This window comes from Pholis gunnellus (assembly GCF_910591455.1).
Source record: "Pholis gunnellus genome assembly, chromosome: 11".
NCBI classification, from domain to species: domain Eukaryota; kingdom Metazoa; phylum Chordata; class Actinopteri; order Perciformes; family Pholidae; genus Pholis; species Pholis gunnellus.
The window spans coordinates 15,172,535-15,223,653 of NC_136538.1; the positions used below are offsets into that span (position 1 = coordinate 15,172,535).

Genomic DNA, 51,119 nt, shown 5'->3' on the forward strand with positions numbered 1-51,119 from the left:
TTTCCATCCTCTGTGATACAAAATAAAATGCCATCCTGTGTCTGTATATTGAAGCAAGCCAGATTTTGTGTGTGTAAAAATGTGCAGAACACACTTGTGATGACATATCTATAATGGTCTTCACCTTCAACATTTCCTCACTTTTACAGAGCTGTCGAATAAAACCTCTGCAGAGGAAAGCTCATAACCGCTCTGAGAGTATAGCCTGCATCTATGAAATCCTAGATTTGTAGCTTTTTATTTTGAGAGAGGATATGGTTGGGTTTATACATTAACACACATGTGCACATACTCTCACACACACACAGACACCACATTCTGCTCTGGTAGTCAATAAGCAGACTGCGGCTTTGGCAGAGCTCTATCTTATTTACAGGACGTTTGTTGCACTTGACATTTATCGTGGCTCCGGGGCCGTGAACTTCATGCAAACGCCATTGAAGCGTTCAATGCCAAGGGCCCGGGGCGTCCTGTCTCGGCGTCATCACAAGTCTTCTCACGCTGAGATAAATCACTTCAACTGGACCCCAAGCACAAGGAAAGAGAGGAATGGAGGTGGGGGGGGGGGATGCGAGGATGGAGAGAGTTGGATGAAGGGAGCAGGGAGAAGGGCAGGCAGAGGGAGAGAAGAGGCTCAGGGAGAGGGGTGTTGACATCCGAGGGATACCCGGCGGTTAACGCCAGCCCCATTTCTCCCTCGTTAATTGTTGGGTGCGTTCACACAAATATCACTAACCATTATCAAGGCAGCATATGGTTTGGGTAAATGCTCTTTAGATCTCAGAGGGATGTAAATACTGTCACCACATGACTTTCCTTCGTCTGCTCATGGCCACAGGACATGAAAGCTCGAGTTCTTAGCCATCTGATAAATGCAATATCTTGAACTGGAGGCTTGGGTGGAGGAGCGTGTACTTTTCTATGTAGCTATTACAGTTCAACTGCAATCAAACATAGACAATCACTATTTTTTTAAAAGCATCTTGTGTAGAGATCTCTAGGCTGTTGGCTGTCATGCTGCATGGTACCTTCTCGTGGCAAAGACGCTACTAATTACTCATTGGTGGGTTGGTTTAAAGTAGTTTATAGATTGTAGAACTACTTGAAATATGTCCTTATATGTGATAATGTATATGTACACTCACTCAAGTACTTTATTTCCGTACAAAGTAATTGCGGTAGTTATTTCCATTTCATGCAACTTAAGTGTCTACTCTGAAATATTGTACTTTTTGCTTCACTATATTTATTTGACAGATAAAGGGGAAAAGAAGCAAAGATGAGAGAATTTACATACTGCTGAAAAAGAGGTTAAAAGATAGTGTTACCTAGAATTTTAACAAACTAAAATGTATAATAAATGTAATTAATGAGTAGGTTACCTGGAGGTTACCGGAGGATCGATTTTTTTATTTTGCGGTTTGTAGAGATTTTGCTCATAAAGACAATGAAAGCGCTGGGTGTGGCCCGGATGATAGGTATCGATGAACCGTATATCTTCAGTTGATGATAAACAATAAAAGAATGGAAAAATGCACAATATAATAAGGCAGATTTTGCCACACATTAGAGGCACACCATATCTTTGAAAATAATAATTCAGTCCCCTGAGAGAACCACTTTCAAAAGAGAAACTGCACTTTCTAAACTATAGAAACGAGCTGACTGAAAGGCCGACAGTCAAGAAGCAGTATATGGTCCTATTATATGTAGAACAGTACAAGACCTAATAGCGGTACACATAAAAAAAATGGCTTCAGTAAAGAATGATGAATGCGACTATCGAGCCAACCAAATCCTCCCAGCAGCTCTCAGGGCCGTATATCCTCTCGCCGTCAGCCCCAAATTATAAATCAAACTTCTCACACGTCTGTGATTCATTACAATTTATCGTCAATAATTTACAGAAGTGGTTTTCAGATGCTTTTAACTTTGCAGTGGCAGTAATTTACTAACCCAGAGGGGGAAAAAGAAAACACTGCTGTATTTCTTTTCTACTTGACTGGCAGTGCAGTAGCTAAGCGATATGGGAGGGTAAAAAATTAGATCGTTGATGAAGGCTCATTGATTCAAATGCTTGATGTTCTTGGAAAGGCAAAAAAGATGACACTGAAGAATTAGCTGCAGGCTGCCCTCTGAGCATCTTGCTACAGAGGTACTCTAACTTAGATCCAGTGCAAAAAGTTGATAATCATTTCAACAAAAACACACCCAAGGCAAACAACTAACAGCACAAAGTACGCTGAGAAAAAAGACTTATTCATACCAACAAAGCCCTATTTGCGTTATCAAAACACAATAACACCAGCACACAATGGTATTCTATTGTAGAAAATGTAATGATAGTATTAATGATTATTTAATGATAGTGATGTATTTTACTGATTACAGTACCATGCAGAGAGTGTCACTAGTGCTTGTGTCAAAGTCTGATTCCTTAAGTTTGCTCTCTGGAAGGAATTGCAACATTTGACGTGATATTTGGGTTTCACATCATAACCTGTATCCGTGTAAGTGTTCATTATTCGCCGCTCTTCCAAAGGTAGCTGATCGACACAGAGGCTATTTCAGGTGCCGTGTGACACTGATGATGTTGACAGCAATCGCCTTCCCACATCACAGCCGCTGCAAAGGTCAGACCAAATGAGAGGGACGTGTAAGCAAAGCCTGTCCTCCTGCCTCAGACTGATCTGGCCTGAGGCACTCTGGCTGATGAGGCCTAAACATCGGCACGGGGTCATTATTTCAACTAGAGAAGCACTTAACTCCTTTACTCCCCGTCTCTGAGGACACTGCTGCAGCAAGGTGGACGCGGGAGAAAGAAAGGGAGGGCGTAGCGTTGGGTTTTGTCCACAAAGAATACAAAACAACTTTTTTTTCTTCCTTCCTCGTCTCTTGGTAAATGTAATTCCTGCACACCCTGTTTGAATTAATTAATTACAAAGCTGGCTGGGTATCAAAGGTAAATGATTTAATTATATTCCCTGCGTCTTTGTTAAGAAGCCAACTGTCAGGCAGTGGTAAGTGGGGCTGTGGCCCTCTGTGGCGCCTGAGGGGCTTGTGTGAATGTGTGTGTAGGAGAGTGAGTGTGTGTGTGTGTGTGTGTGTGTTTCTGCATGTGTGGGAAAAAGAAAGGGAGAGTGCAGCTATGTGTACATACTTGTGGCAGTGGATTTGCTATTATGAGAGTGTCCACACCAGAAAAACTACAGAATTCACCACTTCTTCAAACATCTGAAACTGCCTGTGTTTATGTTTTCTTGACCTCTTGTAGTCATACAGATTGTTCTCTGTAAGAATGAAAAGGTAGAAGCAGAATGGCATTGTTATAGCACTAAACCTCTGGGGTGGAGTTTGGGTGTAAGGGTCTGACTCATAGACAGATTATAAAAAGTGGACGTAGCCACAGTGACGTCACCCGCTGGTGTGTGGATTAGTTTAGAAGCCTCGAGTTCAGCATTTTGGCCGTCGCCATCTTGGTTTTTGACCACTGCCATCTTGACTTTTTGGAACTAAATGAGGGGTGCAACCTAAAGCTGAAGAAGACATTTTTAGGCTTTTAGGCTAAGATTGTAAGACAACAACACGGATAACTCCCAGACTGGACAGTGGCGTGGTGGTGACCTGTCAATCACAAGGTACTGTAGCCACACCCTATCCTGCTTTATTGTCTATTGTACTCCAAATGGCACCATAATTAACTAAATGAACACCAGCACATCCAGCAGATACAGAGCAACGTTAGCATTAATTTGGACACGTTTCTCCAAGTTAAATATTTACTCTCCTTTTAGCCCTGTTTTGGTCACCAACTGCCATCACTGCCACTGTGATATAGCAGTGTGTTGCTGTAGAATTACTGTACTGCACTGTGATCTACAGTACAAACACTGTAAAACTGTCAGACATAACAAATCCAAAAATGAAAGAACATGATAAACGTGTTTGATTTTATTTCTTATTTGCAAAGGTATGCTCTTAAAGTGACAAATAACATCTTTAGGGAAAATAGTTTCATTTAAGTTTTTTTCTGAACATCATATTGTATCATATAAGTATCATCAATGTTATGAGTTCCTGACCAAACTCATGACATTGTCTTACCTTTAGAAGGAGCCGTTGGCTGCCTTTAATTGTTGCTCAGGCTAAATCACAATAAACATAAAACCTGTACCTGTTTGTTTCGCTACTAAGCCAAAGTCGACATGACTTCCTAACTGGGGAGAATGTGTTACTCTGTTCAGCAGGTAATATTAAAAAATGTTTACAAAATTAAATAAATGTTGAAAGTAAAATGTCAGTTTAGAGAGGGTAGATCCATGGTCCCAAATGACATAAATGCCATCTTAATGTCAAGCATGTTCAAATATACATATGAACATACAGTACATGCTCACATACTGCACAAACAAACCCCCTGAATAGACTCACACCTGTTTTGAAATGAAGTCATATCACATGTACACGTGTTTTGTTTATTCATTACCGCAGGAGACATATAATTCAGCAGCCGAATTCTGCTCTAAGATCAATCTAGAAGATACATGTTTATGACCTACTGTTTCAGATGCCTTGTTCGTGGGCGATGAGAGCTTTTCTACTGGGAGAGCAAATGACACTCGCCTCCACAACCACAGAGTCAACACCTCAGGAGGAGAAGGCCATGTTTTTGGTGACAAAGTATCTGAAAAAGACTCACACACACACACACACACACACACACACACAGGCAGAAGGTTATGTTCTGTCTTCAGGCCAACAGTTTAAAAAGAGGATAAAGCTTTCATAATGTGGGGATGAACAGTGGCACATATCAGTAGATCTTGATTGTTATCTAACAGAAATGCTTTTGAGACGTCACAGATCACTGTATCGAGAAAATGACTAACAACGGGAGACATGTTCTTAATGAAACTAATGTGTAACAAAAAGTCCTATTCATACAGCTGAAGAATTGCTGAAGAAGCAGGGCCCTGCCTTAAAGATAAATAGAGCCGTTACTGAGGTTTTGTCACAGCACAAAGAAGCTGTTTATAGCACAGAGGCTTTGATAAACCATTTTCTGGCCAAACAAGGTAAATGAAGCATAATTGGAAGCCCATTACCAAATTGAAAAACGGGTGCCTTTTGTTTTAACTGCGTTAGAATCGAACTGAGGGCGGCTCTCCCACTCTGTAAACCTGCATCAAACTGCAGGGCTCAATAATTATAATGTTCAGGATCCTTCTGAGGGGCGAAGAAAATCAATAGACTAAGGACAAAGAACCTATAGCCATCACTTAATTCTCTTATCACTGTGATTTAGGGCAAGAGGAGGATGTTAAATAACTGTAAATCTTCAGCTATGACTTTGAGGGTGCTTTATGGCAGTTCTTACAGCGTCTCCCAGACAGAATGTCCATACCTTCCGCCGACCACACAATTTATAGCTTTATTACCCTTTGTCTTAAAGAGCAGGGAGACATAGCAGGGAGGAAGGAGATAACAGCCCAGCACAGGGGCGGTTGGGGAAGAAAAAAAAAATTCGGATGCCATCATCGACAGAGACATATCTCTGTGACAGGTTTACGGCTCAGGAGCAGGGCTTCTATTTGGGGGTGGAAGACAAGAAAGAGTGGGTGTTCCCCTCCACCCAACCAGCCCTCTCCTAACTCCCAACTGTGCATCCCACACATATCCCCAAGCTGCAGCACGTGAAAACCCTGCCCCCTGTGGAGGAAGCTAAATTCAATTTCTGACTTATCCCCTGATGATCAGATTTATTCTGTTGTTTAGTTGCCTCCGCAGCACCGCTGCCACCCTGCCACCACACCTTCCTGGAGGTCACAGGGAGGACTGACACAAGGGGAGGGGTGAGGCTATAGGGAGGGCTGACAGAAGGAGGGAGGCGGAGAGCTTTCTCACCACAAGTCATGAGTTCCTCTGGACCAGGCAGATGCTTCCTCATATCTTTCTTGCTGCGCTGACAAGTGGCTTATTGTTTCCCTTAATAACTGTACAGTGTTCCCGGTAATGGGAATTAGAGTGATGTGTAAGTCACAGAGACACAGGGTGAGACCGAGTCACTAGATAATGGGAGATTTCTCATGAATGCAAAAGGCACAGTTATTATCAGTGCTGTTTAAAAGAGCAAGGCCTCTTATTTGTCTTCAAGCTACACTCATGGGTACTGTGAAGTCTGGAAATTAAAGTCACACTTTGCCTGAACCCTGTGAAAGCGGTTCCACAGTGTTTCCAGACAAATGCCCCGACACCCTGTTCTAAACTCTGTCAACTCATGATGACTGATCGTTCAGTAACTTAACGAACAAAACCTCATGTTTACTGTGTGATTCAAAAGGAGCTCCTGTGCAGTGCGAACGCGACTTGAGGATTTTTCTGTTACGTATACTTACTTGAGTGAAAAAAATCTGGCGCATGTAACTGAAGCTTGTTTACCACTATCTATGCGTATGTCATTGCAGAGCCACTGTAGATAGATACAAACATTCTTAAAAATAGTGAAAATAACATATTGTGTAAAATAATTGTACAACTGTAAAATAATTGCTTTTTTTGGCTGCTTGGAGGCAGCGGAACAAGCTGTCAACACTACACTGACATATTATCACCTTTTAAGTTGATGCGGCATGCAAATCACTCAGAGCAACATTAACATTCATTTGAAATTGTGTTTCTGGTCACATGATGGATGGAAGTCTTAACTTTCACTCTTATTTTAGATTTGGCTTTGCTCTCCACAAACTCCTGAGGGAAATATCTGGATCTTAAGCAGCTACATGATCCACTCTGTTCATCAGAAATTTGCTAAATGTGTCAGCAACCAAACTAATGTGGATTTGTCTCTGGGTGACACTGCATCAATATAAAAATACAGATTATAGCATCTTTGAACTTTTTTTTTAAAAACGATAGCTACATAACAAAATGCATGGATCATCATAAATGATTGGTGGCCAGCCAAACATGGTAAAGCTACAAAAACATAAAGAAGTCATTGCTGAACTTCTTTGTTGAGCACTAAGCTGAAAAGCAGACCCGTTTGTCAGCACAGTTTGTCCCGGGTGTCACTCTGAACAGCAGAAAGGAAGTCAACAAAACAATGGTCTTCTCAAGTTCTAAACACAAATGTTTGATGGCTCAGACTTCAAAACCAACAGCAAATCTATATTAGCTTCCCTTTCTGAGAGAACAAACCTACTCGAACTGCTCCAGCTGTCTATGTATCATTTTGGGGTGTAAAACCATCGAGCAATTGTTGTGCCTATCAAGCAGGAGTAAGTATCTCTAAGAAACTTCAGCGAGAACAAAATCTACAATTTAGCAATGACGCAGAGCTGCAGAAATAAATAAAAAAACACAGGGGAGAGATTTAGCACAATTACATACCCTCAGAGAGTGATTTGTGGTTGTGCATTGAGAAGCTTGAGTCCTGCACCATCCAACATGGCCAGTGAGCAGTGCAGCAGTGAGGGTGTCCTCTTCCTGACAGCTCCCCCTAGGGCCCTGGAATACATTAACCACTGAGGTCCACAGGGGTGTTGGGAACAATTACTCACTCCTGCCATGTGACACCCTCGATAAATTAAACTCCCCCTTTAAGTTTTAAAGGCAAATGCATATTACGGCCATCACTTAGCGGATGGCCTGTCCGTGCTTGTGCATAATTTGATGTAACAATGCGTTTCCACAACTTGGTAACTCGACCCAGCAGCTGACTACAGATGAGTGAGCAATGTGGCAATGAGGTCGGAGGGCAAAGAGGAAGTGTGGAGAAAAATTGCATTAAAAGCTCTGTGTGTGTGTGTCTTCATAATTAATACATTCTAGTCCATCAAGCTGTAATCTAATTATGAAGTATGCCCTCATCTGCCATGAATCATTTCTGCACTCTGTTCGCTAAATTAGGGGAAAGATTCCGGACACATCAGTGAGGTTTAAATGATTTTTCTTTGTGAAAAGCACAGAAAAAAGTTAGTGGCCCAACACAAAATGATTGCTAAACCCCATGTTGCTAATAGCTTTAAAGAAAATGTAATTATGATTTAATAATTGACAAATTAAGCCCAGGGAGCTTACATTTTTTGGCAATGGCCATGATCCATAAAATCTGTTTTTCTAACAGCTGCATGTCTAAAAGAGGTAATTACATTCTCTGTAAACACATAAAACCTAAGCAAATACACCCAGCAGACGGCTGCGGATTAGGGGTGCGTTGGAGATGTCATCCCGTCCTCATGATGGCACATCTGGAAGATAACTCTGGAAAATACAGCTGGTGATAGGTTCTTTCAATAAAAAGTCTCTAAATAAATTTTCCCGGTGCAGAAGTTACTACGGCAGTGACAACCCAAAGACACACTCACAGAGCTGTGCTGAGCAACGTCAACACCTCTACCCAACAAAAAAACGTCGACCTCAAAAACTAATTAGGTGTCACACTGAGTTTATATTGAGATTACTTGCTTCAGTATAATATCATTTTATTTATGGAACACTCCAGAAACAAGGAAAGACACTTTTTTTTGGGGGGGGGGGGGTTAGCTCTGCAAAAACAAAAACAATCCACACTGACACGTAACATTCCAGAAACATTTGTGAACATCCATGCCGGGTTTGCAGCGTAGAAAGATATTTAGCCCACGTCCTCCCCCCTTCTCCTATGTCCAATGAGGAATCTGACAATTCCTCCTTGGAGCCAATGTTCTGTCATATCACGGAGAGACCACCGGGTCAAGTTGAGTGAAACTTTATACTTCCCTCCTGCCTGTGCTCTTTTCAACATTAACTAATGATCTCGATGAGCAACACGTCGGCTCTCGAGACAGAGAGCAGGTGAAAGAGGGAGACACAGAGCAGATATAGAAACCAAATGTAATGTGTAAGATGTGTAACGTGATTAGTCGAGTCCCCAGCCGAGGCCTTCAGTCAAAGGCAGCCACGGTAAAGATCATAAGACACATTAAGAGACACTCCGTCATGATGTGAAAGAACATCTGAGTTCTCAGCTGCCTCCATTCATTCTCATAATGACAGTGAATGCGGTTGAAAGCAGTGGGATGTCTGAATGGCATTAAGCTTTCAACTTTGATTAGGTGACTTGCAGAAGATGAAGAGAAATCATTTAGAGGAGGATAAGTGTGTCAGGAGATAATGGCTCCACAGGTTGAATATGGCGAAGAATTACTGGCTCCGACTGAAGCTGATGAAACACAGCAGCAACCTGAGAAATCCAGGTGCGTGCATGTTTAGCTGTGTGTTTGCGTGAACGCGGCACGCAAACGTGTGTGAATCTGAATGTGCGTGCATGCATGTGCGCATATCTGCCAAAGATCTCAGTTTCTTTGTGTTTCATGTCAGGCGTCTTGGTGACAGCATTTCACATTGAGGTGGCATGTATTGGAAAACAAAACTAAGAGGGCTAAATATCTCCAGTAAATACTTTGTCATAGCATATTTAGCCAAATGAATGCTAAAAATGAATTACTGTTTGATTGCTCGCATGGAAAATTGTCAGCCTGTGAGCTCAAAAGACTACTCGCACACATACATATCTGTTTAACCATTACCTTATGCTGAGGCTTATGCCCAAAAAAACAGTGTGAGGGACTGCGTGCATCACCTGGAGATTCAAATCGTAGTTGTGAAAGTACTAAATCCTTCAAAATGTCTTTTAAAACTTTAAGAATGTTCTCTGTGCCCTGACCAAAACAAAACATGATGACAGGTGCCAGTTTACGACATCCCTCTCTTTATCTCTGAGTCTCCTCAATTTCCCCCGACAGAGAGAAAAAAGACAGAGAGGGGGGGGGGGGGGGGAAGAGAGGGAGCGCCGGGGACCTGAAGTGTGTTTAGGAGGAAGATGGCTGTCAGTAGCTGTCAATCGTCGGCTTTTTGATGCCATCGTCTCGGCACAGGCCTGTCTGTCTCACAGTGTAACAGCTATCAAAGACTCACTCACAGCAGAGACAGGCGCTAGGGTGGAAACACGAGGATATCCACACATTCTCTCATTTACACCTGGCATATAAACTTTGTGAAATCTGGGTCTGTGAATCGTGATTGAGCCGATCGTTCTCACCTGGCCTTGAAGCAATAAACATCTTGAAGTTATATATTTGGTAAATGTTTGGAAAGAGATCTCGACTGAGATTCTGAGAATTGTTACATTTTATTTAGTTTATTTTAGTTTTTGTTTATATGGTGCGGTATTCTAATGATGCATGCTTAATAATATATTAATGAGCTGCAACTAATAGCGTTATTGATGGAGAACTTTCTTTTATTGGTGCATATTCTCTTTCGCAACTTTGTCTTTTTAGCTCTTTCATTTATCTTGATGGGTTATTAGTAAGTTACTCATTATCTAAGAGACATGGGGTTCTATATAATCCCTAAATTATCAGCCATCGTGTCTGCAGTTATAAATGTAGAAGTGTATAAATGTAAAAAGGAACAACAATTTGTTCATAATAGTTTAATCAAATTGTCCAAGAAATGTGAATGAAATTAATATAAGTTCTAAAATGTATTAAATGTAATTATAGTTATACACATTTTATTTAAGTGAGGTGGAGGGCTTAAGAAAATAACAAAGCATTTATAAATATATATATTTTTTTTACTTCATCATTTTACTATTGCATACATATTATCAGTACCATGTTGACAGGGGTTATTGAGAGATTAGTGGAGAAAACAAGATGCAATAAAACAAGAATGTTGCCAGTGCAAACAATGGTTCTAATGATCTGCTTTGTTTGCTTTCCTTTGGTCAATTTTAGCAGCTCCAAGTGACAAATGATTCTGCCGTACATATTTGACCCGTTAGCCCAGCATCCAGCACAACAGCAGGGGAAACATCTCAATAGAAAGCAGTACAGTCGCTTATTTCAAATGGTCGATATCATGAACAATTGATCAGTGATCTATTGAAAGACAGTCCCACACTGGTTGCCTTTATTGTCCCATTGTTGACCGCTACAGGACATTTTGAAGAGAGCATGTGACTGTACGCTGCTTTGGTGAAAACATCAATCTCTCCTGCTGTCCTTGGTGGACTGTCTTTTTCATCTTGTTTGAGACAGTTCCCACACTGCACCTCTTTATTGGTCCAAGAAGACATCAGAATGACTGTGTCCAGATGACCAGATCACAAATGGACTCATAAGGCGGAGGAGATGTTGACCTCTCCTTTGTGGGTTGCCTCACTCTGTCCATTTGGCAGGTACACATACAGACAGATCAACAAAATATGGCAGGATCCCCACTCAAGCGCACGGCTCAATCTCCGTCCTGTGCCTGTAGTGTGTAGCTGCCTTCGGGAAGTCCTGTCATCGCTTACCATTTGGCCTTGAACCTGTGCTAAACTATTGAGTTCATCATGCATAAAACATTAAAGATGTGCATCCGAAAGGCTGTGGCTGCCTGTTTATTGGCACTCACAGCTCCATAAACCATTTTCATCCCTTGCAGGATGAGACGCACATGCTCTGCAGTCCTATTGATGGCGTTTAACACAGAATATAAACCATAAAACACAATAATAAACATAAGCGGAGCAAATAAATCTGATTCATAATAACCCCGAGGCGGGATTTATGTAAGCAAAGATAGAGTCTTTGTGCAAATTGATGGTACAAGCTCTATCAAAGCACCAGTGAGACACTAATATAGTCTTATAAACACACCAGCAACACTCTAAAGTAGCTTCATCGCTCCTCTTTGGCTGGCCTAAGTGCTTAAGTAATGTATTGCTTTCATAAGTGTGCAACTTCGTGGTACTTTCTTTGGTGGAAATATGTCTCCATCCTCTGGGTAGTGTGATTAAGAATAAAATACAAAGAGCATTACTTTGGAATAAATTCAAACAATGACATAAAGTAGGAAAGTGTTAGCCGGGCTGAGCTGAGCTGCAGCAGTTCTCTCTCTGAGAGGCCCCTGTGACGACGGCAGGGAGCTCAAGAGGTATCCATCACCGGCACACACTGTCCCCCTGGCACCCAAGCTAATGTATCACCTCTGGATTACAGTAATATCTGTCTGATGGATGTTTTCTGAGTGGAGCGGGCCACGTGTACCCCAGACAGAAGCCTGAGTTGCTGGGTGTAGCTCTGAGGAGATGGGGCCTCTGCTCCTGGAGGTCCGATTTACTTCTATCCCCCTCCTCTGCTGAATACAACACCTCCTCCCAGCCCATTCATCCTGCCGTCTTTCCCCACTCTTCAGCTATTTGTGTGTGTATGTATGTGCATGCATGCCTGCTCACATGTGTTAGTCACAGGTCTCCACTGAGAGGCCGACTGCCATCCTGGGGCGATGCCTGGGCTCCTCCAGTCAACTTTACTGCCTTCATTTGGCCTGATGAATGGTTCGCTGCCTTATCAGTCCCTCTGCCTGCAATCTCAAGTGGATCCCTGGAGCCTCACACTGCCTGCAGCTTCGGTCGCTCTCGCCAGCACACGCTCGTTCTGCTTCTTTCACACACACACACACACACACAAACAGAGACGCGCAATTACATACGGATAATACTATTGTAGATGTACAGTTCAGAGAACGACATGCACATGAACAACAACAATGCACCAATTGTAGCAGCCAAAAACTCTGCAGAGCCGTAACACACACACACACACACACACACACACACACACACACACACACACACAAGCATACGCTCATGTCAGCCAGCAAATCCATCATCTTTATTTCTTCCCCAATGTGCTCATATTTTTCTTGTGGCTGTACCATGCTCACAAAAATATTTATTTTTTGCTGATTTTTTTTTCGTGAGGAAACACAAAAGAAATCACACCTCTCTTTCTCCCTGGCTCATGCCAAAATAATCAATGCTTTCCAGAGAGGGACTTGTGGCGCGACATGCGTGGAGGGAAGGCAGAAGGATGCAGACATAGCTCCGGGGCTCTGGTTGTAGATAATAAGTGAGGAGCAGTCCTTGGGTATGTTTTACAGCTATCAAGACTCATCATATTTGACATGCATTCTGGTGTTTACACAGTCTCCTCCGTAAAATCCTCTCCAGCTATAGAAGGGAACAGGGTGCAGGGAGCACACACAACGCAGCACATACACACACAGCAGTGCTTAGAAAAGGGGAGCCAGTTGTTGCCTTCGCTTTCTCTTTCTCTGTCTCTCTCCCCCTCTTTTCTCCGTGTCCCATCTTTTATCCACGGCACAATTGGCGACGTTAGCACCTGTCAGCTGACTGACTTCTTGTTCCCGGTGGCTTATGAAAAAATCATGGCTGCTGGGCTTCAGAGGCTGCTTTCCCATCAATATGAATTCACCATGGTCTTCATGCAACATTAGGCCAGGCCCTGTTTTCATACAGCAAGCCACACGCTCTTTCGTCTGTAATACACAAGAGGAAATGAAAAGAGTAAATAGTCCTTTTAGAATGTTGCATTCGATCATGGGTGGAACCAAGTCGCCTATGAAAGGGACCAGTATGCTTTGCTCTCAAAAGCACATTTGCTTTCCATCCCCAGATATCACGGCACTGTGCTCTGTGTCCCTTATTAGTGTGTCCTGTTTTACTGAAAATGAAACAATTCTCAGTGAAGCCCTGCCACGGTTGTCCCCCATTGTTATACTCATTTCCACATTTAGATGGGTAACTCTGTTGATGTACTTTTGGTTTTAGCGCTAAAGCAGTATGTCATGAGGCATGTACGAGGATTATGCAGAGCTGAATGAACCAAAGCACCCTCAGCAAGATGACACTGGAGAGATGGATAATTGCAGCTCTCAGTTATATGCTGAATTATGATGTTCATTTTTTAGTTGTATAAAGAAAATACAGGAGGGCAGGCGACTAAACTTTTTACTGTCTGTCTGTTTCTCTAAATCAGCGGTTACCAACTTCCACAAGCACACACATCACAAGGTGACTTTCAGGATGTGCAAGAAAAACAAATTCTCCTTCACAAAATTATTTTTCATTTTTTGACTTTTCTTCTGATATTTTACTATTTCTTTTGAGATATATCTAGAACTGCGTTACCAAAGGATAAGCAAAAACGCTAACAAATCTGACCAGACATTTGAATACTAAGTAGACAGACAAAACTGTTGGGTAGCAAGAGTATTGAGGTTTGATATACTGCATTAGTCATGAAGTCTTGGAAGTAGACAGGATCGGTTTGCATTAAGGGGTCACAAGCAAAAGAGTAACCAACTGCTCTAAATAACCTGCCACACATCAAACAGTAAAATGGTCAAAATGACTCAGAAATGTTGATTTCAAGCAGCTAATAAAGCGCTGACTAATTTGGCCTTCGTTTTACATCTGTCTTTCTTGGACCTGCTGCAAACCCTCTGCTTTCCTTCATCTCTCCATCTCTCTTAGCCTTTTAAACATGTTGAAAGTCAATTAACTACACCACTTCTCCCTGACATCATCGCGCTAATACAAGCTGCTCTTGACCTTATGTTTGTGTGTCTTGAGCGGATGGGAGCGCCATGCTTCTCCCTGATTGGATTAACTTCAGATGTGGTCTGTGTCCGGGTCTATTACAGAGGCAGTGTTGTGATTTCGAAGCCCAAGCCAAGATCCCCCCCCCCCCCCACCCCTCCCCCCTCCCATCCCCCGTCAGCGCCACTGTCCCACCCCTCTCCTCCTTTACACCCCCCTGAAGGCCTGTTCTCCCAACACGACATCTCCCAACACCCCACACATGGAGAATTGTCTCTCAAACACACACACACACACACACACACACACACACACACACACACACACACACACACACACACACACACACACACACACACACATGTGTCTGCTCATGCCTCCAAACAGTCATATCCCATGTGTCTCCTGCACAGTGATGGGATGCCTGAAGAAACCGGCCATCCCTGCAACCGCATCCTCCGTCTCTCTCTGTTCCCTTTTACCCAAGTCCGGAGGGGTCATCTCAGACAGAGGGCTTCTAATCAACTCAATTAAGCGAGTCTGATTGCCATGGCAAATTGGTCTGGGTTATAACATTATCATTAGCGCCTCAAGTGCGATCACAATGGGACACGGCAGTCAGATGAGAGTGAGACTAATAGGAAGGGAGGATGAAGTGACTCTGGACACGAACTGAGGCAGAGATTGAGTTTGTCTTTGTGGAGATGAGCAAATAAAAATGGGACTTTCTGCACACGAAACACTGGAGGAAATACATTGTTAAAAGGGAATAGGGCAGTTAAATGTGTACGTATTCAGTACTGCTACAAAGACGAAGCATTTTTCTTGCGAAATTGACTGACAACCACTGTGAGGTGTTGTGGGAGCAGCTCTACTGTGTACACAATGATATAGCTGGCAGACCTGCTGGCTTAAGAACCAGTGGTTCACCCAGTAATTGTTTCTGAGGATATGACATTTGTCTCTTCTTGTGGCTTGCTCACGGTGTCAACACCTTTCATATAGCCAAGATTTTTTTCACTGTGGCTCACGTGCCCTGAAGCAGCCTGTTTGATCTTTTTGAGGACTGTCAACTTATTGTGTGACTCCATGGAAATTGAATTATGTATTTATTTACACGCCAGGTTAATAGAAAAGATGCCGAGGTGATTTGAAAGTCAAACAACCACACCTGCCATTCATTTCTGTTTTTTTTTTTCCTGAAGCAGATCCTCTGTTTTGTTCTGTACGGCTTGAATACACAAAGAGAGGATGATAATGAATTGAAGGACTTATCCTCAACATTCATGCTCCAAAACACATTGTAGGTTTAATACTGCAGCAATAAATCCAGATTTCCATGATTGAAAAGCAGTTTGGGGGAATATTTTTGCTATATCCTCATCTACATTCTGCAACTCTCCAAGTGGCCTACATAAACTGATGCTCTTTGTCTGTGTGTGTGTGTATGTCGAGAAACACTCGTTCGGGTCTTGCACAGCAGCACAGTGGCCCAGTTTGAGTAAAATCAGTGTCAATGCATCTCTAATGGTGGGTGCTGGTGCATGTGCACGTCGTGCGAGCCTCCTCCGGAAGCTTTAAACAGGCTTGTCATGTTGGGAGACGCTGCTGTCAAACGGAGGACAAATCTGAGGATGTCAATTGAATGCCGAGAAACGTCTGTCAGTCGTTTTGACGTTGGTCTCTCCATTGTGATTAGCATCACTTAATATTCATGCGTGCTTATCTGCCTGCTGACACGGTGCCAAACTGACTGCTGTTATTAGAGTGCATCACAAGCAGCCTCCCCGTCATAAACAAACGGAAGGATGTAACAGCCATGTGGCATTACAAGCATGTCAATATGTGCCGCTCTCTGTACTCTGTGATGGTGTCACAGGTCAATTCAACAAGAGGAAAGTGATATTACTTCCCAGACAGCGGAGTGAAGGCCCGGCTCTCTTTGTGCCACGAGCCCTGTGTGTGTGTGTGCATAGAAAAGACTGTGGATTAGCTAAACAACACTGCCACTTGCTGTTCACGTTTAGGTACTAAACAACTAAATACATTGACATGCAGTTTGAATGAACTTCACAAGTGCTAAAAGGCCTAAAACTTTCTGTGGACTTATCTCAGGAGTTTTTTTTCTTTCTAGATACTGCTTGAAAACAAAATATAGACCGTCACATAAGTTTGAAGACGGGCCTGGTTTTAAATCTACTACATAGATATGTATCTTCTGTGCATGGTTTGCAAAATTTAAAAGGCTTTTTTCAGATGTACAGTGTCTTTCCTCCCACGCGCTAAATACATCAAAACAGGAACCTCTTGAATTATTTTGTTTCATATTAGCGGTTGTATGTGTCAGTTTTGTTTTCTTGTTTCTCCACCACATACTTGTTTTCTACCTCTGAGAGAGTTTGTGAATGTGTATCATTGTGGCACTCTGACAGTCACGGCCAGGGGGGGAAGAACAGTGGTGTGCTCGCTGCAGATGGCAGCACACATTTTTTCATTCCTTAAACAGACACAAAAAGCAGCTGAGGGACCCGGGCCTGTCTGTAGAATGTGCTGGGGAAGAGTAGGTACTTGGCACAAGTAGCAGAAACAATTAGCGTCACATAAGCAGAGGCCTGAAGCAGCTGGAGAGAGAGGGAGAAAGGGAGAGAGGGGTGGTGGGAAAACACGGCATCTCATTTTCACCGCGAGGTCCTGTGTGCAGACTCTGAGAGATCCCCCTTTCCTTTCCTCATCACAACTTAAACACTTTCTTTTAAAGACAGTTCATGTCACAGCTAATTTAATTGATGCGTTGTTGTTGGCGGCATGTTTTTGTTTGTATCTGTGCATTCTTAATTAGGGAAAAGACAGAGGAAGCTCTGTGTCCTTGGAGAGACCTCACATCCCACTCACATCCCCAAAATCCCTTTTTGAACATTCCTGGCTACCGTCTCTCCCCGTTCCCGTTTTGAAGTTGCGAGACGACATGATCTAAAGTGTGGCTCATGAAAATACTCCAGCAGTCTTGCTCTGCAAAACATTGTGCTCATTACGCTTTGCCTACTTTACAGATAAGCTCAAAGAAAAAGATCACTTTTGAAAGAAGGAAGTGGATACATACTTCCTGTAAACCACCTAAAAACATGATTAAATTCATAAAGAATTGTTTTTTTTAAAGTCTGCCACACTCACATTTGAGTTGCTAAGCTCTGCTTTTATGTCAGTATGGCCACTCCACTCACTTCGCTGGCTCTTCATTGCCACTGTTGCTGGCAATTTGACAGGATAAAGTGGCCACGTTGACCTCTCCCTCTGCAGCTGTGTGTCCAGTTTCTATATATATCAAACATAAGCAGGGTCTATGAAAGCATAGCTGGCACCATAAATGGTACCATGAATGTGTCTCACAGTAATCGCAAGCAGAGAATACTCATTAAAGTCAGCTAATCAATGGATGTCAGTTACACAGCAGCTAACGTTAGCCACGTCATGCTACCAGTCGCAGTCTCTCTTTAAGGCTTCTTTTTGCATTTGAACACTAAAATCATTTGAACAGTTAACACTTGAAATAATGAAAGCACTAGCAAATGACAAGGTAGTGGAAAATGTAAACCATAATTTGGTGTCTAATTTTTACCTCTTTACCTTTCATCAAACTTTTCTTTTTTTACAAAATAACCAAAACATAATGGCGATGACGAAGATCTTGAGTCTATAATGACAATACATTTATACAATTTAAATCATACCCTATAAATCTGGTTTGAATTGAAATCAAGCACTATTACTTAGCTTGTTTATTAATAACACGTTTTTCTTTGCTTCTTGATCACTCACAAACAAAATCTGTAATGTCTGGGAGCACAGGGATCATATGAGCTCTTAAACGGACTGCATTCTTCTTTATTGCTCGATATGCTTTGCTGTGGAACGCCACACACGTTCAGAGTAAGGAGGTCTAAGTGCAAGCACATTTAATTACAATAGGAGTTCAGAAAAATGCTGGACAAAACTACTCTAAATTCACTCTCGTCATTGAACATCCCAGAGGACTGGAAACCAGGAAGTAAAGCAATAAACCCTTCTACCACTAAGAGGCAGTATTGTACGACAGTAGGAAAACTGTTAACTGACATAACCTCAGCAACGGCATGCAAAGTATTAAATATAAATTTGGCACAGTTCTGTCTGTACCCTAGACTTGTACTTAACGGCCTGCCAGAGTAAATGTTGCCTTCAGAATTATGGGACTCTTTTTGAATACTCTAAAGCTTTTATGAACACTAAAAGACGGTCTTGATTCCTTCAGCTGATAGCAATTTAAAACTACTCACACTGGAATTTACACAGAGAGGATGTTAACTTGTGAAATACACAAAAGTTCTCATTTTACAAATGAATTGCAGTGATATAAAGTGCTGAGTAATAGTGCACATTCAGGCAGACAGAACAACAAACACAGATAAAAAAAAGTCCAAAGTGTGTTTGTTTGAATTCAAAATGAACTGATTGATCTGCACTATTTTGAGTTTCACAGCTTCAAGATACAAAAATAACAAACTCGGCTAAATACTATATGGTCAGTGTTGCTACATTTTTAATAAATGTAGACTCTGTCTTGGGACTCTGCTGTAATATGCAGTGATTTCATCTTGTATTTCTTTTCAGTAATACGTTAAGACTAACTTTTTGATACAAACATATTGTTGTCTGTCTTACAGAAACTTTCCTACTTTCGCAATATACCTGAAAAATCAATAAGTTGAGACTCCCACTCAAAGGTTAAGCAAAACAAACAGACAGTATTGCACAAATAGGACGGACGCCGACAGATTCAGTGGATTTACTCTGAAGCTGTTCAACCTTTCTTTAACAAAGCACTGAGCCAACCCCCCAAAATGGCTGCAGGTATCAAAATGATTTGTTGCATTGGACTTGCCGTTGTACTAACAGGTATGATATGAAGGTTTTGTGTGTAATCTGGCAGATGACAGGGATTTCTTGGATTGGTAGTTAAGTGGTAGTTGCTGTTCTGTTTCTCGTCGGTCAGGTGTGGGAAAGTCTGCCTTGATAGGGAAGAGCCACAGCGGAGGGAAGGACGATCCTGTGCTGCAGTATGTTGTCAACAACTCTCTGAGGGAGCACCCTGTTCTCACCAAACTCAGACTGGTAAGAGACCCAACCAGTCCTCATACGCTAGTGTCTCATGCTGAGATGGAGTAAATAAATCAAGCACTCATTTTTTTTACTTGTAATGTAATTCTGTTGTTACTTGTTGTAGTGAGACGCTCCTGCATTGTTTACAGGTGTTTCATGTTGCTGCTCGGGCCTCTGGGTCAAGCCCCCTTGTCACATCCAAGTTGATATCTTTACATTTTTTCCCTGTGAAATTCAGTTCAGGATTCTTTTGATCACCTTTAGCTTAGCATGGGCAGCCGCCTGCCAACATTAATCAACATGCTGAAGAGCCACCAGCAGGTTATTTAGGTCAGACGAAGGCCGGTTGGTCATCTGGAGCTCCAGGCTAAAAACTAAAGATGATTGTGGCTTTGAAGTTGTTGCTTCTAAACTTCGGATCAAACTTTGGGACTGGATACTTTTTAAAAGTAGCTGAAGACACACTTGCTTAGAATTGCATATTTTCAGTTCTATTTTGTGTCCCATCTACATTATATTATCTTCCCTTTCTGTAAAACAATAGATTTGGAGTACCAAAACATCTTGTTTATTCATTAAATCAGACAACATAATGATGTGTGCAATTTCTTTGATGTTGTCATTTCAGAGAACTCTTGAAGACCAATGGAATATCATGATGGTTTCCAGTGAACAAGCCCAGTTCATGGCAAATCTCATTAGACTGATAAATGCAACGAAAGCTATTGAAATTGGTGAGATTATGTGAGATCATATAGAAGACTAAGCAATAAACTTAAATCACAGCAGAATACAAAATGTTGAAAATAAAATACTGCTTACTTTATAGCACAAAATGTTTTACTCTGAAAGGCATCAATCTGATTATAACTGCCAAAACATAACCTGACAGGACAGAGACGTGGACGATTCCATTCAGGCTCAATTTATGTTTAAGTTTGAATTCTTTATCTTGAATTTTGGAATTTTAACCATTCCAATTTGAGCAAATTCATTTGTTTTACTTTAATATATTTTTTAGGTCTGAAAAAGGGCAGTTGAATTTATTTTAACAAAGTGTGTCAAGTGTTTAAAGCAGAAAATAAAAATGTATTTAAAAGCTTTAGAAATTACACAACCTGAAATTGCCTACTGGGAATTTCAAAGAGGTGTCTCACGGCTTTTTACTTTGCAGTATTCATATTTCATTAAAGTTTTGATTATATTTTAGAAATAGGCATTCAGTTGCAAGGCTTTTCTTTGCTAGAATGATTGTTTGAGTTAATATTATGTTTTTTCTGCAGGGATGTACACAGGGTACAATGCACTGAGCATGGCTTTGGCCATGTCAGAGAAGGGGAGCGTGGTAGCTTGTGAAATAGAAGACACTTATGTGGACATTGCCACACCGTTTTTTAAAGAGGTGAGAAAATGTATTTCTGAACAGCATGACTCAAGTTGTCTACAACATAAAAGAAGATACTGTAAAAAAGTAGGATTTGTTCACGAAGCCTTTAATGTTAACTCAGTACATGTGCCATTACACAACCTGGCACTTGCATTTGGTATTTTGCAAGTTTAGTAAGATTGATTTTTGCTTCTGTCAGAGAGAAATTGTGCAGCAGACAGCACACTGTTCATCCTGCACGTCTACACTCCGTCAGTAAGACTTCACAAAATGCTGCTGGCTGGAGAGTAAAAAAAGTGTCTTCTCAGGGAACTGTTTCAAATTGAGATGCAAAATCAATTCCTGTTTTAGCCTCCCCTAACAGTCTCTTTAAAAGATAAATGAAGATCCCTGCACACCTCTCATACAGTTAAACCTTTTCTCAGGCTGGAGTTGAAAATAAGATAGATGTCCGCTATCAAATAGCCATGAAGACACTGAGTAAGTGCTTTTATAAAAAAAAAAAAAACATAAATCTCAGTCATGAGTTCTGATAAAGTCATTTTTTTGCATTTATGACTTTCATCTGTGTTTCATCAGATGAACTGATAGCAGCCGGAGAAGCTGGAACATATGACTTTGTGTTCATCGATGCTGATAAGTTGAACTATGACAGATACTACGAGAAGTCCCTTGAGCTCATACGAACAGGGGGCATCATTGCCATCGACAATGTAAGTACAATACACACAAGCAGGATCTGTCATGTTGATGTATGGAGAGGTGTACAGCATGATGGAACAGAATAAAACAGCACTGTTGTTGCTTTATTGAAAGGTGCTGTGGAGCGGAAAGGTTGTGAATCCTGCGCCCGAAGACCTCACCTCCCAGGCTCTGGATGCTCTCAATAAGAAGCTACACAACGACCAGAGGATTGAGCTGAGCATGCTCACTGTGGGCGACGGGCTGTCCATCGTCATCAAACGCTAAAATCACGAGTTCAAAAGTTTGTCATATTGGTGCTTTAGCTTTGGTATTGAATAGAAATGAGGAGTACATTGCCTTCTGTATTCTTTTGCCAGCTACAACAATAATCTACTAAACGTCCTCTCTAAAGAATATAAAGCATTACAACTTCATCTCTGTGTTTAATGTCTTTACCAGGACAGCAATCATGAAAGCTATAAATAAAACTAATATACTGTTTCATCAAAATGACATAACTCCAAGCTCAAGATCAGATAAACTTTGATTCCTTTGTAAGAGAACATGAAACATCACATTTGTTTTCAGGCGGATATAAACGGTTCTATTTGTAGCTGCATTACACCGTGACCAAAACAGCTCACGCATCAAAATAAAATTATGCAAAGCCAAACTAAATCTTTTAAAGAAGCTCTTTATAGTGAGATGAACATAGCAACCTTTATACGTCTTTTCACTACTAGGTGTCTTACATTGTCGTTTTTATATACATGACACTTTTTACTGGGTTTGAAATGGTAACACTTAAACCACACTACAGTTCAAATGTAAACCATTGTTGCTCTAGTACTAGCTGAACACAGGCAGGACTCCCTTTCTTTAGAAAAATAGGAAAGATGGCTGCAGAGCACAAACAAGGCGGGCATTATTCAAGTCTACAAAGGCCTGAGGTGTTAATGGTGTTCTTATATGATTTACTAGCAAAATAGCGGAAGGAGAACATGAAAACACAATTTGATGCTTTCATAGAACACGCAATGAGATTAACATTGCACAGTTAGACTGTAACATAACTCAAACAACAATCATATTTCACATTTGACAACTAATAGCAGCTTAAGTTGATGTTTACTTTTATGGGCCTAATATGATTATTTCATGAGTTTGAGAGGAAAGTTACAGATTCTAAAGATCATGAGAAGATTGAGCATCTGAGAATATGTTGTATATCCATTCATATTTATGTATAAACAGTGGAAATACTAGTCTAGAAATAGTCCTTTACAAGTAAAAGTCCTGCATTCTTAATGCTACTTAAGTAAAAGTATCAAATGTAGGTCTGTCTTGATGCAGTGGAGAAAAACGTATATGTTGATATAGAATATTTCCCTTCAAAATAAAGTAAAGTAGAAGTCTTGAGTAGCATCAGAACAAGTACCTCACCGTTGTTCCTAAGTACTTAAGTGGGCAACATGTACTGAGTTACATTCCACCACTGAAAACAAATAATCTGAACAACATATGCAACCAAATTACTTGATTTCAGGCTTTTCCTCTGGATCCAGATGCCATTAAGATTTCAACACCATAGTATAAAAGGTGTGAGTTTAAATCTGCTTGTGAATTAGAAGTTCCTCTAAAGGACGGGACATGTGGCGTTTAAAGGACGTCCTCTGCTAGCAACGCAGTTTGGTCATGAAAAAACATAGAATGATACGATATTAATGAAGGAGTTTAACAACAACTGTAATGCTCTGACACACATACTAATAGTAACAACTAATATTATTATACCAGTAATAATAATGCACAGAGGGTTCGTTGTTTTTGGGACTGATATCTACTGTCCACGTGACTGCTGTCTGCGTCAAAACGTAGTGTAAGCTCATTAGACCGTCAGCTGATGCTACACCTTTTCAGCACCGCGGACAGCTCCGTTCTGCATACCTAGCAGATGGCCACGGTTATAAAAAGCCCGCATCCGTAAACCGAAGATTCACCACGACAGCCTGATTCACAGCATGGCTAACAGATTCTTCTTACCGCGCAGGATCACTCCAGATGAGTATTCACAATACAGGTCTAAACGTCCGGGATTGAATACCGGTGTCGTGTCCACGGGCATGGATTTGATCAACCCGCTATCTGGGAAGTGTAACGAGAAAGAATTGATGCATGGCTTGAATGATCGTCTGGCGGGATTCATAGAGAAGGTGCACCATCTGGAGTACCAGAATCATCTGCTAGAGAGAGAAATTGGGGAGATCAGAGGGAAAGCCAAACCCGCGTCTATTTTTGAGGAGGAGTGCGGACCAGAGCTCAAGAAACTGAGACAGCTGGTTCAGGATATCACTCATCAGAAGCACCAGATTGAAATCGAGCATCAGCATTTGGACGAAGAACTGTCCAACTTGAGAGGACAACATGAACAGGAGGCGCGTGGCAGATCAGATGCCGAGAGCAACACCGTGGTCCTCAAGAGGGACATTAACGACGCGTATCAGGCTAAAATCCAGCTGGATAAGAAAGCACAGGCTCTCGTGAATGAAATCCACTTCCTGAAGGGAAACCATGAGGCCGAGGTGTCCGAGATGTTTGACCAAATCCAGAATGCGCAAGTGACTGTCGAGGCGCAGGAATTTGGTAACCCTGGCGTCACTGCGGCACTCCGGGACATCAGGGCACAACTGGAAGATCAAACCATGTCCGACGTCCAGCAGCTTGGAGAAACTTTCCGATCTCAGTTTGCAAGATTAACGGAGGCAGCCGAGAGCAAGAGAGAGGCGTTAAAAGCGACCCAGCAAGAGATCCAGGAGTACAGGAGGAGCCTGCAGGCCAAGAACGTCGAGCTGGACTGCGCTAAAGGCACCAGGGAAGCGCTGGAGAAGCAACTTCATGACGTCGAGGATCGCAACAAGGAAGAAATGATTCATTACCAGGTTGGACTGTTTTTGTAAGAGCACGATCTAATAAAGCCATGTTTAGTGTTCCCATGGTCTCCAGTTCACATGTTCTCTCCTCTCTCACTGCAGAACACAATCAAAGAACTTGAAAATGAGCTCATCAATTGCAAATTTGACATGTCTGGTTACCTGCGGGAATACCAGGACCTGTTTAATGTGAAGATGGCTTTGGATGTGGAAATACTGTCTTACAGGTAAGGTGTACTGAGTCCACGTGGGTTTACCTAAAGAGGGACTCATTGTTATTACCAGCGCAAGTGTTTTGGGAATGAAGAGAATTCAATGTCTCAGTTTTCCATAATTTCCCTTGTTAATCTCCAGCCTTCATCTTCTATTAGGAATGTGGCATTTAAATACAATACAATTGCAGTGCAGTGTCTGATGCAAACAATCACAATGGGTATCACAGAGATGGTCAATAATGTATAAATCCCTACCCATTTGATTTTATTTGTAAACAAAATCGAATATGAAATTACTAAACTACACCACTATATTTAATGACACATATAAGGCCACACCATTTAGTAGTAGTAGTAGTAGTAAGCTTTTGCACCAGTCTCAAATCTTTCTCATTAATGAAGATTCAAATAAATTCAGGATGAACACTGCACGTACGCATTCAAATCTGTGTCTCCTATCTTGCAGGAAACTCCTCTGTGGCGAGGAGGCTCGGCTGTCCACGATGTCAGACACCCACATGTCCCTGCCCTACATCTATCATCAGTCCCCCGTTTACACCCTGCCTTGCCTCAGCCGACCGGGAGGCCCGCACAGACGAGCTGAGCCCCAGTACAAGTTCGTAGAGGAGATCATAACGGAGACCACCAGGGAAATTGAGATGTCGGAATTCGAAGAGACAGGATCGGAGGAGACAGAGGTGGAAAAAGATGAGCAGGAGTGTACGAAAAGAGATAGAGGGAGCAGTGGGGAAGATATGGATAATAAAGAGAGTGGAGAGGAAGAAGGTGAGCAGATGCCTGATAGCGAGCAGAATCAAGTAGCATCAGGAGTGAATTCAGTGAACGGAGATGATGATGATGGGACTCCTGGTGAGGTGGATGATGTTGAAACAGGTCAAACGAGTAAAGAAGAGTCAGAGGAGACTGAAGCAGTCGACGGTGAGGGTCCCTCTCATTGTGGCAGAGATATAAATACTCAAAGCAAAGTTATATTAAGCGAGGGCCTTGATGAGGAAGAAAATGAGCAGCATCAAGAAGTAGCTGAAAACACAAAAGAAGAGAAAGAAGCTGCGGAGACAATAACAGTTGAGAAAGATCTCTCTTCAAACCCGGATGGTTTAAAGCCAGAGGTCTCTGCGGAGGATGAACTTCTGAAAACAACTGCTGGTACAAAAACAGATGCTGAGAATGAGAGTTTGAGCTCAGCTCACGTGAATAAGCCTGTTGACGAGACCCCCGTCCAAGTGTTCAAAGAGTCAGACACAACTCGAGAGCGAGGCAGTATTCAAGTGCTAGATGAAGTTCCTGCTTCAGAAGCAGCTGATTTTACAGCAGAGACAAAGAGCACTCTGTCCGTAAAGACAGAGCAGCTTTCAGAAAAAGCTCAAGTATCTTCAAGTACAACACCCAAGAGTGAGGAAAGGGAAAACAGTCATGCAGACCCAAAAGGAATCAGTAAATCTGAAGCTGCAAAAGGTGAGGACAAAGTAGCAGAAGGCATTCAAGATGCTAGAAATGGTAGCAATACATCTCCTCTTGAATCTGATGTGAAAAGTCTTCCTGAAGTGGAGGATCAGAAGCCAAACAGTGGGGATAAAACCCAAACAGTACAAACTGTGTTGCCAAGGGAAAAGACAACTGTCAGTTCAGAAATCAAAGAGTTGCATCAGGGGGCACTAACAGGAAGCCAGGCTCAGAAATCAAAGCTGTCTGAAGGTTCAGAAAAAATGAAGGATCCTCAAAGTGAGACTGAGGTGGAGAGTAGTTCAGAGAAATCAGTGCACTAGAAGCCAAACATCTGCTGACGTAAGGGAAGTGAGGACTTACAACTTGTCCACCTTAAATTTAATGAGACAGCAGTTGACAGGCGAATATCAGGGATAGCGAAGCTAAAAATAGAGAATGGCTTAATACATGCAGATGCTAATTCAAGGTATAAACTGAGTCAAGCTAAGAGAACGAGGATGTAATTTCTCTTCCGCATGGCCAGTTTACAAGGAGAGAGCATGATTCTTCTGTTTACAAACGGCTTTGCCTTTGGACTTCAAATGTGATATATTTTGACTTACCACTTCAATAATTTAATCATGAATGTAAAATATGCAAAGTTACTTTTATTTGCTTTGGTATGTGCTGAAAAATAAATGCAATATCAATCCACTGAATACGTTTGCTGGCCTCCTCACCAATTTCTATTGTGGCTGAACCTCTGGTCTGTCTGCAATTGACAAGTCAATGGTGTGCTTAATACTGACGTGCTGTTTCTGACTGAGCCACTGTATTCATCACCGACAGTCGTTTGATTTCCCCTCTCTGGCAATAAACCACTCCACTTACTGCAGTGTTGCTGCTTCGCCATTGAAACCGCCATCCATCAGATGTTGAGACCAACTGCTGAGGGTTGCTGTAGATCAATAGCAACAATCATTTAACACAGGCAGTGCCATTGACAGTAAATCAAACGTTTTGCTGCCATGTACTGTGCACAACATCCAGGCAGCACTGTGGGGCAGCTACGACGAGGCAACTGCAACCAGTCAGGGGGACCATTCATAGACTGACAAGACTACATCCAACATATTTCCTGTAACCTTGGAATAACTCAGTCTCGTTACTACACGTATAACTTATTTTGCTGCTTTGTAAGAACATGTCTTAGTTGGTGACCTTTTGGCTTTGTTTCACTGCAACCTCTCGAAAGGTTTTGAGCCTTCACACGAGACATAAGCACCTCCATCTACTCGTGTGTAGACAAATATTCATAAAACAAAGTGGAGTAACAGTGACGTTATCCAAAATATCCCTTCAAACACACTGCATCTTGGTTACAAGTAAAGTTCCTGAAAATACTTGATTGACACAACACCCAAGACTTCAACCACATTTAAAAGACTTGAAAATAGCAGTTGTGACACTCCATTCAATTTGACAGCGCTTGAGCTTATTTGTAAGAAAGATTGGCATAAACCTGTTTAAAGTTCAGGTGTCAACTCAAAATTGGACTGCTGTGCACTTCTGTTATAAAGAACAGAACAGTCTGAATATACAAAAAGATTATGGCATTATTTTTTTGAGCAGATGTCAAAACAACCTGAAGTGAACTGTACAACAATGTGAACATTTGGTTGAGGCTCCTTATTCTTCCTGTAAACATGTGAGATAAGCTGGTAAACAATTCTTGACTCGTGCCTAATAAATTCCATTAAACTAGGACCCATCTCATCCCTCTGTGATACAGGCCTCTGAAAGGTTCAAATGAACCAAACATGCTTGTTAATGAGTTGTTAGTAATATCATATTAAAAATGCATTTGTAGAGTTCAAAGACTTTATTGAAAATGTATACATACACATAAGGACCTCCAAGATCTCCTGCGGGCTCTGTCACCGCCCAGTACAGGAAAGCACTTTCCAAGAGTGCACAAGTGCAACTTTGAGTTACATCTCTTCCGTACAACGATAATTTGGCATTACTGTGAACATGACTCGTGTACCCTCTAGCTGTCTGTTAGTACAGAATGGAAATAAAACCAACTAATTCTGCTTGGTCGGCCAAGTGTACAGGTTTCTTTCAAACTTACAGACCCGACAATAAGCAACCCAAAAACTGCCCAGTTTAAGGGAAGGTCACATGTGCAGCTTTAACAGAACACAAACCCTGATGGCCGACGCTAAAGAAAACATTACAGAGCTTTAGTTTGTCCTTGTGTGCATGAACAGAAAGGGTGCAGCAGTATTTAAATAGCAGAAAAGGACTAGAGTACTTAACATGGTTGGTAAATTAAAACTGAAGACAACAAAGGAATATCAGATGGTCATGATTGTAAAATCAGAACGGAGGTATGACAACGCTCACCAGACAAAACAGTCAAGTGATGTCGATTGTCTGGGAATTATCACAATAAAGCCACAGAGCTGATGACAGGCAAAGGGATTGGATTTCATTATTATGGCAGTGTTGGACAGAAAAAAATGACATGATGTATAAATAATATGCCACCAACTGTCTCCTGAACAGCTGCAACTACAAAGTAAAAAGCCAAAAAGGTGAAATATACCAATGACAGAAGCACCAACTTGAAGAGGTACTTGACAAGTTAGAGTTTGTTGTCGCAGCCTTTGAACCGATCTCTCCAAGATATCCCATTGCTGGTTAGAGTTGGACATACATTTAAGGCCAGATTCTTCTGATATTCCCGAGTCCCTTGCAGTATGTTTAGCTTAGGCTTCCAGTTCCAAGCCCAGACCCAGCTTGTGGCCTCCAGCGTTGATGTTCTTGCCATCGACCAGACCAGACAGGGTGAGTTTCACACCTGCACAGGCAAGAGGACCAACATTAGCCTTTACAAGAAAAAACATACTCTTCTTAAACACGGGGTGTGAGAGGGCTGACAGGACAACGCAGGCTGCTAAGAGTTGCTATAAATGACTATATTCTAGGTCAAGGTATTCAAAGTGCATTTGCTCAAAACTGAAGTGCCGTGTGAGAGGACTCAAATTAGAGGTATTCTTAAATCTATAAACATCCTCCAGCTGTCCATGAACCTGTAGGAAACCACCTTACCTGGTCTAAGAGTCTGGGTGTACCCAACACCAACAAGGCTATTGTTATTCACTTTAGCCTATGGAGAAAAACAAACAAACAAACGTCAGTTTGTGACAAGTCACATTTTTCATTTTCTGGAAGCCTCTGCTGCACTACTTACGCTGACGGCGGCATCCTTGTCCAGCTGGTATTTGGCTGCAATACCGAAGCGTGTGCTGTTGCTGCCAGCGGTCCAGGCCAGGTTGACTGCCGTCTCCAGTTTGTCGCTCACCTTCTGGTAGATGGAGCCTCCGAACTCAGCGCCGTCATTGCTTTAAAGATAATAAGCGTACGAGAGATGTCATGCTACAGAAAGTAAAGTCTGAAATTTCTAACTAAAGAAGCGTCGGATGTTTTGCCATCGGCTCGTAGAAACGCATCCACTTCCTATGCTTTCAATATTCTTTTTTTGAGGGTTGGGCAGTGAAGATTGTCTGTCACTGGTCAGGTGGACACCGGTATTGAAAACACTCTGACCAAAGATTAGGTGAACTGCAGGTTCACAGATGAACCTTCATGTAAATACATACACATTGGTGTGCAGCTGGAAGTCTCCCGTCTTGTAGCCGATAGCGAAGTTGTTCTGGGTCATCTTGGATTTGGCAGTGTCGAAGGTCATCTGGTAACCGGCGAGCCATCCCTCGTAGCCGACGACAGCCGCTCCGTGGATGGTGGGCCCAGCGAAGTCAAAGTCCACATCGCTGCCCATGTTAACGAACTCGCGCTTGTAGGCGGTCTTAACTTTGCCACTCTTCTTGCTGTTGATGAGAAACACAACTTTAAGTGAAAGTTAAGATTAGGCATCAGATGATATACAAGTGGGTCAGGCTACATTTCCTGCAGCAGTAGTGTTGTTTTAACTTTTTTTTTTTTTATGTGTTGAAACATTTATAAAAAATAAAAGCATCAAAAAACAGAAATGAAAAAAAAAATGTTGGCAGCCTTGGTCTGTCCTCGAGGCATTCCAGGGTGTTATGAAAGGCACCTTAGGGACCACTGTCATAGACGAGTGACCTCCTAGAGATAATTCTCAACATAAGTAGCAAACAGGAAAAGGGTTTTCTTTTTTTTCTACCCAAAGGCCACTTCAACTATTTCACCATCTTGGCTTTGAATTAGCTCACGTCCAGTTTGGGAGATACTGTTAAAGTGCTGGTGTTTACTTCCCAGTCTGAGGACGACACTGTAGCCTTAAAACACGCCTTCTCGATGTAGCAACATAACTACAATCAACCTTCCCACACTCAGTATGAAAGAGGAAACGCTTCCTCTGGAACATGTGCCGTAGTCCTCATGTGATTTTACGCCTCTAATAAAGCAAACACACAAGGACTGTAGGAGCAGCTGAGCACACTGGTAAGCGTTGTGTATGTGCAAAAAGCCAATCACAGTAATGTGATACAATAGACTTGTTCCATATTGGGACTGGGGTCACATGGCCGACAACTACACTCTTCAGAAGCATGTACGGCACAGATCGGGTTGCCAAAATGACTCTTGTTGAGACGCAACAGGCAGAGTAAAATCCACATGGAACCAACTTTTCAATTAGTTATACATTTATTTATCAGAACCATCATCGTACCCAGTGTTTGGTGAGAAGGTTGTGTCAAAAGTCAACTTCAGTCCCTTGGCGATCTGTGAGAAACAATAGAAAACCATTTGACAAACAAAATAAATGGATGTTGCGCCGTCATGCTCACTGGGTTAAATAGCAGGTGTGTAAAAAGTCTGAATATTTTCCTGACCTGATCTTCAATAGTGATTTCTGTTCCCAAGGTGTTGTCCGTGTTCCACTTCTCAGTGAAGGTCAGGCCGTATTCGGCCCTCTTGTATTTAGTTTCCAGGCTGCCCGCAACTTTGCTGGTATCAGTGTTGGAGGAACCAGCTGTTTTGAATTCCTGCAAATTCAGATGAAATACAATGGATGAAAAGAAAGTCATAAATTGATCAGTCATTACATTTGGCAGTCAGTCATACTTTGACTACTTCTCTTCTTTTTAAAGCTAAGTTAGAAACTAAAATAATTGTGTCATCAAGACAGCTGAAACAACTAATTGGCAACGTTCACGTTCAAGTAGATAGCTTATTAAGCCAAACAGTCGCAGGTTTGGGCTTCTTAAATGTGGGACTTTGCACTTCTGTTTGGCATGACAGGAAAATGTATTACCATTCAGCTTCAGGCTGTTGCACAGACAAAACACACAATATGAAGATGTTACCTTGTGCTTTGGGAACTGTTTAAATGCCTTGTTTTACCAATTTTTTTTACAGACAATTGAAACCTTTGTAATCTACACGGATGAGCGTGAAGAAAAATGTATTGGCATTGTTGGAACAACAATGCCAATAAAGTCTTCTTTAACCAGAGCAAGGAAGTGTAATAAACATGAATTGCAATAACTTTCAAATTGCAAAAATCTACTTTCTCCTTTGCAACTAGAATGTGCCGTTACATCACTTTAGTTACTCTGAAGAATATTCTAGTTTTCTATTCTCAACCCAAAAAGAAATGAGCTTACCACTCCACTGGCTGACTTTGTCTTGACATCCAGCTTCACCAAGCCAAATCCTGAAGAAAAACAATCAAAGCTTATCCAGGATATCGACAAGCATTGGCGGTACATTGTCACATCGGTGCCACTTGGTCAAGCTGTAAGAAACCATACCATAGCCTTTGTTGAAGATGTCCTTGGCAGACTTGCCCAGGTCAGCGTAGCAGGGAGGCACAGCCATTGTATCTGTGGACAGAAGCAACATAATTATTCTTCTAACATTAAGTACAGTTCTACCCACCAGCTTTTGTACAATACAAAAACACAAAGCAATAACGTAGACTACAAAAAAGCAATTACTAATTTTCATGATGGATTTAGCAACTGCCACAAAATGCAAGGTCCGTAAATTAAGCTGTAGCAAGCTGTCAGGAAAATGTCTGACATAAATATTTATGTCAATAGTTGGAGTTAAGGGCAGGAAGTGCCGTCTCTAATGAGTGCACCACTCATACTCACACACATGTATTGTATTGTGAGGTTACAGTATAGAAATACTGGTATAAACTATGTTTTCAGGCTATACACTTCTTACCCTCTAGCTTTAAGCAAAAATACAGTCTGGTGTAGAAGATGCATTTGTTCTTAAATCTTTAGAAAACAAGCCTGATTTATATGAAGATGTAAATTGCTACACTTTCTGTTCTTCCTGTGGTTGCTGCACCTGTTGAGTAGAAAGCTAGCTTTGCATTAGTGTGCATTCATAACCAATATCCTGTCATTAATCTAGCAAAAGTTTTTAAGTTGCCAAGTTGAGAGTGCCAGTGGGGATACGTATACTTTCGCTATCACAAAGTTGGTTACGCGTCTGGCACAGTGACAGCATCACAGTGCTCCAGGTAGTCACAGCAGTGCAAGTGTTTGACAGCCGATGGACAAGGTTACTGAGCGAGAGAGGAGCCATTTTGCCGCACTGGAGTGCCTATTTCAGGCCTGGCTCTTATCAAACTAACGTTACTCCTTTACGTGAATTTGGCAGGGACAGCTAGGCGTGGCCAGGCACATGTCGGTGCCAATTAGTGGGATGGGGGTAATTAACCAGCTCACTCGAGTTATCTGCCAGCTAACTGCTGCTAACTAGGCCCTAGGGGGGAGTAAACGAAATGATTGTTTAAGTTTAAGTAGTAAGTTGTCAAACTTTTCTTAGATAAAGTCGCTATGCAGAACACCCACCGATTTATCAGCAGCATGAGATGTGAAATTCAAAGCAAACCTGGCATGTAACACGTTGCTTTAACTTGTCATGTGTCAGACGCAGCATGCCGAGTGCAGCTAGCTTAGCTAACTTAGCTAGCCTGCAGAGTACCGGTGTGCGCAAAGCGAGCTTAAACACTACTTCCTGCTTGTTATGGAGTTGAGTAACAGCGTCATGCGGAATGAATAGCTCTCTTACCAGTAGAGGATGGGGCGAGTGGTGAACTAAAGTGACTTTATTAGAGATGTTCCACACACCACACGGCTGAAACAGGCGTCACCGGTAGAAGGGCGAGCTGAAGGAGACTGCACTGCAATAAAATCCAGACCTATCACAGCCCGGCCAAGGACCCCGGGGCGGCCGCAGAGATGCCTGTCTAAAAATGGTTCACGTCACGGCATGGTGACGTCAAGGCTGGGATATTTTTTTTATTTAGCATGACCCATAGACTGTATATAAGAAGGTATGTGACAGATACAGTTTCTTTCTAAAAAGTATTTAGGCTAAAATAAAAAAAAAAAAGTGTTGTGTGGCAAGGCAAGGCAAGTTTATTTGTATAGCACATTTCAACAACAAGGCAATTCAAAGTGCTTCACATAAAACCATTAAAAGCACCAAAACATAAGGCAAAAGAAAGGGAAATTTAAAAACATTTAAGAACATTGATTGAAACATTAAAAACAGTCATTAAAACACTAAAACGCAGTGTGCACAAAGTATAAGTAACAAAGTATGAAAGCCAATTTCTGCCACTATGACACTTTAGCTGTACTGCTTTAAATAACCTCTTATTGTGTACATGCAGTCTAGGTTGGTTTTGCATGGTAGTTTAATGCACACAATATTCTGTGCATCTGTGCATCATACTTTGGCATCCTACCTAACGGCTATACCTAAACTAATTTGTATGTGTAGCTTGGCTGCTTCCAAGAAAAAACAGTTTTGCTGTACTTCCAAGAACGACGTGCTTTCAGCTTCCACATTTACATTTTCAAAGTAGCTTCTCCAACACTTGCAATAATGTACATATACCGTAGGTGCAAATTCAGTGGACCCAAAATTTCTAAACAAAAGACCAATTGTATTCCAACATGTGGCAGAAGCTCACAACTGCAGAATTAATCTAGTATACAATTTTTTAGAATAACTTCAAGCATATAGACTGAAATGTATTTATTTATTAAAACATGACAGTAGAAACAATTGCAACTTTTAGCCCTGGTATATCCAATAGTAAAATAGACAATAAAGCTTTCACAACATCACCCTCCCACCAATACCTATGCCAATGATAATGTTTTCCTGCCTTCAGTCAATGCTTTGAAATTGAAGTGTCTAATGTGAACATTAGATTGTCATGAAGCATATAGTTTGTAATGTTCACAAGTCACAAATCACCAAATATATGCCCAATTTATTTGTTTATTTGTAGTCTTATAGTATGCCTAATCAATCAAGTCAATAATATGATGGATAAGTTTGAAAATGTTTGAATAACATGAATTGTGTATAATGACATTTTATTCGTTATGTCTTTATTGCTGTAATTGTGCTTAAAGTCCTGTGATTACATCAGTATTTATAGCCTATTCATTTTAAGACTAATGTTTTAATATACAGTCTTCCTGAATGCACACGTTCTATATTAAACCTATAAGCATGCTGTGGCACCATAAATAAAAAGAAAGAGAAGATATGGAAACTGCAAAAATAACATTAGGAAAGTGGCATTTCAGCCAGAAGAGATGAATATACTAGACAGGGAAGGAGGATAATAACAAAAGATACAGAGAGATTGATTGTTAAATCAATCTCTCTGTAATAAAAGTCACTTAAACAACATCAGCGTTCATGATAAAAATGCAGACTAAAATTAATACAAACAATAAAAGCTCCTGCAAGTTCTGGAGCTTCTTAAGATGCTCTTAACCTCTTATGAGTGGAAAGGATCATTTCTGAGTATGTTGAATGCTTTTGTCGATGCTTTTGGATGTTGCGATCATCTAAAAAAAGAGTCTTGTGAGACAGATAAGATGTATGAGTAGTAGGGGAAACATTTACAGGTTTTGCTGCTGCTGGGCCAACGTTGTGTTACATCTTCGTCTTTTACTTCAACCTGTTGCAGAACAGAAGAAAAAATGACAATTAGGAAGAACGTTTAAAGAAAAACCAGTCGAAGAGTCTACCGCCATAGTAACAGCTCTGTGAGGCTGTACTTAGGCACAATGGTGATTTGAGCTAAATGCTAACTTTAGCATTTTAACATGTCCACAATAACAATGCTAACATACTGATATTTAGCAGGAATGTTTACCATGTTCATCATAGCTTGTAACCATGCAAACATTTGCTAATTAAAACACAAAGCAAAAATGAGGCTGATGGGAATGCCATAGCTTTGTCAATAATGTTTGACCTGATAATGGCGCTAGATTGAAAGTTAAGGGATCAACAAAAGTTGTTTGGGTGCATCCTCTGGACACCAGGAATGTCTGTACTAAATATTGTAATAATCAATCCAATAGCTGTTCTGATATTTCACTCTGGATCAAAGTGGTGATGTGACTGTCAGACAGACATTGACATCCATAAAATGTGGGAAAAAGCATCACTGTGTGTATGTGAGAAACAGTGTGAGGCTGGCTTTGGATCTCTTAAATTTGACCCTTTGTACAGTTTTTCATTCTACAATTACCACAGAGTTGTACATCACTTCCACATCACTGAGTAAGAGAGAAGAGACAAACGTGAAACAGATCAATTGAACAAACTTTTTTTGCTATTTTTGCTTCATTCAAATACAAGTGTGTATAATGAAAAAATAAATGCTATTTGAGGGTACTTGTGGTCTACTTGGTTCACGGCTACCTCATCTGACGTTTTTCTGATGTGCATTGCAGTACGTCACCTCCTCTTCAACCTGATGAAGGAGCAAACCAAATGTTACTTAAATGAAGGCAAATACACCATTTTATATGACTAGATCAGATTAGATAACATAAACATGATCTTTGTTAAAATAGTAATCATGAACCATTTATATAAATAATTCCTTTTTAAGGGAAACACATGATCAGACGAATTACCAGAAGAGTTTACTAAAACCGTATTCTATAAATAGTCAAAGTAAAATAAATATTAATAATCTTGAGGAGGATCTTGCTAAAAATAAAAAAAGGAACATACGGTTCAGCCCCAATCATTTTTACACAGTTTTTCTCTTTTTCTTAATAGTACAGCATGCTACTTCCTCTTTAGCCTGTGTTTGAGGAGCAGAGGACAGAACATTCATGGCAAGTAGGAACTATTACTATATTTGTGATCACAGATGTGCTCAACTAAGTTTCTCTCAATGCTCTCCTCTCAAACAAGGTTCTATTGAAAGATACACAACAATGATATGAATGATCAAGATATATTTTATGTAATATAACTATTTGATTTTCAACATTGTAATCCTGCACCTGCAAAGGGACAATGCAGTAGTGTCTCTGCAATGTGCACTATTTATCGCACTTGCTATCACTGCAGTGTTAAATTAAGCAAATGGCCATGATAGTGTGTCTCCTTCTTTGTAAATGAATCAACATATCTTTCTGTACCGTTGTTGTGGCTGATGACTCTGCTTTGTTCTGTTCTAAAAGTGAAGCAATAAAAAAATCCAATTAAGACTATCAATGCTAAATAACAATAATACACAATATTCTACAATTAGGGTAAACTATTTACAAATAATAAAACTGTTTTGGCATGAATTGGATTCATCAAAATTCAGCATAAACTTACTGTGTCTTTTGAACATAAACCAGATGAACAATGTCACCATCACAACAAAGATCAGCAAAGTCAAACGGATGATGAAGCCCTTTAGGATAACTGAAACACTGCAGCATACATTTAATAAAGCACATAATGCAGGAATTAAAAATAAGACTTTCTTAAACAATCCAATAATGTATTTGCATGTAGATGTGAAGGCTTCTGACCCTGAGCTGTGGTAGGTGTTGCTTCTGCAAAAATATGCACAGGCTCATGAGTGAGTGATAAGGTAATGAATTGCTTTTTGCTGTAATTATGAATACAACCAAAAACAAGACAATTAATACGAGAGTAAAATTACATTTATGAATCCAAATATCTCTTATAAATAAAGAATATTAAATTAAAAAAAATGACAAATGACTGTACCTGAGAAAGATACAGGTGTAGATGGCTCAGTAACAGTTACATGCACAGGCATCTGTACGTCTCCCTTAACACACTGATACCAGCCGCTGCTCTCTATCTTTAGTCCACTCATAGTCACAGTGAAAACTTTGGGGACACTTGCATTGATAGTAACTCTTGTTCCATCGATTGATCCAGAAGATCTAGTTGTCACACAAGAGCTGCCCAGCCTGCACCACTTCATTTCTCCAGGGTTACTATAGTAGCATTTGATGGTTATATGGTCTCCTTTAAATCCTGTAATCTCCTGATGATCCACAGTGAGACTGGGTGTACCTTCAGGGAAATTGATAGAAAATTGTGGGTAGCCTCATAACAATCAGTCTCCAAAGCAAACAATGAGACCCTGCTTATTTTTTTCTTCTAAAGTGTTAGTGTAAAGAAATGGAAATGTGCTTAAAAGACCTTAAGGACTCTTACCTCTGGTGACTGACAGCTGAAAATACTGTCCGACATCTGGCCCTCTATTAATCTCCACAATACACCAGTAATAATCAGTGTCTCCATACGTCAGATCATTTACAGTCACAGTGAAGATTCTTTGGGTTTTGTCATCAGAGATTGAAAACCTTCCTGAATTTCTTTGGTTTGTTTTAACTGCATAATCGCAGGAGGACCAATCTGTTCCTTTACACAAGAATTTCACATGGTTTACATATTGTGAGTCATACAGGCATGGAATGGAGATTGAACCTCCAGCCTTCACTGACACTTTACTGACTGTAGTTATGCTGTGAATTCCTGCAACAAGAACAAGCAAAGCATTTTAATGGTTGTATTTACTGACAATAATCTTCCTTCATATGACTGGCATGTGTTGTAGATGTTAAAATTAGCTGTTGTTTTACATATTAGGGCATTGTTGTTTTAAAAATCAATCAAATCCAAAACTAGAGATGATTACTTGTCTAACTGAAAGTTAGCATTATTATCATCTTCTGACATGACCATTAGAAGCATACAATATATACTCAATTATAAAATGATTCTAGTCGCTGACCTGTGAGTCCAGTGAGGATGAGAAGAAAGCTAAGATGAACAGCCATGTTGGTGAGTGAGCAGGCAAATCAACATGAACCAGTGCACGGCAAGACTACTTTCTAAATTTCAGAAATATGCAAATGCAACAGTTCAATTCTGTCTTCCTCTGTAAGGAAGTTGCCTTTCATTGGTTAGTTAGATTATCTAAATAAATATCTATGCAACCAGAGTGTACTTCCCTAATATATTTTATTTTAGACTGGGTATGAAGTCCAGTAAATACATTAAAAAAAAGATCTTAAATTAGAGCTAAATGATTTAGAAAGTACAGAATTAACATATTTGAAATGACTGAAATACAGGAAGCACAGAGCTGTACATCACGTCCACATCACTTTTAGGATATAACCTCTGGGTGAGACTTATATGAAACAGATGGATTTTGATGGATTCCAAACTGTTTTATTCAGCTGCACTTGGTGGAATAAGAAGTTAGTTTTAAATGTCATTGTGTGACCTTATTCAACTTGTTTTTTGTGTGTTTAGGTTACCTGGGTTGATATTTTTCTCATGTACCCAACATTACAGTAAGTGATCTCCTCTTCAGCCTGTGTTGAAGGAGCAAAAGACTAAACCGTTGATTTAGATTAAAATATTCATCTCCATTAATATATTTAGCATTTCATATAGTTACTGTATTCTCTTGATAGAAATCCACAAGCACATTATAACCACTTGTATTTTATCGAACAGAAATATTAGAAATCCATTTGCAAGAAACAAGAAGAAAAACAACATTTCAACAGATACACTGTTTGTGTTGTTCCTTCAGATAATTTTCGTGTTTTAGCAACTCATACCCAATGTTTTGTATATTAAATTATATGTGTCCAGAATTTATGAAATATAACATGTTTATAATGTCAGACAAAACAACATGAACCAATGACACAGGCAGACTTCTGTACAGCACTGTACCACCTTTATCTTAGTTAATATGCAATAGCAACTGTTAGAAACTTGCCTCCTCCTAAGCAAGGTAGTTGCATCACATAAGTTGGCTGATGAAGTAAATATTGCATGTAGTCACATGGTATTTTGTTCCTGTTGTTATTAGTAAGCATTGTACACAGTAAGTACTCCATCCATCTACTATCTGGTGAGTGGATATTCTCCATAATATCTGGAAACCTCCTTTTGGGAACACTGGAGGCACTGGTGATGACTGATACAAAATACTGAAGATAACCAGGTACAGTGGCAACGTTTAGACTTTGTTGAGTGAAGGGAACAAGGGGTACAAATGAAGGAGGTTGACGTCCGTTGATCAAGACAGCTATGCTGTTTCAAAAAAAGCTACTTCCTCTGACTCTACATGTCTTACAAATAGATTTCCCGACACCACATCTTTATTTATTTTTCAATCTGGTTTGCTCTCGGTCTGCAACATGTTGATGAGGAACAATGGTGGCGGAGCACACTACAGGATCACTGTTTATGAGCCCTAACATGAATTAATTTAAAACATTTTTCACAGCAGACATTTTGACATAAAAAGCACAGGTCTTACTATAAACATTAACAATGGCACCATTTGATTCAAGTGCCCCAGTGAGCTATGACAGTGTGAGCCAACATGCACAAAACTACAACCCTTAGACTGAAGCAGCTGACTGAGGGTTCAAAGTTAACTGTTTTTAAATGTGTGTAAGTTCAGTCGTGACAGTAGTTATAAACAAACTGAAGGTGGCAGTACAGGGCTATTTGAACACTTGCAGTGGGTTTTACCATCAGGTTTACAATGCTTTGAGGCTGGTTCCTGACAGTAATGCCATTGAGACAAATGAAAGGCAGCAAATACAAAGTGATAAGTATTTAAATAATACAACAGAAAATTGAAATTAATATTATTGCTGGACATAATTAGCACCAGTAAATAGGTTTTGGATTTAAACTTCAGGTGTTCGGTGATATGTGTGTGTTAAGTGTGTGTTTTTATGAGATACAGTACAGTGAGTGAGCTTGACACATTGCAATTTGACACCTGAATAGTTAAAATACATTTTGCAAGATGGATTTGAGATGTTTAGACACATGGAAACTATGCACTATGTGTCAGGATAACATGCTTATGTGAGCTTTAGGGCTACTAAATAATACAACAGTTACACCCAAGACTTGTGGTGTCAATGGTATTGTAAAAAACATAGCAAACAAGGGAAAAGCTTCTTTGAAATGTGTGCAGAACAAGAAAAAGTAGGGCAAGGTGGAACAACCAGGGGTAACGTGTGGTAAGCAGCACTAGTGCTTAGCCAATGTGCTGTATGTAACATTCTCGTCATTTGGTTCAACCTGTTGGAAAAAAGAAGTAAAAAATGACAAAATTAAAATGTCTCAGTCTGGGAAAATGTTACAAAATCTTTAAAAAAGTCCAACAACAAAACATTTAAAAAAAGTAGTGAACATAAGCATGTGAGCTTCGGTTTTGTTAATATTTACCCTTTCAACATTTAGTTGCCTCATGAAAACCACAGAACTATACGTCACGTCCACATCTCTCTCAGCAGTTGACCTCTGGGTAAGAGAGGTGAAAGATATGAAGGAGAGGACTAAGCATTGTCTGTTTTTGATGAATTACACATTGTTTTATTTCGTTGCAATTGGGAATGGCATATTAAGATATTATATTAAACGTGCCAATACGTCCTTAAGAATACTTGCATTTTGCAATACAAATCATGTCCTGTTTGTCTTTTATTTTCAACTACTTGTTGGATCCCTTATTAATAAAAACGTACAAGTAGAAAAATGTACATGTGATCTTTCTTGATCATCTCTGAAGTCATGGATTACCTGGCTTGAAGTTTTCCTCGTGTGGTTAACGTTACTGTATGTTACTTCCTCTTCAGCCTGTGTAGAAGGGGCAAACCAAAATTCAGATTGTCCTTTAAATGTTCATAAATGTCCTTTAAATTTAGTTTCACACAGTTTCAATAAAACTTAATTTACAACAAACAATCACATCTTAGAAAATGATTACGCTTGCTCAAATATTAAAATAAAAAGTCATAACAAGAGGAATTACCATAATTGGGACACTGCTCAGTTAAGTCTGATCATGTTTACTGTGGTATCTATTCTATCTCATCGACATATTAGGTATACATCTGCAATGGTACAGTGTTGTTCCGTGGAACTTCTGCAAAGTGATAGTATATTCTTTATCAACTTAAATATAATTAAATTATCAACCTACCACTGCGGTATAATCATAAAAAAGACCACTCTCAAACTAGTGCCTTTATTCTGTGGTTCATTACAGCCTTCTTTGTGAAAATAAATAAGTGAATCTTACCTCTGTCATGGCTGATGATGCTGATTTGTTCTGCTCTAAATGTGAAACAGTAAAGACTCTGATTACTCTCAATGCAAATATAAAATATTAAGAAAATTATATATTATAAATCGTATTAATCAAAGTTCAGCAACCTACTGTGTCTTTTCAACATGAACCAGATGAACAAGGTCACCATCACAGTGAAGAACAACACGCTCAAAGCGATGATGATTTTCTTTTGCTCAGGTGAAACACTGCAGCATAAATATATATAAAAGCACAAAATGCAAAGTAATTAAACAGAATTCATCAACCGTATTACACACTACAACTCTACACCATTTATAGTCTTAGTTTTACACCAACCAGTCTAATTGTTCCTTTAATACATAAACATACATATAGATGTTCATTTATAACTGTTGTATTTCACCATTAAATGTCCACAGTTCTCTAAATACTGCATGTCAATTCAAAGGCTTCTGACCTGTGCTGTTCACCCTGAGGTGTGGTAGGTGTTGCTTCTGTAAAAACAGAGGTGAGGTTCACAGGCTCAGGAGTGGGTGATAAGGTGTTACTTGTATCTAACAGTGGCTATAACCCAAAACAAGACCATAATGAGTAAAATGACAATATGTATTCATTATATCTCTTCTATGTTAAATCAAATGATTTACAAATGACTGGACAAAAACATTTAAAACATATATGTTTTACTTTTATGATTGTAGTACTTACGTGTGGTATATGGCTCAATAACAGTTACATGCACAGGCATGTGTAAGTCTCCGTTAACACACTGATACCAGCCGCTGCTCTCTATCTTTAGTCCACTCATAGTCACAGTGAAAACATTTGGGACACTTGCATTAATGGTAACTCTTGTTCCATCGATTGATCCAGAAGATCTAGTTGTCACACAAGAGCTGCCCAGCCTGCACCACTGCATTTCTCCAGGGTAACTATAGTAGCATTTGATGGTTATATGGTCTCCTTTAAATCCTGTAATCTCCTGATGATCCACAGTGAGACTGGGTGTACCTTCAGGGAAATCGATAGAGAATTGTGGGTAGCCTCATAACAATCAGTCTCCAAAGCAAACAATGAGACCCTGCTTATTTTTTTTCTTCTAAAGTGTTAGTGTAAAGAAATGGAAATGTGCTGAAAAGACTTTAAGGACTCTTACCTCTGTTGACTGACAGCTGAAAATACTGTCCGACATCTGGCCCTCTATTAATCTCCACAATACACCAGTAATAATCAGTGTCTCCATACGTCAGATCATTTACAGTCACAGTGAAGATTCTTTGGGTTTTGTCATCAGAGATTGAAAACCTTCCTGAATTTCTTTGGTTTGTTTTAACTGCATAATCGCAGGAGGACCAATCTGTTCCTTTACACAAGAATTTCACATGGTTTACATATTGTGAGTCATACAGGCATGGAATGGAGATTGAACCTCCAGCCTTCACTGACACTTTACTGACTGTAGTTATGCTGTGAATTCCTGCAACAAGAACAAGCAAAGCATTTTAATGGTTGTATTTACTGACAATAATCTTCCTTCATATGACTGGCATGTGTTGTAGATGTTAAAATTAGCTGTTGTTTTACATATTAGATCATTGTTGTTTTAAAAATCAATCAAATCCAAAACTAGAGATGATTACTTGTCTAACTGAAAGTTAGCATTATTATCATCTTCTGACATGACCATTAGAAGCATACAATATATACTCAATTATAAAATGATTCTAGTCGCTGACCTGTGAGTCCAGTGAGGATGAGAAGAAAGCTAAGATGAACAGCCATGTTGGTGAGTGAGCAGGCAAATCAACATGAACCAGTGCACGGCAAGACTACTTTCTAAATTTCATAAATATGCAAATGCAACAGTTCAATTCTGTCTTCCTCTGTAAGGAAGTTGCCTTTCATTGGTTAGTTAGATTATCTAAATAAATATCTATGCAACCAGAGTGTACTTCCCTAATATATTTTATTTTAGACTGGGTATGAAGTCCAGTAAATACATTAAAAAAAAGATCTTAAATTAGAGCTAAATGATTTAGAAAGTACAGAATTAACATATTTGAAATGACTGAAATACAGGAAGCACAGAGCTGTACATCACGTCCACATCACTTTTAGGATATAACCTCTGGGTGAGAGACATATATGAAACAGATGGATTTTGATGGATTCCAAACTGTTTTATTCAGCTGCACCTGGTGGAATAAGAAGTTAGTTTTAAATGTCATTGTGTGACCTTATTCAACTTGTTCTTTGTGTGTTTAGGTTACCTGGGTTGATATTTTTTCTCATGTACCCAACATTACAGTAAGTGATCTCCTCTTCAGCCTGTGTCGAAGGAGCAAAAGACTAAACCGTTGATTTAGAATAAAATATTCATCTCCATTAATATATTTAGCATTTCATATGGTTACTGTATTCTCTTGATAGAAATCCACAAGCACAATATAACCACTTGTATTTTATCGAACAGAAATTTTAGAAATCCATTTGCAAGAAACAAGAAGAAAAACAACATTTCAACAGATACACTGTTTGTGTTGTTCCCTTTGATGATTTTCGTGTTTTAGCTATTCATACCCAATGTTTTGTATATTAAATTATATGTGTCCAGAATTTATGAAATATAACATGTTTATAATGTCAGACAAAACAACATGAACCAATGACACTGGCAGACTTCTGTACAGCACTCTACCACCTATATCTTAGTTAGTATGCAATAGCAACTGTTAGTAAATATTGCATCACATGGTATTTTGTTCCTGTTAATATTAGTAAGCATTGTACACAGTAAGTACTCCATCCATCTACTATCTGGTGAGTGGATATTCTCCATAATATCTGGAAACCTCCTTTTGGGAACACTGGAGGCACTGGTGATGACTGATACAAAATACTGAAGATAACCAGGTACAGTGGCAACGTTTAGACTTTGTTGAGTGAAGGGAACAAGGGGTACAAATGAAGGAGGTTGACGTCCGTTGATCAAGACAGCTATGCTGTTTTCAAAAAAAGCTACTTCCTCTGACTCTACATGTCTTACAAATAGATTTCCCGACACCACATCTTTATTTATTTTTCAATCTGGTTTGCTCTCGGTCTGCAACATGTTGATGAGGAACAATGGTGGCGGAGACACTACAGGATCACTCCCAGTTTATGAGCCCTAACATGAATTAATTTAAAACATTTTTCACAGCAGACATTTTGACATAAAAAGCACAGGTCTTACTATAAACATTAACAATGGCACCATTTGATTCAAGTGCCCCAGTGAGCTATGACAGTGTGAGCCAACATGCACAAAACTACAACCCTTAAACTGAAGCAGCTGAATGGACCTTTGACAAGGAAGTGACCACCAACACAAAAAACAGAGCGTTCAAAATTTTATTTATTTTTAAATGTGTGTAAGTTCAGCAGTGATAGTAGTTACAAACAAACTGAAGGTGGCAGTACAGGGCTATTTGAACACTTCCAGTGGGATTTACCATCAGGTGTACAATGCTTTGAGGCTGGTTGGAGCCCTGACAGTAATGCCATTGAGACAAATGAAAGGCTGCAAATACAAAGTGATTAGTATTTAAATAATACAACAGAAAATTGAACGTAATATTATTGCTGGACATAATTAGCAGCAGTAAATAGGTTTTGGATTTAAACTTCAGGTGTAAGGTGATATGTGTGTGTTAAGTGATCAGACATGACATTTTTACATCACCCAACTTTAATATTGTTGAAAATGATCACGAAAGATGGAGGACATTGGGTCTTTAAAAGGGTCTTTTAAAATCTTTCACATTAATTTGTCTTTTAGTTTAGTAAACTAAGACAACTCCTCATCATGTGATTGTTTCACATGAGGATCAACAGTCGGGTTGTTATTGGATGAGTCGGTAGATCATGGACAGTATTTGTAATTGAATTTGCCTTAGCATGCCCAACTGGCATTGTCCGATTTCATCAGATAATTCTTGTTAGCTGCAGCCTGGCAGGGCGAGCTGCTGGCTCACAGGTGAGATCTTAATGATTAAATTAAATGGCTGGCTGTATTATGAATCTAAAAAAATAATACAAGGGGAAGATTTGGAGATGATGTAAAGTATGCATTGATCATTGCTGTGACTGTGTCATGGTTGAGGTGAGGTTTAGAAATAGCTATCTGAAAGTGTTAGCTACTGTTAACACTAGCAGAAGTTCACTAGAGAGGTTTATACCAACTCATCATAAAGTATTACAAACAGGAAACACGATCAAACTACAGAGGAGAGCAGATTCTCCACCAGGTGTGTCTGCAGTGAAATTAAATCAAGGATAAGAAAAAGGTCATATTTAAGAAGTAACTTTGTTTTTATGAGATACAGTACAGTGAGTGAGCTTGACACATTGCAATTTGACACATGGATAGGTAAAATACATTTTGCAAGATGGATTTGAGATGTTTAGACACATGGAAACTATGCACTATGTGTCAGGATAACATGCTTATGTGAGCTTTAGGGCTACTAAATAATACAACAGTTACACCCAAGACTTGTGGTGTCAATGGTATTGTAAAAAACACAGCAAACAAGGGAAAAGCTTCTTTGAAATGTGTGCAGAACGGGAAAAAGTAGGGCAAGGTGGAACAACCAGGGGTAACGTGTGGTAAGCAGCACTAGTGCTTAGCCAATGTGCTGTATGTAACATTGTCGTCATTTGCTTCAATCTGTTGGAAAAAAGAAGTAAAAAATGACAAAATTAAAATTTCTCAGTCTGGGAAAAAAGTTACAAAATCTTTAAAAAGGTCCAACAACAAAATATAAAAAAAAGTAGTGAACATAAGCATGTGAGCTTCGGTTTTGTTAATATTTACCCTTTCAACATTTAGTTGCCTCATGGAAACCACAGAACTATACGTCACGTCCACATCCCTCTCAGCAGTTGACCTCTGGGTAAGAGAGGTGAAAGATATGAAGGAGAGGACTAAGCATTGTCTGTTTTTGATGAATTACACATTGTTTTATTTCGTTGCAATTGGGAATGGCATATTAAGATATTATATTAAACGTTCCAATACGTCCTTAAGAATACTTGCATTTTGCAATACAAATCATGTCCTGTTTGTCTTTTATTTTCAAGTACTTGTTGGATCCCTTATTAATGAAAACGTACAAGTAGAAAAATGTACATGTGATTTTTCTTGATCATCTCTGAAGTCATGGATTACCTGGCTTGAAGTTTTCCTCTTGTGCTTAACAGTACTGTATGTTACTTCCTCTTCAGCCTGTGTAGAAGGCTGTGTAGCCTGTGTAGCCAAAAATTCCTTTAAATTTAGTTTCACACAGTTTCAATAAAATTTAATTTACAACGAACAATCACAGCTTAGAAATGTATCTACTTGTTGGATCCCTTGTTAATAAAAACGTACAAGTAAAAAATTGCGCAAAACAGGAAATACATGCAATGGTACAACCCTGCAGCCTGCACAGCTATGGAAAGGGAAAGTAGATTCTTTGAAAAATGTACATGTGATTTTTCTTGATCATCTCTGAAGTCATGGATTACCTGGCTTGAAGTTTTCCTCGTGTGCTTAACAGTACTGTATGTTACTTCCTCTTCAGCCTGTGTAGAAGGGGCAAACCATAATTCAGATTGTCCTTTAAATGTTCATAAATGTCCTTTAAATTTAGTTTCACACAGTTTCAATAAAACTTAATTTGCAATGAACAATCATAGTTTAGAAAATGATCACGCTTGCTCAAATATTAAAATGAAAAATCATAATGAGAGGAATTACCATAATTGGTACTTAAATTATCACCCTACCACTGCGGTATAATCATAAAAAAGATCACTCTCAAACTAGTGCCTTTATTCTGTGGTTCATTACAGCCTTCTTTGTGAAAATAAATAAGTGAATCTTACCTCTGTCATGGCTGATGATGATGATTTGTTCTGCTCTAAATGTGAAACAGTAAAGACTCTGATTACTCTCAATGCAAATATAAAATATTAAGAAAATTATATATTTTAAATCGGATTAATCAAAGTTCAGCAACCTACTGTGTCTTTTCAACATGAACCAGATGAACAAGGTCACCATCACAGTGAAGAACAACACGCTCAAAGCGATGATGATTTGCTTTAGCTCAGATGAAACACTGCAGCATAAATATATATAAAAGCACAAAATGCAAAGTAATTAAACAGAATTCATCAACCGTATTACGCACTACAACTCTACACCATTTATAGTCTTAGTTTTACACCAACCAGTCTAATTTTTCCTATAATACATATAGATGTTCATTTATAACTGTTGTATTTCACCATTAAATGTTCACAGTTCTCTAAATACTGCATGTCAATTCAAAGGCTTCTGACCTGTGCTGTTCACCCTGAGCTGAGGTGAGATTCACAGGCTCAGGAGTGGGTGATAAGGTGTTGCTTGTATCTGTCACAGTGGCTATAACCCAAAACAAGACCATAATGAGTAAAATGACAATATGTATTCATTATATCTCTTCTATGTTTAATCAAATGATTTACAAATGACTGGACAAAAACATTTAAAACATATATGTTTTACTTTTATAATTGTAGTACTTACGTGTGGTAGATTGCTCAGTAACAGTTACATGCACAGGCATCTGTAAGTCTCCGTTAACACACTGATACCAGCCGCTGCTCTCTATCTTTAGTCCACTCATAGTCACAGTGAAAACATTGGGGACACTTGCATTCATGGTAACTCTTGTTCCATCGATTGATCCAGAATATCTAGTTGTCACACAAGAGCTGCCCAGCCTGCACCACTGCATTTCTCCAGGGTTACTATAGTAGCATTTGATGGTTATTTGGTGTCCTTTAAATCCTGTAATCTCCTGATGATCCACAGTGAGACTGGGTGCACCTTCAGGGAAATCGATAGAAAATTGTGGGTAGCCTCATAACAATCAGTCTCCAAAGCAAACAATGAGACACTGCTTATTTGTTTTCTTCTAAAGTGTTAGTGTAAAGAAATGGAAATGTGCTGAAAAGATTTTAAGGACTCTTACCTCTGGTGACTGACAGCTGAAAATACTGTCCGACATCTGACCCTCCATCAATCTCCACAATACACCAGTAATCAGTGTCTTCATACGTCAGATCATTTACAGTCACAGTGAAGATTCTTTGGGTTTTGTCATCAGCGATTGAAAACTTTCTTGAATTTCTTTGGTTTGTTTTAACTGCATACTTGCAGGAGATCCAAGCGCGTCCTTTACACAAGTATTTCACATGGTTTACATATCGTGAGTCATAGAGACATGGGATGGAGATTGAACCTCCAGCCTTCACTGACACTTTACTGACTGTAGTTATGCTGTGAATTCCTGCAACAAGAACAGATACAGCCTTTTACTGCATATATAGCAAAAATAATGTGTCTTATACCCAATTGTCTCCAAATAACATTACATTGAGACACATCTTAGTATTACTCTTCTGTGTGACATTTGAAGAATGACAGAGTGTATTTAATTACTCATTCCATCATAATCTGACATAAACAGCTCAAACATGACTTAACATATACAAATACAGTTACCCTTGTGACTGACCTGTGAGTCCGGTGATGATGAGAAGAACTCTGAGAGGAACATCCATGTCGGTGAGTGAGCAGAGTCAGACAAAAAACATCATGGACTGATGCACTGACAGACTCATTTTATACTTCCTGATTTTTCAACTGTTAAAATCTCTCTTCCTCTTCCTCTTCCCGAAGTTACGCTTATTTGGATTCAAGTGGTTTCCATTAATGAAACAAAATAACAAGTAAAAACAAACAACAATAAAATACTTGAGTTAAAAATAATATTACGAATTTATATTTTAGAATTTTCAGTTTTTATTTGCAACAATAATGAAGAGTAAGACTTATCACATTGTTTATTTTCATTTCTTTGAGTCTGCCGTTTCTTAATTATGCCCAATATTACACTACACCCCGAAGTTATCCCACTGAATCGAACCCTAGATGTACTGGAGAATATTGATAAAATGAGATAATCAGATATTGTAGAAGTATGTCGAGAGGATCTCATTGAAGCCAGTGTGTGGAGGAGGATTGGGGATGAAAATGAATAAAAGGGACAGTTCACCCCACTTCATTATTTCTGGAAAGAGTCAGTGCTGCTGAGTTTTTCCAATGTGTTTTTGGGCAATTTGAGCACCACAAGCAGAGTGCCATCTAGTTCCATTATACTCGAGAGAAGGCAGACATTTCTATGGCGGATATCACCAACACAACTCACACCAAAACAATCTAGATTCATAAATAGCACGAGAGGTAAGAGGAATGTGTGTTTTTTTAATTTTTATTTTGGGGTGAACAGTGTCTTTCAGGTTCTCTCTGGATCATGATACTATTCAATGTCAAGATGTCAACTCATGGTTGGAGAAGTTGGACCAAGAGATAATGGAGTGAGTTAAACCATTTCACTCACAATGTCACTTCCTTAATTCGGTCATTTTAAGTGGCGTCGGATCTGCTTCTGGTCAACATTCAAACTTCCGCTCTTACTCAATGTGGGTTGATTGATTCATCCAAAAAGTTGAAAGATATACACCTAATGAAGTGCACATCAGAATTACTTCATCAGCGTTGCCATGCTTGCAGGATTAATGTCCTCCCATCCTTTCTGATAATTGGCACTTATTCTGTTTTCGTGTGAAGTGTGCTGTAGATCACACTTCCATCTACTGGTTCAATCTAAGGAGAGAAAACAAGCAAATAGAAGAAAACGCTGAATAATTATTGACTAATCATAACCACAATAGTAACACATTTGAGTTATCAAAATCCATTGAAATGAATCACATACCATTTGTCCCACGCTGTCCTTTATTACAATGGTACTGTATGTCACACTCTCTTCGGGAACATTTGTCTGCTGGAGGAGATTTGCAGTCAGAGTTATACAACTTCAGGAGGAAGACACAAATGTAGTCAGATGTGTTTTCAGGTGCCGCTCTCATTAAATAATGTGTTAAACAAAATAAGAAGTTCTCGTCTGGTTTACCTGCTGCTGGGCTGCTGCATGTTGAGTATGACCAATGGTGGCGTAGTGCACATCAGGATCACTCCCAATTTGTGAGCCCTGTGAGGGATGAATTTCAAACATGACACTAATCCCATCGCATATTATGTTATGATACAAATATTTGCTTTCTCCTGTCTAACAGCACCATTGTCTGGTTCATTTGAATTTACCTGGAAGATTTGCATGTCAGAGGTTTGCTCTTCTGGAGTATATGCCTGTGTCGTGTTGAAAACTGAGTAAACAACAGGACTGCCATTAATCCCTTCCAAACCCCGTTTAAATGAAAGTAAACCTAATCATATTTCTCTGGAGATTTTGCTCATGTGTAGAGTATTCATATCGAGTACATG

General features: G+C 39.8%; 4 protein-coding genes across 5 annotated transcripts; 2 read left to right on the forward strand and 2 right to left on the reverse strand.

Moving 5' to 3' along the window:
- Positions 1-9,114: 9,114 nt before the first annotated feature.
- Positions 9,115-22,029, forward strand: comtd1 (catechol-O-methyltransferase domain containing 1). Of its 2 annotated transcripts, none has more exons than XM_079169034.1 (7): positions 9,115-9,236; positions 19,467-19,585; positions 20,202-20,307; positions 20,857-20,975; positions 21,386-21,440; positions 21,540-21,673; positions 21,777-22,029. In XM_079169034.1, the coding sequence occupies exons 1-7, from the start codon at positions 9,173-9,175 to the stop codon at positions 21,927-21,929; spliced, it is 750 nt and encodes a 249-aa protein (XP_079025160.1). In that variant the 5' UTR covers positions 9,115-9,172; the 3' UTR covers positions 21,930-22,029. The 2 variants fall into 2 exon arrangements, with proteins under 2 accessions (XP_079025160.1, XP_079025161.1); XM_079169035.1 differs by lacking the exon at positions 9,115-9,236 and adding an exon at positions 19,301-19,369.
- A 1,420-nt stretch (positions 22,030-23,449) lies between these two features.
- Positions 23,450-26,576, forward strand: LOC306702672 (uncharacterized protein; the record flags this gene model as incomplete). Its single annotated transcript, XM_079168325.1, is given in 6 exon segments — positions 23,450-23,460; positions 23,523-23,592; positions 23,596-23,627; positions 23,629-24,583; positions 24,677-24,801; positions 25,256-26,576. Coding segments are annotated over 6 exon segments (2,514 nt in total).
- Positions 26,577-28,098: 1,522 nt separating this feature from the next.
- vdac2 (voltage-dependent anion channel 2) lies at positions 28,099-33,458 on the reverse strand. Its single transcript, XM_079169094.1, has 9 exons — positions 33,322-33,458; positions 32,043-32,114; positions 31,896-31,945; positions 31,122-31,274; positions 30,959-31,011; positions 29,904-30,131; positions 29,495-29,645; positions 29,353-29,410; positions 28,099-29,101 (listed from the first exon to the last, which is right to left on the reverse strand). Exons 2-9 carry the CDS (start codon positions 32,107-32,109, stop codon positions 29,010-29,012), a joined length of 852 nt encoding a protein of 283 aa, XP_079025220.1. The 5' UTR covers positions 32,110-32,114; positions 33,322-33,458; the 3' UTR covers positions 28,099-29,009.
- Positions 33,459-45,748: 12,290 nt separating this feature from the next.
- On the reverse strand, positions 45,749-48,143 carry LOC306703335 (uncharacterized protein). Its single transcript, XM_079169274.1, has 7 exons — positions 48,068-48,143; positions 47,747-47,844; positions 47,609-47,643; positions 47,249-47,305; positions 46,911-46,988; positions 46,557-46,631; positions 45,749-46,409 (listed from the first exon to the last, which is right to left on the reverse strand). The coding sequence occupies exons 2-7, from the start codon at positions 47,784-47,786 to the stop codon at positions 46,359-46,361; spliced, it is 336 nt and encodes a 111-aa protein (XP_079025400.1). The 5' UTR covers positions 47,787-47,844; positions 48,068-48,143; the 3' UTR covers positions 45,749-46,358.
- Positions 48,144-51,119: the final 2,976 nt, after the last annotated feature.

What these genes read in the sequence shown, in the direction of transcription:
- comtd1 (XM_079169034.1), top strand. Translation starts at nt 9,173, where the DNA reads ATGGCGAAGAATTACTGGCTCCGACTGAAGCTGATGAAACACAGCAGC. An exon ending in CAGCAACCTGAGAAATCCAG is followed by an intron (nt 9,237 to 19,466) that starts GTGCGTGCATGT and finishes CTCGTCGGTCAG; the next exon opens with GTGTGGGAAAGTCTGCCTTG. An exon ending in TTCTCACCAAACTCAGACTG is followed by an intron (nt 19,586 to 20,201) that starts GTAAGAGACCCA and finishes TTGTCATTTCAG; the next exon opens with AGAACTCTTGAAGACCAATG.
- vdac2 (XM_079169094.1), bottom strand. Translation starts at nt 32,109, where the DNA reads ATGGCTGTGCCTCCCTGCTACGCTGACCTGGGCAAGTCTGCCAAGGAC. An exon ending in CAAAGTCAGCCAGTGGAGTG is followed by an intron (nt 31,275 to 31,895) that starts GTAAGCTCATTT and finishes CTGAATTTGCAG; the next exon opens with GAATTCAAAACAGCTGGTTC. An exon ending in CACCCAGACTCTTAGACCAG is followed by an intron (nt 29,102 to 29,352) that starts GTAAGGTGGTTT and finishes TTGCCTGTGCAG; the next exon opens with GTGTGAAACTCACCCTGTCT.
- LOC306703335 (XM_079169274.1), bottom strand. Translation starts at nt 47,786, where the DNA reads ATGGTGACCTTGTTCATCTGGTTCATGTTGAAAAGACACA. An exon ending in AGAGGAAAACTTCAAGCCAG is followed by an intron (nt 46,632 to 46,910) that starts GTAATCCATGAC and finishes TCTCTTACCCAG; the next exon opens with AGGTCAACTGCTGAGAGGGA. An exon ending in GGCAACTAAATGTTGAAAGG is followed by an intron (nt 46,410 to 46,556) that starts GTAAATATTAAC and finishes TTTTTCCAACAG; the next exon opens with ATTGAAGCAAATGACGACAA.